Genomic DNA, 72,089 nt, shown 5'->3' with positions numbered 1-72,089 from the left:
AGCCAAGATCAAACTGCAGTCCAAACCTCCAAGGGGCCAAACTCCGCCCCCTCAACTGTCGAAGAATGACGGCTCCGAGATCAGGGAAAATGGCGGGCGCTCCACAGGACCTTCAAAATGGCGCCCGCTGCTGCCTTAAGCCCAAGCCTGGTGATCCGGTGCCCAGAAGCCCACCGGAACGTGGCAGACCTGGCCGGAGGAAAAGCACAGCCGAGCGGAGGGCGCACCTTAAGATGACGCTCCTCCGAATGTGCAAACGAGCGGCGATTGAGAGGCGGCAAGCCTGCGCGCCAAAGTCTTGCCTCACGCCGCCGTCAGAAATCAGACAAACGGGGAGCGCACTCACAGTGTGACGCTGCCCCGAAGCCGCCGCTGGCGCCCTGAAAATAGCGGGGAGAGCGACAAGCCTGCACGCTCAGCCCCTCGCTCGCGGCCACAGAAGTTTGCCGGATCCGCCCCGAAGAGTCGGAATCCGGCGGCTGCAACGCTCCAAGCGTGGGCGGCCCGACAGACTCACCACACGCAACCGCAGCCCGAAAGGAGATAGCTGGGATCACTCGAAGTCACGAACAAAAGAAATAATCAAAATAAAGAAATAAAAACCTAACGAGAAGGGTCAGGGAGAGAACTAAAATTTTTAAGATTAAGGCCTAAATAGCCCTAAAATTGCACAGCTCTGAAATTCACGTCAGTCCTTGCCAGTAACTGAGTGATAGACTGGAGGATCATGGGACTGGAGGCGTGTCCTAGCAGGGAGAGTTTAACAGCTCTCACTCAGTTATTGTCAAGATCTGAAGTGAACATCCCAGCCATGGACAGTGGGAGCAGCACTCTGGAAAATATACAGCCTCATGCTACATAACTAAGATCCATTTCATGCTGAATAAACTAAATTATTTATGTATCTTAAATAGAAAACTATCTTACGATAGATTTTTACCCCAAAAGTTTTTTATTAAAATAAATTTGATTTAAATAAAAAAAATCCGATTATAAAAAAAATCCGATTTAAATAAAAAAAAATCTGGGTTTTTTTATTTTTTTAAAAAAATCATTGATTTTTATCCACCCTGGGTGTAACTGTTGCTTTCCTTAGAAAATCTCTAACAATCCATCCCTAGCATTACTTTTTGGGCATGATTTCAAGTAGACTTAACCCTAACCCTAGATTCATTTTCATTGGCAGTAGGATTTCCCCATGTATGTGTTTCACAATCAACTATGAACAAAAAGCTTTCAACATTGCTTTTCTTAGAATATCCCTAAGAACCCTCTAAAATGAGGATTATGAACCAACATATCTGGAGGACCTAGATGGAGGAAGACTGATCCAGGCAATTGTACTATGTCCTCCACTAGCAAGCTAGGAGACTAACCTTTGTCATGTTTGGGTCCTGTAACCTGGACCATGTCACTTAAAAACCTACCCATAGAGTTTGCCTCTGTAGCTTGCAGCTGTTGTTAAATCTTGTGAAATTTCTAATCCTGCAAGCCAGTGGTTATTGCTAGCACTGCAATCACAATTTCTACAAGTAATGATGCAAAGAGATGATAAATGTTTCTTCTACATACATATACAGTATATATATAATGTTGAATTTGGTGGTATAAGAGGCATTGAAAGATGGAAGTTAATGGGTTCCGGACATTCTCTGCTTGCTGATAATCCAAACAAACAAACCAGTTGAAAATGAAAGCATATGTCAGCTTTATTTTTTTTTCTCTTTCAAAAAGTTTTCCAAAAAAAGGTGAATAATTATTTACATCACACTTTAGGGTACAAAGCCTTTCCAACTGCTTTATAGAATCAAACCCTCCCCTATTTTATTCATTCCCCCAAATAAAATTTAGGTTTTTATTTCTTTATTAAATGTACCGTATTTTCCGGCGTATAAGATGACTGGGCGTATAAGACGACCCCCGACTTTTCCTGTTAAAATATAGGGTTTGGGCTATACTCGCCATATAAGATTACTCCTCTTCTAACGCACACCAAATAAAAATTAAAAAACATCAACTGGCTCACCCACAATGTAAAAGCAGCTGTGCTAGACCCAAAATGGCCCCTGCAACAAGCAGGAACCTCACATAGCCACAAAAAGCCCAAAAAAACAACTTTCACACTTTACACACACAAAATTCCACATACAGCTTTGTGAGATTCTGTATGTTTGTGTAGTTAGAATGAAACACTACAGAAACACACTAAATCTCAGAAAGCTGCACAAATATTATTTTATTTTATTTTATTTTATTTTTATTTTTATATGAAAACTAAATTTAAAACTTCCTAAACTTTAAATGGCTAGGTCTAAAAAAGAACAACAAAAAAAAACCCAATTAACTATTTTTTTTAAAGCTCCCAAAGGGGAAAAAAACTTACCCAATAGAACAGGGGTCTCCAACCTTGGCAACTTTAAGACTTGTAGACTTCAACTCCCAGAATTCCTCAGCCAGCTTTGTTTTGCTGGCTGAGGAATTCTGGGAGTTGAAGTCCACAACTCCCTGCCTGCTTGATTGCAGGCAGGGAGTGCTTGCTGATGGAATGGATTCAGGCAAGCGAAGCAAGGCAAGCATTGCGACTAGCAGCTAAGGTAAGCAAGCTGGAGGGGGAAAACTTTTTTCCTTTTACATGGCTCTGGCAATCCCAGCTGTGTTGCCTGATTAGTAGGCAACTCAGCTGGGATCATCAGAGCTTGGATCGCCAGAGCAAAGGAAAAAAGTTTTTTCCTTTTACATGGCTCTGGCGTCCCAGCTGAGTTGCCTGATTAGCAGGCAAAGCTGGGATTGCCAGAGCTTGGATCGCCAGAGCCATTTAAGGCTCGTCAGAGCCTTTCGGGCTGGTCTGCCTGGTTACAGGAGAACGACACCCAGCGTATAGGACAACCTCCGACTTTTGAGAAGATTTTCATGTGTTAAAAAGTCGTCTTATATGCCGGAAAATACGGTATATGGCTGCTGAAATTGCACACTGCAACTCTGGATAGCTTACAAAAAAAAAAACCCCTCCAAATAAATTAAAATGAATCACTTCCATGAAAATATACAAAACAGGTGATCAGAAACTTGCAATTATTATCCTCCTCCATATAGGGACACCCACTATTCTAGCCCCAATTCCTGACAAAAAAAGTGGAATTCCTTTCTAAAGGCCAGCAGGATATGTTGGAAGTCGGGAGAGATCATTCCAGAGGACAAATATCACAGTGGAGAAAGGAAGTCCTCTAGACCCCATGTTCCCTAGGTCCCATCAGATGCTGTCCCTGTTGGAATGAGTAGGACAGGAAGATACATTTGGACAGACTGATCCTACAAAAAACCTGATGCTGTGACATATAGAGTCCAATAGGTAATAACCAGCTTTTTAATAACAACCAACAGTTCCCTTCTGTTCTTTATAATTCACATTATTGTTCCAATATTATCTGCTTATAATAATGTTGATGTTTTGATAAGTTAGTTCAAATTGCAGTCCTGATGCTTGATGATGGAAATCACAGGAAATCCAAGGCTAAATTGAGAAATCAAAAACTATCCCACAAGGCAAGTGGCAAACATCTGCAGAAATAATACAGATGTGTCTATGGATTCAATAAGACTTGAACTCAGCTTCCAGACAACTTTATGTTCATATTTATTTTGTAATTTCCAAAGTCATGGAGGTAAGATGGAAAATACAGCTGTGTTCCTATCGATGTAGAAAACTGAGTACAGCCAGCTCACTCAAAGTTAAGTCACATTTAATACTATTCTATGGCTTCAAGGTTTTATTCCCTCATCCTTGAAATTCTGATTCATTATCTTCATAGTTTATGACCCAGACCTTGGAGAGAAACAAAGAGAGTGAAGAGAAAATAATTGGAGCTCTTAAAGCCAGGTTACTAAGGTAGAAGCAAAGTAAAACAAACATATTAATTAACATCTGGCATTTATTCCATTTTTTGCAAATGCAAATGCAGAATATGTGTGACATTGCTTCAATAAATTACTATGAACTGTATTGTTAAGCTCTGGTTAAAGAATTTTTGTGGCAGGTTTGTGCCTAAAGCAAGAGGAATTTAAAAATGGATTTAAACAAGTATTTTTATTAAACAGAAATATGCAGGCATTCCAGTTCTGTTGCTTCTTTGAACAAGACTTTCTTTCCCTGGTAGGTCAGAGCTTGACCCCAAAGAAACTTCCTAAATCCAGAGGCAGAAAGAAACAAGCTCTCTGCTGTAGCTGAAGGAAGAATCACAGTATATTACAATTGGAAGGAACCTTAGAGATTACCAAATTCATGCCCTTGTCCAGGGCAGGATTCCATTCCTACTTTCCTGACAGATGGCCTAAAATTTAAGCACCTCCAGAATAGAATTCTTTATTGGCCAAGTGTGATTGGACACACAAAGAATTTGTCTTAGGTATATATGCTCTCAGTGTACATAAGGAGAATAAAATACATTCATCAAGAATAAAAAGATTCAACACTTAGTGATAGTCAAGGTTACTAATAAGCTATCAAATCATACTAGGAAACAAATAAAAACAATATAATTGAAAGATACAAGCAACATGGGGTTATAGTAATACCGTGTTTCCTCAAAAATAAGACCCTGTCTTATATTTTTTTGAACCCCAAAATAAATGCTTGGCCTTATTTTTGGGGAGGTCTTATTATTTTGGGTCGCATGTAGGAAACCAGAGGAAATAGCAGGGACTGGCTGTACATGCGGTTAAGTATTTTCAGGGGGGGCTTATTTTAGTGCATGGGCTCAAAAACCAGATTGGGTTTATCATCAAGGTTTGTCTTATTTTAGGGGAAACAGGGTAAGTGGGAAGAGATAGATACTAGTAAGGAAGAGAAGAATAATAGTAATAGTCTTAGTAAATTATTTGACAGTGTTGTGGGAATTAGTTGTTAAGCAGAGTGATGGCATTCGGGAAAAAACTGTTCTTGTGTCTAATTGTTTTGGTGTGCAGTGAGAGTCTACCATCTCCCAATGGTGTCTGATCTATTGTTGACTGGTAATTCCTGTTTTTAAAAATGTTTTTTCTCTGCGGTCCAAGCTAAACCTGCTTCTTTTAATTTAAATCCATTGTTTCTTGCTCTTTTTTCTGAAACATATCTGAATAACTTTGCCCCACTTTCTATAGACCAGAATTCAAAATCCTTAAAGACAGTTATTATATCACACTAGTCTGTTCATCATCGGGTTAAAGATACCCAATCATTCTTCAAAGGCTTTTCCTTCCAAAACTCTTTTATCATATTGATTGCTCTCTGCTGAACATGTTCACATTAATCTATTTTTTTCCTATAGGCCAGTGATGGCGAACCTTTTCAGCACCAAGTGCCCAAATCAGAACGTACGTGCTGCAGCCCCGGAAACTCGAAGACCAGCTGGCTGGTGCGCATGCTAACCAGCTGGTCCGCGCGTGCCTGTGCGCTGGAAATCTGAAGACCAGTTGGCCAGCGTGCACATCAGTGATGAGTTGCCCCCGGTTCTCACCGGTTCCAGTTGGCCGGCAGGAGGCTCCCTCCATCAACCTCGACGTCATCAAAATGCTTCTGCACTTGCGCAGAAGACCGCGCATGTGCGCTTGCTTTACTCACCCATGCGAGCGGCCCCGCTGCAAACCGGTAGGTAAGTAGAACCCACCCCGTTGCACATGTGCCAGAAACCAGAAGAGCAGCTGGCGATGGCGCGCGTGCCCACAGAGAGGGCTCTGCGTGCCACCTCTCACATGCATGCCATAGGCTCGCCATCACGGCTATAGGCAGTACTAAGAACTGAAGACAGTATTTTAGTATAGTTTCAGTAATGCAGATTGGAACACAACAATTACTACTACAGACTATCACTCTATCATTATTCTGTTAATGTAACTGGCATTTGTTTTTATTATTATATTATTTTGTAGTTACAGATTATAATATGCCTGAAAGATTTTCAGCACACGCACTACTGAAATCACACTAACATAGAAAATAAGTAATACAATTGGATGAAATGCAAGACAGACATACGAGTTGTACACGATGAGAGGATATTGGGCAAAGCACTTGGACACTTAGGATGGAAACTGAATTGCCATTAGCAGTTTATGTAGATAGATGTTGCATTAACATTTAAGTAGGTCTATAAAATTAATTAAAGTTTTAATCAGAAGTATTTAAATAAAAACTCTGGTAAATCAGGAAAGTACCCTGTATTTTATCTTGTAGGAGAAAACAGGGTAGAGGATAATTCCAGAATTTGACAGCCAACTAGCCAGAGAATTTTCCTGGAATTCAGCTTCAGTCTATTAGCTGATAGCTTCAGAGTATCAGCTCAGATCCAGCATTTCCACTGTTTGGTTGAGAGTTAGAGGTGAGTGACGCTGCATATAGGTGCCACTCACAGCAGCTTCATACTTTATAATAAACAGCACAAGCAGGCATTGAATCCCATGGTAACCAAGGAAGCTTGGTACCGAAACCTCAAAACCAGCTTGTGACAAATCTCCAAAACTGGGTAAATCCAGAAATTCAAAAGTTACCATAGTTATCCAGTCCCTACCCACTCAAAATGTTTGTCTCTAAAGGGGGTGAAGGTGTCAGAGCAGCCGTTTAATAGTATCTGTGATGCAGAGAGGTCTTCTTTAAGAAGGGTTGAGTCACTGACACCTTCACATCTGTCAACTTTACGCCCCGTCCTTAATGGATTCTTTCAACTCATCCCAACATCATTGACTACAGCCTGTTTTTTAGAGCAAAGAAAGGCAATGAATAAGAACATTCATCTCTTGACTACAGTGGTTGACATTGATCCTACTGTGCTCAAAACCTTTACCCGATTTATTTCAGTTTTGACATCCATATCATTTTGCCCATGAAGTGCAGAACAATCTCAGTGCACTGCTTCTCTGACCAGGGACCCAACCAACAGAAGGAATAACATCAGCCAGATCTTTCCAACAAAGCTCTCCTCAGCAATTCACTGGGTATAGTACAGAAGACAAAAGAATATGGTTTTTGCCTCCTTTCTTGCACAGGGTAGACTTACATTGTGTTTTTACCTATGCTCAAATGTGCACATCATCTCTACCATCTGTTTCATTCATTCTATGCTCATCAGTAAACCAAAGAATCCTCTCAGCTTTGTATAAGTAGAGCAGATTCTCTGATGTTATCAAGACAACTGTCCTGGCAATAAATATTTAATTTTGGCTTCCTTTATTCTCTAATTATTCTCTCATTCAAAAATTATACACGGTTTGTCTTCCATTTGTTATCCTTCCACGATTAAGAGGGAAATCTGAAATAGTTGCATAGGATCTAAGAGACATCTGTGAAAATGTTCAGATATCTACTGAGGTAGAAAGTCTACATTTGTTGCTGTAGATCAGTGTTTCCCAAACTTGACCCTTTGAAGATGTATGGACTTCAACTCCCAGAATTCCTCAACCAGGCATACTGGTTGGGGAATTCTGGGAATTGAAGTCCATGCATCTTAAAATAGCCAAGTTTGGGAAACACTGCTGTAGATAGATATATGCTGAGAAAGGTAGAAGGAAGGAGAAAAAGAGGATGACCAGCAGTATAGTGGATGGATTCAATTACAATGGTAATGGTTGCCCTTGTCAGAAGATCTGAAAGATCTGATCATCTTGGAGATAATCTACCTATGTGATCACTAAGAATCAACACCAACTTGATTACACATACTCATAATCAGAGCAGGTGCAGTAGCAGTTGGAAGATTGTAAGTGGCAGATAAGCAACTGGTTACCAAGGATGACATGCAAATCCATCACATAACAAATAATGATTAAAATCTGCATTATATTATTGAAAAGAAAGATCAGTGATCTTATCAGATTCAATCTTGATCTAGATCTACAATGCAGAATCTGCATACTTAGCTTTGTGACAAATAATAGGGGTCTATCCATTACTGTTTAGAAATGAAACAGGATTTACGCTCAAGTTATTTTTTCTAAGAATAATGCTGTGTTTTGTCAAAAAATATTCAGAATTTTAAGGTTATATAATTCAGTTTGTGTTAATTCTGTTTATGCTACTTTTATATAGATAAATAATTTCCTTTGTTAAACCTTTGCTTTGTGATGGTCTGCTGACTAGGCACAAATAAACAAATCTGAGTCTACTCTCAAGGAAATACCATATTTTTTGGAGTATAAGACGCACTGGAGTATAAGACGCACCTTAATTTTTGGGGAGGAAAATAAGAAAAAAGCTGATTGGTGGGTCACTCGGCCTCCCAGAATACCCCCAATCAGCTGTGCCCAGAGGTGAATTTTAGCAACAGGTTCATTGGTTGTGAGCTCTGTGCCTTGCTTTTTTTTTTGCTTTTATTTCTGCCTCTGAAACTTCTGAAACTGTTTCAGAAAAAACTTTTTTTCTGCCTCTGAAAGCCTCCGAAACAGAGCTTCAGAAAAAAAGGCTTTTTTTCTGAAGCTCTGCTTGGAGGCTTTTTTTTTTCTGAAGCTTCTTTCAGAGGCTTTTATTCTAAAGGACTATCTGTACTCTGTTCAATCTCCATTCTTTGGTATTGGTATATAGAGTAACCTTTTCTGTTGGTTATTGTGTCATTCTCCAGATTTGTTAGCATAGTTTGGTTAGAACCTTTACTCATTCTTCTTTTGTTGCTTGCCATATTATTTTAGATAAAAGACTTTCTGAGGCTTTTTTTCTGAAGCTTCTTTCAGAGGTTTCTTTCAGTCTCTGAAATCTCCGTTTGGGAGGCTGGGCGGGAAGTATAAAACGCGTCCAGATTTTCACCCTCTTTTTTGGGGGAAAAAGGTGCATCTTACACTCTGAAAAATACAGTAAGTATTGCAACCCAAGTGTCCTGAACATGTGATGCCAGCATGCAATGAAACAAAAATATCATTCAAGCTAAAAGGTCAGGATTCACACATTCCTGGAGCAGCTTTACAGCATGAGATAGGCAAGCCTGGATTAAGCAAAAAAAAAAAAAGAGTGAGTACAGAGTCTTCATTGACCCCTCTTAGTATCTTATGCTCTGGGGGTGAAAAGATAGTGCTGCCTCCACTCCTTGGTCCCCCAGCCCCTGCCATCTTCTCCTCATCAGGGACATCATAGTAGGAACTACATTAATAGTTTACATTATGGTTAATAATACTCTACAAGAGTAGAGAGTGTGTTGACGCTTCAGATGTTCTCTTCTCCACTGGCCATGTTTCCTGGAGCTGCAACTCAGCAAGCATGAAAGCGGGCTGGCTGACTGGGCCAGCCCAACTTTCTCTCAGCCCAACCCGCCTACCTCGCAGGGTTGTTGTTTTGGGGGAAATACAAGGAGGAAGGTATATTTAGGTATATTCACTGCCTTGTTATTTATGACAAATAATAAAGGCAGGATTAAAATATCTAATAAACAAACAACATTTAAATGGCCATAGGTTAACAGTCTCATGTGATGGGTGAAAATTGGGATGTTCAAAGTCCACGTACTGTAGGAAGTTGCTCCATATTCTTCCAAATCAACATCAATCAGCGGGAGAATGAGCACCACACCCAAGCATGGATGGATTCTGACATATGCAGGCATATTCATAGAGGCAAAACATCCTTACAGAATAGCAATAATATATTATAGTTTTCTAACAAAAACAAAGGGGATAATAAGCTTCATCATATAAATCTGAAAGGAAAACACAGATCTTCATAAATAATTTTCACAATGTATTAAAAAGATATAAAACTCTCATTTTAGCTGAATTCATCTCATGAAAACATATACACATCTCATGTATACATCTATTTAGTTTTCTTGATAACAGTACAAAAGAACTGCCTTCTTTGAGAATGTTCATTAATAGTAGTGGTCTCTCAATCAAGCACTCACCAGTCCCAACCCTGCTTAATTTCAGATGAGGTTAGTTTCTGTTAAAGTGACAGCCTACAAGAATCCTCTCCTGATGTGTAACATTTGTTATGTTAATTCCCCCAAGTAGGTTGGCACTGGTCAGTGACTACTACAGATAGTAGCTGCATAGTACTACAGATAGTACTACAGATAGTACCGTAGCTGGAATCAAAGACTTCTTGGCTGTTCAGACTAGCCACCTTGTCTTACCACCATTTTGCTTTTGCCTCCTTAAAGACATGGTGCAGTAATACTATGTAGTAGCCTAAGACTGCTCAGCCATAACTCTTAAGTTCTTCAACTGTATGCCCCCTGCAAGTTTAGCACAGAGCTAAAATAACAAAATTGTCAAATGACACCATCATATACACTTTTCCTTCAAATCCAAATACAAAGTTATCATTTGTTGCCTATTTAAAAGAAAGAGAAATTGAAAAATCAAAAACACCGCACTGCGTTACTGTACTGCTTAGTTTCCTTCATATTTCTGGTTTAATTTGTTAATGTTTATTCAAGTCAAGCTATGAGAGAATGAGGGGTAAGAAGAGGAACATAGAAATTAGGAATGAGAGAGCCCTTTGTTCAGACAGCCCTTCCACCCCCCACCCAATTCCTTCTGCTGGGTTACATTTGGGGAATGTTTCCCCTGCTGGCTCGTGATAAGTAGCCAGGCTGGAGGATTTAACCATTCACTTTGCTTATTACATACTGCAGCTCCACAATCAGGGCACCACTATGTGGCTCTGAATAGAATAGAAGTTGGAGAGGATTGCCAATGGGGACAGCAAATTTCACACCAATAGAGCTTTCTGCTTATTCAAATACGAGTGTGAAGCATTTTAACTCAGAATTGGGGAAGATCTTTACTCTCAGAAAAACATACATAAGATTGCAGCCAGAATTTCTTAAAACACCCCCTACAAAGGAATTAAAAATATTTCAAAACATTTCATATTTTTTGTTTCTGGGCAGTCAAATGGAATAGATATTACTCTGATGGATCTGTTATACTTACATTCAAAAACTATGTTAAATGCTGCTGTTTGGGATTAGTCGAGATCTTCTAGAGCAGGGGTGTCAAACTCGTGGCCCACAGGCTAGATGCATCATGCGCTGGCCACGCCCATCCCCATTTTAGTGAAAGGGGGAAAACTCACGATACGTAACATGACGACAACTTGATGCCGCAAGTTTGACACTCCTGTTCTAGAGGGTGAAAAAGACTAAAAAAGGTTCGGAAGGGAACTAAAGGGTCAGCTATACTGGATTTAATTCTTACTAACAGATGACATGATAGAAGCAGTTGTGGGAACTTTGAAGGAGAGGGACTGTGTCATATTGAAATTCAATATAAGGCAGACATAAGCAATAGAACAAAATCAAACTAGTGTCTTAGACTTTAAGAGAGCTGGCTTCAATAAACTTAGAAGGAGGTTGGGGAGGATTTTATGAATGAAAATCTTAAGGGGGAAAACAACTCACGAAGCTTGGGAGACTCTGAAAAATGAGATTATAAAAGCCCAGTCCAGCACAATACCACTGAAAAGGAAAAATAAGAGATCCAAGAAACCAGCATGGTTGTATAAAGGACTGTCTAAAATTAAAAGACAAAAGGATGTGTATAAAAATGGAAAGAGGGTTACATAGCTAAGGCAGAATACCAGCATATAGCACAAAACTGTAAAGATGAAGTCAGGAAAGCTAAGGCTCAGAATGAATTAAGACCTGCAACAAATGTCAAAAATAATAATAAATGTTTCTTTCAACATGTAAAAAGTAAGAAAAAAACCAAGTGAATGATTGATCCACTAATGAGAGAAGATGGCAAGGAAGTGATGGACAGCAGGGAGAAAGTGGAACTGCTTAATTCATTCTTTGCATCTGTCTTCACGCAAAAGGACAAAATAGCCCAATCTACCAAATGCAGAACCATAAATGACTGACTAGGAATACAAGTCAAAATAGGCAAGAAAATGGTAAGATCCCAATCCAGGGATCCAGAGAAGGCATTCTATGGGCCCCATCGGCCAGGGTATCCTGTCTGGTTGGGTACAGAAAAAGAGCCCTCTCATTGTGTCTGCCCTTGGGAACATCTTACATTCCCCCCCACCTTCCGAGTGAGATTGGTTCTATTCCTCCTAACCTTCCATAAGAGCTTAAAGACCTGGTTCTGCCAGTTGGCTTAGGGCTCCAACAGAGAGTTTTTACATTGGGATTGGTCAATAGACTAACAACAGAACGCACCTCTCCCCTTCTCATCATAATGCCTCCCTTTCCATCTTTTTAGCTAGATTGATTTTTATAGTATTATATTTATATCATTAGATTTTATACAGTTTTATCTTTTAATATTGTAAACCTCTCTGTGTTACTGTGTGGTAATATGGGAGGCTAATAAATTTTACAAACAAACAAACAAATAAAACAATACCTGTCTACCCAATTGAGTTCAAATCATCAGTATCAGATGGATTACATCTCAGAATTTTGAAGGAGCTGGCAGATGTGATCTCGGAACCACTGAACCATATCTTTTAAAGATCCTGGAGCACGGGGACTGGAAAACAGTTCACATGGTTTCCATCTTCAAAAAAGGAAAAAAAATGGATCCAGGAAATTACACGCCAATTAGCCTGACATCGATACCTGGGATGATCCTGAAAGAGATAATCAAGCAACAGATTTGCAAACACCTAGAGCCATGATAGCGAACCTATGGCATGCGTGCCACAGGTGGCACGCTGAGCCATATCTGTGGGCACGCAAGTGTTCCCCTAGCTCAGCTCCATGCCAGCCAGCTGATTTTTGGGCCTTCCGGACCCACCGGAAGTCGAGAAACGGGCTGTTTCTGACCTCCAGAAGGCCTCCGGGAGTGGTGGTGGGGAAGGCCGTTTTCACCCTCCCCAAGCTCCAAGAAAGCCTCTGAAGCCTGGGGAGGGCGAACAACGGGCCTACCAGGCCCACTGGGCCATTGTGTGCCAAAAGCGGAGGGAGCATGCGCGCATGCGTGGGGGGGGCAGGGCGCAGGGGGGCATTGAGTGTGGGCACACGTGCACGTGACCCCCTGTGCTCTCCCCCACTTTTGGCACACAACGGCAGAAAGGTTAGCCATCACTGACCTAGAGTAAGTAAACCTATTACTAGAAGCCAACTTGGTTTTGTCTGACTAGATTAGTGGACTAGTGAAACGCTGCGGACATAGTATACTACTTGGACTTCAGTAAGGCATTTTACAAAGTAGACCACAATCTTGGCAAGATAGAAAAATGTGGGGTGGACAGCGTCACCACCAGATGGATTTGTAACTGACTGACAAACGATACTCAACAAGTAGTCCTTAATGGTACTACAGCTACATGGAGGGAAGTAAGCAGTGGGGTACCCCAAGATTCTGTATTAGTCCCAGTACTTTTCAACATCTTCATAAACCATTTAGATGAGGGAGCAGGCGGAGAACACATTAAAATTGCAGACCACACCAAGGTAGGGAGAATAGGCAGCACTTTAGAAAGATTTTGACACATTTGAACACTGGGCCGTGTCCATCAAAATGCAACTGAGTGGCAAGAAAAATAAGGTTTTACACTTAGACAAGAAAAACCAAATGCACAGATATAGAATAGGTGGTGCCTGTCTCAAAAGCAGTAATTGTGAAAGGGATCTCGGAGTCCTAGTGGATAACCACTTAAGTATGAGTCAGCAGTATGCTACAGCTGCCAAAAAATGCAGAACTATAGTTCACAGGGAAAGAAAGATGTTAGGTAAATCTCTTGCTGAGTTTTCCACAATTTGTGAAAACATAATTTTCACAATTCATTATAGAAAACCAAAAGGACAAGTTAAGCAACATAAAACAGGTGTATTTTAGGATATATAAAGGTTTTGTAAATACCTTTCTGTTTGAGGAGGGAGTTGGAGTAGAAGACCTCCAAGGTCCCTTTCAACTCTGTTATTCTGTTATTTCAGTTATATATATGAAATAAACTTTGTAGGAGTGCAGATGATCCTGAGATTTTCTAGGTAGTTCAGGTTTCTGCACAACTTTGAATAAATTCTGTTTGTGGATGCTACCGTTTGCGGATGAGCTTTGAAGGGCATGGTCCGAGGACATCTGGTTGAAGGTTAGCAGGCTTGAATCTATTCAGGAGTAGAAACTGAATGGGAAACCCCACATAAATACCATTGTGAGTTCCATGGTGGAAGGATGGCCAGATATAAATGCACTCCATAAAATAATTAATATATTACATAACTTAAAACAAAAGCTATTGTCAAGTTTACCAAAATGATTTTTTAATGGAGTTAATTCTAATGCAAACCACAAAATAACGTCACTTTGTTTTGAAAGAGAGAGATATAAACACATTTATGGCTCAACTGAGAGGACCTTTGTCATGACAGTCTTTTAAAAGATATTTTCTTAAATAAGAAGGTGGTCAGAAATTCAGTATTGGAGTGCAGAATCATGGACATGGAAATTTTGACATCTTCTTTTAAGAAGACATGTAATGGAGGACTTTTAACAGTACATAGCTGTCTCCCTTATTCAGCAGACTTACACAAGTCCGTGTACTGTTTGTGACTCTTAGCCTGGCAGGCAAGATATTGATGCTCTTCTTACTTGGACATATAGATACTATAGTTCTCTGTGAGTACAAGGATGAAATAGATTTTATTTATTGAAAATCCAGCAAAAAGAACTGGAATTTTGCAGCATCAGTCTTTAAGAAAATGCCATTGTTTTATGATGTATAGCTTCTATCTAAGAAACTAATAAAAGTATTGCTGGTCTTTCATTTAAATTCACACCAACATAAAGGGGCCCAGAGGGCAACTCATAAAGTTAAAAGGCTTCAGGACTTCCCTTTTACAAAAAAAAAACAAAGACCCAAAAAAACACATTTCCTTATATACTGAACTTCAGATCCAACCTCACAAAAATACTAGAAAAAATATATAGACACCACCACTGCCTTGAAGTATTAAAACATGCTAGTTAGTGACTCACAGATTAATGGCTTTCACTTGTGTAACAGATCATTCAAACCACATTCAAAAATCCTCCCCAAACTAAAAGGCTGCAATTTGGTGCAACTTCACAAGCGCATAGCACAAAACTGCTGACAAAAATATAGCTAACATAAAATCAGAAAGCTGGATAGGGATGCAGGGTATCATTTATTTCAAGGGTGGGGAATCTGAGGCCCTCCAGATGCTGTTGAAATGCAACTCCTAGATACCCTCACTATTAGTCATGTTAGCTGGAGCTGCCAAGAGTTCTAATTCAGAAACATCTGGTAAGCCAGATCCTACACTTCTTATAGGCCGAGAAATCATTCAGTGTACAATATGTGTTGATTACAATTATTTGGAATAGGTAGCATCAACACTTGTCAATAAAACCATAGCAAAATACACACAGAGAGAAAGAGAAACTAATGATTGTCCTTCTCATAAGGTCAAGGACTCTATGATGTGAACAGAAAACCTATCTGGAGGTTCTAAGGCAGGAAGTGATTGCTCTCCTCTCTTTATGGTCCTCCTCAGAGATCAAATGCTCATAATTGGGGATGCACAATATTTTGGAGGGGAAAGTACCATGGAAAAGAGTTGTGGTGGCACAGTGGTTAGAGTGCAAGTACTGCAGGCTAATTCTGCTGACTGCCAGCAGTTATATTCTCACCGGCTCAAGGTTGACTCAGCCTTCTATCCTTCCGAGGTCAGTAAAATGAGGACCCAGATTGTTGGAGGCAATATGCTGACTCTGTAAATCGCTTAAAGCCCTGTGAAGCAGTATATAATTCTAAGTGCTATTGCTTCTTTGAATGTAGCATCTCTCTGCATCTACTTAAAGCATTTCCATCTTTGTCTGGGATCATATGGCTATAACATAAACTTGGAACAAAATGCATTCAGTTTAAGGAATGGCAGATAGCCACAAAAAGTAAACCTCAGGTTATGATAGTAATCAGTAATTTCATGATGGCTCTCCATAATTGATTTCCAGCACAATCGTGGAATACAAATCATGCAAATACTGTACTACCAAGAATGTTTAGGATGCAGTTCCTGATCAAATTAACTACAGCCTTTACTTGAAAATGTTAACTTAATAAAGTTGTGTTTCAAGGGCAAAATGATGATTTTCACACTGTTTGTAAATTGATAGCTACTCTCAAGGATACAAAAATTATTCCCTTCCTTAACCTCTAAGACAAAGCTAGCCTTCCATTTTGTCAGTAATATTATCATTATACATGTACTATTACTTACAACGATTAAAGCTACTCATGTTTGCTTTAAGGTAACATGAAGCATAAAAGGATATATAAATTGTATGTCTTTGCTGACTTATATACAGAAATTCCGATGCATGATTTGATCAACAACGGGCATAAATTCATTAAGGTTCCAATTAGTATTTTTCTAACAGAATAATTATGCTCCTAATAACGTGAATAAAAAATAACATAGAGAAGGTCTTCAAGAATAGTGAAATGGTGCCTGTGCAGCCTCTCTGTGATCCTAGAGGGCCCTCTAGCTTTCAGAGGAATTCTGCAAGATGAAATGACACTGAAGATGCCCACAGCACCACAGAAGGAAGACAAAAAGCAAATCTAATCAAGGACAGGTAAAAACCTTTATTAAGCCTTACCACGTGTCAATAAGAATGGCAAAACAGGCTATTTCTTCATCTTATCATTCTCATAGCTGGCATCCAGCAACTCTGTATTGGGTGGCTATGTCTCTTCTTGGTAGAGAGAGACCGGGGAAACCCTTGCAGGAACACTAGGTGGTCTACTGTAAGCAAGTTAATCAGATCCAGACTGGCTGATCAGTTAGAACTGGGTTGGCTGTGTGAGTCTTAGTAACTGATTTGAGGCATGGTCTTGTTCGGCTATTGATAAGAGTTCCACCTGATTGATCCTGAGGAAGTGGGCAGCATTATTGGGACTGTGATTTCTGCCACCTGTGCTTTAGATCCATATCTCTCCTAGCTGGTGAAGGCCTCTTGGGAAGTGATGCATGCTTGGATAGAAGATATGGTGAACTCCTCTTTGCAGGAGAAGATATTTGCATTTAAAGAGGGGGCTGTCTGTCCCCTTCCTAAGAAGTTATCCTTGGATCCAACTGTTCAGAATGATTTCTTTCCAATCTCCATCCTTCTCTTTTTAGAGTGGTTGTTTCACAACTTCAAAAGGCCCTGAAAAAAGCTGATTTTCTGGACTCTTTCTAGTCAAACGTCAGGGAGTTCAAGTATTCATTCTATGTATTCCAAGACTGATAAAATATAGACATTATAAGCACAAACAAAAGCTATTCTTCTTTCTCAGATAAATATGAGTATAGTCTTAAACTTGGAGCTGAAAATGAATTCTGGGGCTATTAGCTTTCTCTTGGATAGATATCTGCAATATGTCTGCATTCCTACATTGGAAAATACATTTGTGCTATTTTATATATCAAACAGATCTCAGTGCATTTTGTCCTGGGAGAATCAATTCTCCTTTCTCCATGAACCACTTCTGCAACTCATATGTATATTTATTGTGAAACTTTTTAAAGAAACTAAATTTGAAATCTTAAAACAGAGCCAGCACAGAAATAAATGTTGCCAAAAAAAATATTTAATTTTTTCCAGTTTCATTTTGTAAATCAATCTTATAGTCAATATCAAAAAAAAGTTTGCTGATTTACACTACCCCTATAATTATGAAGTTTAAATATAAAATAACCAAATGATAAGTAGCAATTGTCATCAAGCTAGAACTACAGCACCATCTTGTGGTGATCAGTTTATTATAGAATTAGAAATTCCAGTAAAATAACCTTTTCATAATAAGAATTAATACTTTTTGTCAGTTAAATAAGGATTCTATTTAAGCTTCATTGCACCAGCAAAAGAAATAGCATGCTGATTTCAACATAATATTGCTATTGTTGTGGGGAAAATAGGAGGAAGGATGTTCACCTCCTTGTTTATAAAAATAATAAAGGTAGGAAATGAATGAGTGAGTGAGTGGGTGAATGAGTGAGCAAGTGAGTGAGTAAGTAAATATCACAAAGAGAAAAATGGTGGGATTGAAGTTGTTCTGGAATAGAGAAATAAAACCTGCAACAAATGTTACACTCTATTTTCACATTAGCTAAAGTGCTCCCATTCTGTACAAGTAGTCCTCAACTTACAATCATTCAATTGGAAGTTACAGCAACAATGAAAAAAATAATGACTTACAACTTATGACCATGTAAACGCCCCCATGGTTACATGATCAAAATTCAGATGCTTGGCAGCTGGCATATATTTATGATGGCTGTAGTGTCCCAGGGTCATGTGATCACCATTTGGGACCTCTTCAGCCAGCTTTTAACAAGCAAAGCCAATGGGGAAAGCTAGATTTACTTAATGACCATGTGACTCACTTAACAACTGCAGTGATTCTGTTAACAAAAAAGGTCATACGATTATATGCAACTCATCCAACAACTGCCTCACAGTCAACAGAAATTCCCATCACAATTGTGGTCATAAATAAGAATTATCTGCATTTCAGATAGCTATTCCTTCTAGGATATAGCCTTTCCTTCCATTCCCAAATTATAAAATTAACCTTGAACTTTTTGTGGCTTTGGTGCCTGTGTTATTTTCCAATGCATTATTTTGATGCAATAATTTATGCCCTTCAGATTTTTTTGATATCTTATGTGCATGGGTTGGAGTAGGCAGATTTCTCTTTCCCAATGGTCTGTTTTAAGTATTTAGCTGTTGACAATTATTTCTTCAGTTAAATATCAGAGGAAAGAGTCTATTCTTATTAAAGATCACTCTTGCTCATAGAATTCTGTAATGGCAGTTTAGGTTTTACTTATCATGGATTGATAAAATGTATAAGCCAGGTTAGCATTTGAAGGATCTGAATGGCAAAATGAAAAATAATCATTTATAAAGCAAGCGACAATTACAAACTGTGTAGCAAATATGGTTCTTATACATTGGGGGGGGGAGCAAACTCTTTAGTTCATCAATTCATTCATGAAATTTTAGATTCTTCCCGAATCCGCAAATATTATATGAAAAAAATCCTACTTTAATAGTAGTACAAATGATAACATCCACCTTTGAAGGTTAATACTGATCATTTTGGAAAACCTTGCTTTTTTATAGGGAAGGCATTAATCAACCACATCGAGACTGTACAATTGACCTACTGAAACATTTTTATTCGCGGTCCTCTGTTCCTACGACCGGACCCGCCTCTTCTCTTTCAATTTCCCCCGCTCTCCTTTTTGAAGCCAACCAGCGGAAGCGACTCGGGACGACCAATCAAAGCTCTCTTTCGCCCCTCCGACAGGGAACGCGCCTCCTCTTGCCTGCCATAGGCGCCTGCGCAGTCGTCTCTACGCCGCTTCGGAGGTGTGGGCAGACCGAGCCCGTCGATTGGTTGGCGCGTTTGTTTGGGAGACCTTGGAGGCCTGGCCGTTCGCGCGGGGCCAGAACATTAGAGCCTCCATGAGCAGGTGTTGTCCACCTGTAGCCTCGGTCGTGAGGGGACTCCTCGGCTCCGTTTTTTTTTGCCTGACCCGGACTATGAGCCTCCGAGGAAATCCGGCTGCCTACCTGTCGGGGGCCGCGAGCAGCAGCAGCAGCAGCAGCAGGGCAGGCTGTGACGAAGGAGGCAGCGGAGGGAGCGCCTTCTTCCTGCCCTCGACCTCCTCGCAGCGGCCGAGGCTGCTGCGGCTGTCGGAGGTGCCGGGCGACGAGCCCTTCAAAGCCAACGACGCGCTGCTGCACTTGCCCCCTTCCGCCCCAGCAACGGGGCAGGCTCAGCATCACGTCGTCTACTTCCCGGGGGACGTGCAGGTAGGAGGCGGGCGCCGGAGATTCCCCCCGATCCGCGACTTTTTTCGGATACGCGAAGCCCGCCAGGAAGGAAACACGCCGCCTTACACGCAACTCGTGGAGCTGGGGGGGAGGGGAAAGGGGGTACCGCGTGTTTCATGGGTTGTCCCCGGTGGGACTCGTTTGTGGCTCAGCCGCACGTGCGAACGCAGACCGCGGGCTCGGTGAACCGCGAGTGGACGCCGCAGTCCCCGATAGGTTCGGTGGCGGCGGCTGCTGGCGCTGAGCAACGATGCGGAGGAGTAAGGCAACCCAAGAAATGGCCAGTGGGAGTTGCTTTTGGGGTGCAGGGAGTTAGGGGTTTCTCCCTAGGACTTCTGTGCTTGTGCTTTCCTGGCGAAATTCAGGTCTCGGAATTCAAACGGAAAGGGAGGGGAATTTGTGAATAAGTTGGCCGGTGTTAAATCGAGTGGGGGAGGGGGGTCATTAGAAGAAACCGTGGCCTCTTTTGTAGGCCACGATTGGTACTTAAAAATAAGCCATTTCACAGCTTTATGGGTATGACGTTGTAGATGCTCCCGAAAGTGAAAATCAAGGAATATGCTGGATATATGTCAGAGGTTTGTTTGTTTTCTAATGGGAGTCTATAGATACCTTGCACAAATCTTGACTTTCATCAGGGATCTTGACTGACCTTTGAGTTGCTCTAGGTTGTTTGTATCATTTTCAAACCAAAAAGGTTTTCGCGTGGTGGCCATTATTTATTCTTATTCCATAGTAAAAGAAATGAGGCTGTTGTCTCTGTGGTGGTTGTGGGATTTTTTTTTTTCTGTGGATAAATTGGTGGCAAGGAAAAAACCCATACAGTTATTATAATTACAGCCCAGCAGAATGAATCAGGATTAAGCCAGCTGAAATAAAAAAATATACAATACCTATATTGTATACCTATAAGAAAAGGTTAAGACATAAATGGAAGATCTAAGGATCTTGATAGCTATCATTGTAGAGAAATCAAAGAGTTTCAGCTGTCTAAGATGCAAATTGAAATAGAAGATATTTGTCCCTTTTTTAAAAAATATAATAATTCCATCTTCAATTAAACAGTGTCATCAGGATACAGATATCTTTATAAAATAATAATTGAGATTTACAACAATATTCATTACATTAACATTGATTATATAGTAAAATAATAATATTAAACAGAATAATCATAATATTTGATTCTTAATGTATCTTCTTTATTTTACTAATCTTTTCCTTTTGTTTCTCTGTTTCTAATTTCCATTTTTATTATCTAACCATTGATAAAATAAGTTCCATGTCATATAATATTCACTTTGTTCTTTTTCCTTACTTGCTAGCGTTAGTCTATTCATTTCTGCACATTCTAATGTTTTCCTGATCACATTCTCATCTGTGGGGATTTCTTCACATTTCCAACTTTGTGCAAATACAATTCTAGCTGCAGTTAGTATATGGATAATTAGATATGCATTCCTCTTACTGTATTTTTCAGGTAAAATCCCCAACAAGAATATTTCTGGCTTTAAATCAGTATGCTGCTTTATCATTTTTTCCATCCATATATGTATTTTTGTCCACTATTTTTTTTGCCTTTGAGCATGTCCACCACATATGACCCAGGTATCTGGTGGCACTTTCAGCATTTAGCCGACTTATCTTTAAACATCTTTGCCAACCTCGCTGGCGCAAAATGCCATCTATAAAACATCCTGTACTAATTTTCTTGGTATGCAGTTGACATTGTTAATTTATAGTTCCTGTCCCACAGTTTCTGCCATTTGTCTAATTATTGTATAACCAAAGTTTTTTGCCCATACTGTCATTGTCTCCTTCAATTGTTCATCTTCCAATTTAACACCCAATAAGTAGCTGTACGTTTTCTTTATCAATTTTTCTTCTGTCCCTGTTAATATCTTGTCTAATTCTGTTAGTTCTTTATAAAATCATATAGTTTAACAACTTTCTCATATCTACAATGTATCTGCAACCTGTGAGTACCATGCCATATCAATCCCTTGATCGCTCAATTCTTGTTTAGTTTTGAGTTTCCCCTTTTCATTCAAAATATATTTGTACCTAACAATATTTTCCATGTTAATAACATTTGGTTGAATCAGTGCTTTTATCCTCTACTTTTCCTATTCTTTCTTTAATGTCTTCATGCATGGCCTGAATCATAGCTTTCATCTCTAATTGCATCGTATTCATTTTCTCTTGCTGCAACATAGCATCCAATGACCTTGGCCTGCTGGACTAGATGCTGAGGATGGTGCAGATATAGTGTTCTTCATTTTGAGATGTTTTAATAAATTTAAACCAATTATTAAAGGTAATAATTACAATACCCCAACAGCCCCAGTGTTGACCGCCCACTTCACTATCTCCTTCCAATTTCCCTTTTTACAAAGCTATTCAGGAGTCCAAATATTCAATATTACTGTATCCCTTTTTCCTTCTTTCTATTTTCTATCTCCAAATAATGTCACTGTTTTTTTTATTGTAATCCCAGAGGAGCACAATTATAATCCACAAAAAAGAAGTAAAGCTGTTAATTGTAATCCAAGAGGAGAGCAAAGATATAAATTGTAATCCAAGACTTGTTAAACTGTTGACCCCTTTGTTCTTCAAAAAGTATTCTTCTCTTGTTAAATTTATAATCCACATAGGCCCACCAAGCCTGAAAATTCAACCACCAACTGTTTTATATCTTCTGAGGGAAAATTCAGAGCAGAAAATAAAAGAGAAGGAAAATATTTTACTGTTCTCGGCTTCTGTTTGCTTTATCTGTTTAGCTTCTGCTTGACTTCCAATAGCTACACTATTTTTAAAAGTCTCAGTATTTCACTCTCTGTCTCCGCTATCTAACATAAAATAATATATTGATGCAGGTGTTCTTTGTTTTAACAGCCAGTCTTTATTTTCTTCAGCCTCTCAAGGTTATGTTTCCTTTCCTTTCTCACTTCCTTCTCAACATTTCCTTCTGCCTGTAGGTGTCACTGTTGCTCTGTTTCTCTCCCTTTTCTTCCTCTAATTTTATATTAATTATCCTGTCCACATTTTTTCAAAAAAGGTTCTCTAGATCCAAATTTTATAATCCCCAAAAGCTTCCAAATTAGTCAATATTATATTTGAGATCCCCAGTCCAGCTTCCTAGTTTCCAAGTTCTTTTACTCTTTTAATAAGTTCTCTTATCTTTCTTCCGTTTTAAAAATGGCTCTCAGACTTGCTCGCCACTTTTCTTGGGAGGTAGGAGGAAAACAATTCCACCTCCTTTTAGGGTCCCACTTTCACCCAGGCTAATTTCCAGGGGGCTTGTTTCTCAATAGAAGTTAGAAATCTCTCACCCAGATCATTTGCACTGTTCCTCAGTCTTTCACGCTTGTTTCATCGGTGGCTGCCACAGCTTCAGTCAGACATGCAATGGCCGTCCTTTTCTTCCTGCCGGATTGAGAGCCTTCTCCGGATTAATCAGGGAGCTTGCGAACTCCCTGAGATCAACGGAGTGTGCTCTCTTACTTTGTCACCCCTCTGAGGTGATTTAGGTCCAAGAGAACCTCCTCGCAGTTCGAGTTTCAGCACAATCTCACAGAGCCCTGTGGAGATGTGTCATGTCACCGTGACAGCATCCCTTGTCTCCTTTTTTATGTTGGTGTTGAGGCAGGCTGCTCCGCATCTACCCAAATTCCAGAGTATTTTGTAATAAATGGAAGTGTTGGAAGTCATTTTAGCTTTAAAGGGTTTGATGGCATTTAACATCAATGGGCTATAACTCAATCCTAGCAAGATGAAGCAGTTTTGTGTATTTGGACCTTCCAGAGACCAAGGCTCTTCCATCTTTAGTTCTGGATGGGGTTATACAACCCCAGACAGACCCATTATGCCATCTGAAACCCTTTTAGAGTCCTAGACTTACTGCTCCTGCAGGTAACAGTCATGGCTAAAAGAGCCTTTGCACACCTTCAGGTGGTATACCAGGTGCACCCATTCTTGGACCAGAAGGCCCTGCTCACAGTAACTCACACCTTTGTAATCTCTTATTTAGACTAATGCAACATGCTTTATTGGGGCTGTCCCTGAAGGGCATTTGGAAACTTCAGAATGCAGGCAGTAAATGGCGCTAGATATATAGCACCGGTAATCCCACTTTTGTATGAGCTGCATTGATTACCAGTTTGTGTCTGGGGGCAATTCAGAGTCCTGGTTGTCACTTTTAAAGACCTACATGGCTTGGGACCAGATTATCTGAGGGATCATCTTTTTCCAAGAGTCTCTAGCCACCCAACTCAATCTAGCAGAATGGGCATGCTGCAGATCCCATCGACCAGAGTGTCAACTGGTGAGGACTAGATGATAGATTTCTTCTGCAGTGGCCCCTGCTCTGTGGAGATTAGAATGATTCCAACCCTGTTAGCCTTTTGTAAGGCCCTAAAAACCTACCTATGTTTCGAATTCTGGGATACTGAAAGTGTCAAGGGCCACATTTCCTGGCTTTACTGCTAACACTACTTTTAATCATTTCATTGTTTTAAAATACTTTAGTGTTTTAATTGTAACATATTTTTTACTTGTAAGCCACCCAGAGTCATTCAGAAAAATCAGATAAGTTACAGTACAGCTGGAATATCTTAAAAGGGACAGCTGTATTCATTTCAAATGCATGCATTCCTCAAATTTTATTACAATAAGTATGTTATTTCTACTCTGCATGTGACCTGCATTTTTTTCCAATAATTTCCTCTAAAATAGTGCCTCTTTATCTATTTCATTTCAGAACTATCATGAAATTATGGCTTGCCATCCAGAGAACTTCCAGTGGAAAAAATGGTGCTTAGAAAATATTGCAATTATTCTTGGTCATCGTTTTCCAGGCAGTTACATTTGGATTATAAAATGTTCCCGTATGCATTTGCACAAGTTCAGCTGCTATGATAATTTTGTGGCAAGCAATTTATTTGGAGCACCTGAACATAGTACTGACTTTGGAGCCTTCAGACACCTTCATGCCCTGTTAGTTAATGCATTTAAACTTGCTCAAAATTTTTTGGTGTCTGAAAAAATCATGTACGATTTCAGTGACAATACAAAGGCAGTTTCTTGTGAATTACCTACTTTTGCAACTAGTAATGGTTGCCCAGCAGCAGAGAAACACTGTGAACATGTTAGCAATTCTGCTGTGAGCTTTAATGAGCCTTCTGCTATTGGTAGAGCTTCATTCACATTAATAGGATTCAGTAAAGGTTGTGTTGTCTTGAATCAATTACTTCATGAACTGAAAGAAGCAAAAAAGGACAAGGATATAGATGCTTTTATACAAAATATAAAAGCTATGTACTGGTTGGATGGCGGTCATTCTGGAGGAAGTAATACTTGGGTAACGTACCCTCATGTGCTGAAAGACTTTTCACAGACTGGAATTTCAGTTAATGCTCATGTCACACCATATCAGGTATTTGATACAATGAGAACATGGATTGGAAAAGAGCACAAAAGATTTGTACAACTTCTTGAGGAGTTTGGTGCAAATATAAATAGCCAACTTCATTTTGCTGATGAAGCACCTTCTTTGGACAATCACTTCAAAGTGCATGAAGTATTTTGATATGTCAATAATGCCAGTGTCCTTTATCTGCAAAATAGATCTTAAACTTCAAGTTTAATAATGTGTTTTCTTAACACTTGGAAGAGGAAATATTATATGCTTTCTAAGATGAATGTTAATTCGTCTACTGCTTGTAACTGAAGTCACGAGAAAGTTACAGCTTTTTGATCTGAACAAGACAATATTATCCATGAGGAAAACCAATTTAAGAGCAAAAAGGAAAAAAAAACCTTAATTCAGATTAATGTTATAGGAAAGGTTTGTGTAATTGTCTAGAATTATAATGTGCAAAACTTTCAAGCCTAGATATAAAAAGATCATCTTCAAATTCTTCTAATTTGATGAAATTGAAGTTTTGTTTTTGAATAAAATCCTGTTATTTAGATGGGATAATAATATCAAAGCTACTCTAAACATTATTTAGTACTTTAGCACAAGAAATGCAGTAAATTGATTATTTTGACAGTATTTATCTTTATTGCAATAAGTATATATTAACCTTGGGAATAAGGTGAATAACTACTGTACTGTTGTGCCAGAGATGCCCTGCAGTTTCTAACCATTGCAAGCATCTACAGATGTTGTATTTTTTGTTTTCCTTTCGGGGGGCGGGCATTGGAAGAGAATTGAACAACTTTGTGTGTTGAGACGAAAAATGTTCACTCTCACATGGTTCAACATTCCGTATTAATGGTGAAGCTTAACTAATGCTCAATACAATTTTGAGCTTTTGTAACTTGAGACTGTTAGAACTTTTATAACAACTGTAATTATTACTTTGCTGAATATAAAGCCATGTAATTACATTATATTAATACTGTAAGTTTTGGAAAAATGATAGTAGCATATAGAGTTATTATTTATAACACAGGAACATCAAGCAGCATTCTCTATAAAATGGCAACAATGTGAGAGAAGGATCACCAGTGTAAAACATTTTGATGTTTCTGTTAGTTAAAAATTAAAGTATTAATCCATCAGTGCAATTGATATTTTTATACATTGTTTGAAAGCTAATTACGAAAAACCACACCACTATCTGAAAATGGAATTTGGAGAATATAGAATTCATCTGAATTTTAAAAGATTTGTGACACAATAGGGTCCCTTAAAACAGAATTCCCTAACCTTCCCACTTTTGCGGCCCTGGGGAGGGAGACGGGATGGTTCTGCACAAATGGGGTGCATGCGCACGCATTTGCCTGCTGCTTATGCAAGTGGGGATGTGCACGCACTCGCCCATCACTTCCGCCACCCAGTTCTGAACACCCAGTTCTCAAGGCTCGGTAATGGGCCGTGGCCCAGGAGTTGAGGACCTCTGCCTTAAAACTTTGATGAACAAAATATTGTTGAAAGATAATCTAAAATTATTGCTAAAAAAGCTTACATTAAAAGTCAAAGGCTGTGTCTAAATTGTTTTTGTTATAGCAGAAACGGTATGATTATCTAATTTTCGCAGAATATCCTAACTACATTTCTCCATATTATTCCATTCTGTGTTTTGCAAGGACGACACCTTTCAAGAGTAAGTTTTTAAAATGGGATAGAAAGTTAAGGTAGAGGAATCGATACAAATGGAGATGCTTATATGCAAGAAAGCAAGCACTGCCTGCTTACTATCCAGTGTATAAGCCACACAGCTTTTGAGCACAAATAAGCTATAAAATTATTGCTTGGTTATAATGATGGGAATTTAATGATCTCTAAACCCTCTGCAGATTTGAATGTCATGACAGAGCTGTGAGAATAAGAAAGTTGTGTTTTGTTAGCAGCAATCCTTTAGCATAGACTTTGATGCTATCTCATACTATGTGAGATAATGCAGGCTTATCACATCAGTATAAATGTGAAATGGCTATTTGTCCTGATCCAATAATTCACTGTGGGCACTTGAGATATTGTACACTGATCCCTTTTTATTTATTCCCCTCACTTCAGCATTTCCAAAGGGATATGCGCATGGAAGAGGGAAAGCCAGGATGTTAAGTAGGTCAAATCTCATGTTGTTTGTGCAGCCAAACTGCAGGGATTTTTACTTTTCATACCTTCCAAGGAGATTTTTGTTATTGTTGCACTTTGAAATATATTCTGAAGCAAAGTTTACTACTTAGTTCATGTTTTAAAAATAATAAAATGCTGGTAATTTAGTCATAGCCAAATTAATAGTCTACAACCAAAATATCCAGCTTTTAATAGACATTATTCACATGTTGCTTCACAATAGAAGTTAGAAGATGCCAGAAGAGATGAGTCTTACAGTATTCTGGAGAAAATTAATTCCATCTACAATTAGGATATTATATCTATTTACTGAAATGATGACTAGCAGCCAAGTGAGTTCTTCTGTTTCCCAAATTTGCTCTTGAGGATTGGGAAAGATTTGGGACTGCAGTAAGAGGGAAATAGTAAATTGCATGCCTTCACTACAGGTCATTAACTCTGTCACAATATAAAGATATATTGAATTTTCTGTGCCAATAAATATTTTCAATGTGATGTACTTTCTTTACCTTTGAAAGCTCATTTTATAAATAAGCTTTGTGTTTTTCTTAAAGTAGATACTGACATAAATTGAACTTTTATTTTCATGAATGGAGCTAAGATACTTTTGTTTATATAGAGAATTGGAATACCATTTGTTAAGAAAATTGAAAGTAGTATCGTATTAAAGATAAGCTTTTTTAAAAAAATACATTCAGTTCAATAAAATGTTTTGATGTTTACTAAAATGCAGAATACATTGTTCAGTACTAATCTTTTGAGTAGATGTAATTTAGAGATTTATTTTTAAATACTAAATTAGTTTTCTAAGCATGAATTTTCCAGTTACACATTTTGCTTCCAATCAGTAGCTTAGATTGTACTGATACTTTACTGGACATATCTGTCGGAGAGAGGCTGTCCTGGCCAGGAGGAAGGGTCAAGTATCTGGAATCATTCAGGATCAGTCTGGAATTGTTACAGACACAAAGGGCAAGGCAACTAACAAAAATAAAACGTTTTGCACAAATTACACCAGTGACCATCCTATTAATTGGTTCACAAGAGAGAGTTTAATATATGTTTCTAAAACAAGTATTCAAAAATGTTTTTTTATTCATAATTACTGCTGTAAGTTTTTTCTTGGATGTGTAATGCCATTCTCCTACCATAGAAGTCTCTGTATTCCTCAGGAAGTTCTTCCAGAGTTTTTAGTGCTCTATTCAAAATCTGTATTGCTCTTGAGGCTGCAGTGAGATCTTTGTTTCCATATGTATCTGTTTTATCATAGTATTCAGAAGAAAGCTGCTTCCAGAAAACACTGACTCCAATTCCAAATTCCTCAGAAGTCACATTATGGAACCACAAGGCTGGGGGAAAGGGGGGGGGGAATTGTGAAATATAGTTTATACATGTACTGAAAAAATATTTAATTTCAAGTTATCAACTAGTAACTGTTTTACAATGACAGCTTTACAGGAAGATGTTTCAATCTTGCAAACATTAACTCTAAATACACCATGTTTCTATAAACTGAAGACTTGAAAATTGTTCTGAAAATATACTCAGGGCTATAGATTCTTTAGGCTAAATTAGATGACTAAATCTGAAATGAAATTTGTAGTAGTGAACTGTAGCTGGGAGAAGACTACTAACCACAAATCCCAGTGAATGAAGTTGAAGCCATTTTTTGCTGATTCTTCAGCTACACATCCGAAACTGTTCGGAAAGTCCCTTGTAATCCTTGATTTTTGACCGGTCATTTAACTACTATTCACAATCATGACAGCCTCAGAATGGATCTTTGAAGACTCTAAGGCACTTCCCATTTCACCTAACAAACTAATTTAGATTTAAGTGGTATCCAGAGTACAGCTTCAAAAGTCTACTTCTAACATTGTGATTTTGTTTTCCCTTTTCTTTCCTGCCTCATATATGCTTACCAGTTTGAGGTCTAAAGAGATTTATACTTCTAAGGATACATATCTAGTAACTATAAAATCATTATTAGCTGTACTAGATGTGCAAATCTCATTGGTGTTCAAACTATTCAGATATGGATTCCTTGAATTTTGAAAGAATTAAAAATCAACCTGTTAATGATGGTTATGCCAAGAGCTTTCAAATTAGCAGATAGCTATTATGACCTATTATTTTTTATGTTTGAGGCACTTTATTCTAATTCAAAGAGCATTCCTCTAAATTATAATGATCATCACTCCACCCTGATTAAATCTAAATTTGATAAGAAAAAGGTTACATCTGCTCTCCAAACAACCACCGACCAAGCCAGCTAGTACCCAAGCCAGTGTGCTAAAAAAGTATTCGGATGAAAGAACAGTCATATAGGCTTGGAAGTAGCCCAAATTCTCACATCCGCAAAATTTTAATAAATAAAATGGACGTAATAAATTGTTGCACTCTCTTTTGGCTCTAACCCAATCATATAATGGGTCCAACATCAATTTAAACATGTAGAGTAAAAATGAGCATTTCTTCAGACTAACACATTTATTAAAAGGCATAAGCTATTGGCTCATGATTTTGGTTACTATAGATCAAACAGCTTTCCTCTTACAGTATGCAGAATAGTAAAACTTGTAAGATGAAGTATATGGTTCAACCTATCCATATAAAAACTGCTATTATTCTCTATTGAAAGCCCAAAGGGAAGCTTCCTGCAATCTGAGTGATCTTCCAGTTGTATACAAGATGAAATGTTGCCTCTTAGACATTTAATCTTATACTAGATTATGACACAAGTCTCACCCTCATTATGCACAGAATGCTAAAAGCAGGGGACCTTATTCCTAAATAAACGAGTATATTAACTTTGACTATCATATATTATGTTACTACATTCATTTTTAATATATTAATGCAGTCTCGTAAATGTAATCAGATACATGGCCTACATCTCTTCCATCTGCTAATATTTCAATATTGCTTGTTTTTTCCCCAATTTCTACTGCTTTTTCTTATGTTAGAATCAACTTGCTTGTAAGAGGGAGTTATTGGAGTTAGAAGGACATGATTTGAGATATGGGTGGCATGTAATGACAAATTTAAGATTAATAGAAATTTTCAAAATCAAAATCATTTGTTAGGTATGTCATATTGAAGGTTTGGAATAATAAATATAACTCAAGATTTATGTCCAAAACTACTTTTGGTTGCTACCCCAAGGTTTTCATAGAAAAGAAATGACAGCCACACAACTGCAGTGATTCACTTAACTATGACAAAAAAGGATGTAAAATGGGGCAAAAGTCACCTATCTTGCTTAGGAATGGAAATTTTGCCCTCAATTATGCTCTTCGGTTGAGGACTACTGTATAGATTACCACAATGTAATAATGGATGGTAAAATTAATAGATGGTTGAGATGGGGAAATTAGCTACTTTGATTAAAGAAAATATTTTTATAGCTTTGCTTCTGTATGAAAACCACTCAGACTTTTTGCTTGAAACTGAAAAAAAATGTTATATTAATTTTATGATTTGACATAATTGTTTAAGACAATTCCACTGTATATTATTAAATTTTAGATCAAAAGGTTAATGTTTTTATATTAGTAACTGTATCAAGGAAAGTTGGAAGCTACAGTTTTCTTATTTTCCCCCCGTCTTTCCTTATTGTCTTGCACTTCCCCCTCCTGAAGTATATTGAAAAAGAATTAACTTGCTTATTATAGATACCATAATTGAATTTTACATTTGATATAGATTAAGGCCATGTAATATTGTGCTGTTCAGAATTTAAAAGCCACATTTATTTCACCAGTGACTTATTAAAAAAATACAACTTATACCATTTAAAAATTAGAGTTTTTATTAATTAGAGTTTGTATTAAGTATTTGGTTTCATAGGTTCTCACAGATAAGAATGGAAGTGTGTTTACTTATTTTTTGGACTCTGGCTTAGCATGATGTGCGAATAGGGAGACAAAAACGATGTCAAAAGCCATGGTTTTACCATGATATATGAGTCAGATCACTATAATTCATGGCTGAGATAGAATTGCCTTTTCACTGTGATTTTAAATGCAATTTGCTGCAAATAAACATACAGTCATAAAAAACAGTCTGGGACTGACTGACTAAATTCTAAATTGAATAAGGCCAAAGAGTAGACAGTCTTCTACAGTCCTTTTAAAAAAAGAAAGTAGCTGAATTTGTTGTTGGTTTTCTTACCAGGAATGAATAAGACATCTCCTGCTTCCAGCTGACATTCATAACGTCTAGCCTTGATAAAGAGAGGATATTTCTTCATATTTGGTTTATCCACATCTAGTACTTCAGACTTTGTGCCTAATGAAGATTTCAATGAACAATCAATGACAATGCTTCTATTAAACTGTATTATTCTTAATGCTACCTGCATAATATTTACACCTCTCATTTGGGAGTAAAACATCCAGGAGAGAAAGACTGTTTGTGTGTGTGTTTATAAACACACATAGAATGTTATGTGCCTCAAGTTGATTGCTGGGCTGCTAAAATGATGGTTTTCCATTTCTCTAGTTTTTTTAAGCTATCAAATGGTACTAAATCAATTTTAACTACAGTGTGGCGCAATTTAAGTCTAAGTCTTTATTAGACCAAATGGGACATCCTTTTCCTGCAATCAGAAGGAACACTACTGTACTGTTTAATTGATCAAAGATATTAATCACACTATTTCATTCCAGAGGAGCTATATTCAGTGAATGCCAATTTGGAAATATATATGGCTCAAGCAAATATCAAATATCAAATCTGTTCTTCAGTCTCATCTAGAATGCAGATGGTGCTGTACAAAGCAACTGTCAACTGATCTTTAGCTATTTGCATCTCATTAGCAACTGCCTACTCTAGTTAGCTATTTTAGTGAATGAAAGGGGCTGTGTTGTTTTATATGTTTTTTTTCCTTTTCCTTTTGTATTTATTTAAAGTTTATAGACAACATCACAGAATGGCTTTATTTAAAAATACAAGTAAGCCTTAAGTTACAACTGTAATGAAGCCTGCTCATTACAGTTGGAAGTCAGGACAGCCATTAAGTGAAGCACCTAATTTTATGACCCTCCATCTCCGCTTTCCCCAATGCAAATGTGCAGGTCATTAAATGAAGCATGGGGTGCCTCAGAGTAGGAGAGATCTTGGCAGGGTGGATAAAAATCTATATTTTAAAAAATAAAAATAAAAATCAGATTTTTTAAAAATTTAAATCAGATTTTTTTATATTTTTATCAAATTTATTTTAATCAAATGCTTTTGGAATAAAAATCTACCTAAAGATACTTTTCTATTTAAGAAACATTAATAATTTAGTTTATTCAGCATGAAATGGAGCTTAATTATGTAGCATCAGGCTGTATATTCTGCAATATTGTGACTGTCGGTGAGTCAGCAGCAGGTCAGAGGAGCTGCTGTGGGACTGAGATGACAGTTGCTCCTTAAAACTTATGATTTCAATCGAGTTGATTTAAATCAAATCCACCCTGGATCTCGGTAATAGTAAAAGTTCCAGTAATTTAATGTCTGTTTACAAAGTTATCGTGTGTGTATCCTGGTCAAAAATCAAGGTTATCCTGGAGGATAAAAAAAAGGATATCCAAATTTATGAAAAACTTTAAAGTTTACAAAGGAGAAAAATGACAAATAGATTCAGGGAAAGAGACTCAATAAAGGATTATTAAAAATACACAACAAATAAAAGCAACAGAATACTCAACAGAATTTTGAATCATCCAATGTTATTAACAATTATGTTGAAGATTTAAAAAAAAACATTGTACACAATGCAAGATAAATGGTATAGAACAGGGGTCCCACCTGGGCCGCAGCCCACTACTAGGCCTTGAGCCATTCGGAACGGGGCTGTGGAACCCAGTTCAGAACATGCACTATCAGCAGGCAAGCATGTGCACGCTCCATTTGTGCGAGTGGCAGAACCATTCGCTCCCCGTCCACCTGTCCACAAAGCTGGAAAGATTGGGGAACTCTGATCTAGAAGATAGCTACCTTAAATAGTTGTAAAAAGGGATTACGCCAAATATCTGAAAGGTAGTTTACTGACAGCTACTAAATATGATCCAGGTTTCAAAAGCAATACATAGTTTGCCTGTCACTGGATCAAAGAACACAAGACACTTATTCCAGGGGACCCTAGAGATATCTGGGCAACCAAAATGGAAACTGGAACATTACAAATAAGGGAAATGTGATCTGAAGCAGCAGAAGTGTACTTCAACCCTTATATGGTGTCTCCTTTTAAGCTAGGTAACCCATACAAACACACCTGATAAATACAAATACGGTGCATCACGGGGACTGAACAGTACAACTCGTTTCTTTCCCATCACCTGAATTAAGAAGTTATCCATTATCTACAAATATAAAAACAGTAAACATAACTGAGTATGCGATCAGATAAGACTTTCAATATTAAATTAGAGCTATCATCTTTACATCATTTATATCATTTACAGTGACTCTGAAAACTATGTCAGATCATGAACCTTTGGTCTCTTGCCCTTTTCTTATGTGGAGAAATAGGAGATTCTCTGTTAATAAAAGAAAAAACATGTAGAGAACACTTAGCATTAAGACAAATTTTCACATTATAAGAGTAAAATAACCATCTCTCGTCTCTCTTTATATTGTTATCTCTGGGTAGAAATACACAGAGAGATTATATAGATACACAACGATTGTAGTATTAGCAGCAAAATATTGCATTATTTCCTGTCCTCCTTGCTTCACTGGAGACATAAAAAAAAAAAAAGGTAATGTCCTGCTCATTGGTCCCAATATACTCCAAGTACAGAACGTGCTGTTGTTTAGATAGATTGAAAGATACTGGTACTCAATCAAAATCTTTAGGCATATGTCCAAAGATATAGAAAGTCTTTTTCTAGCTGTTAACTGTATAGCACAGGTAGAGTGAAAATAAGACTTTTGAAGAGGATATATTACTAAAAGAAATCTGCCCTGGAGAACCAATAGATTACCATATTCCTTTCAGCTGAGAAACAGGATCCAGTCAGAGAAACAGGATCCATAGTAGAGAAATGAGGAACAATGTTTACCAATACACCATTGGAAGAAACAATAATTTAAAAAATCCTCAAATGCACCAAAATGGACAAATTAATGATGGAGATCAAAGAAAGAGATAACTCGGATTATTACAAAGTGTGGAACAGGTTCTATAGAAAGAAAACAAATCAAATTAGATTTCTGTTAGAAAACAGAAATCAAATTAAGAAATAAGAATATAAAGTAAAATTTCATATTAATATACTGGATATAAATGTAAATAATGACCCTGCTTACATAAAGGTTAATTATGAATATTTAAAAATAAAGAGGAAGAGCGGGAAGATAAAAGTTAAGAGTAAAGACAAAAGTCGATGCAGAAAATTGTAAAATTGTATATATCTCTTGTTAGTATTGTATTTTAACATTTGATGTAAATGTATGTGTTTTTGTTTTTTTTTCTCGTTTTCTTTTGCATGTTTGTGTGTTTGGTTTTATTGGTATTGTTTTAAAAATGTAAAATACTCAATAAAAAATATTTTTTAAAAAAAGAAACAATGTTTACATATTTACAAAAAAAAAATAGAAGCAAATTAATATATTCCATGTGCAGCACTGACATAAGGATAGTCCTCTCTTAACAACTGTAATTGGGATCAGACTTTCCATCACTAAGTGATGTGGTTGTAAAGTGTAATGTCACTGACTGAATGATTTAGGGATGGCAATCCTGGCAATGCTCACTGTGAGGACCTCAGGTCATTAAGCAAGTGCCAGGCAGCTCACAATCAGGCCACCAGGGTGGTAAGGTAGGTTGCATGACACATCTGCCATGAGACCAGGGGTAGCTGTTGCCAGGTGAGGACAAGGTGGTAACTAATCTACAAGGCACAGTACAGATTCAGCTGGCTCCTACCAGGTGGAGTAAGATGAAAGAGACTCACTGGAGCAATCTGTGGCCTTTCCTGCTGGCTTCCCCATTGAGTTTGCTTGTGGGAAGCCAGCAGGGAAAGTCGCAAATGATAATCATGAGACCACATAATGCTACAACTGTCACTAAGTGTGAGCCAATTACCAAATATCTGATTGCAATCACATAATAACAGGAGTGCTAGGACAGCTAGAACTTCAAAAACCAATTGTAAGTCTCTTTCATGGCCATTATAACTTCAACTTATTGCTGAATGGTCAAGAAACAAAGACCACTTGTATCTCATTTGGAGGAGCACAATATGTCTGACTAGACTTAATACATTGAGGGATACTCATAAAACAGCTGACGGACTATGCAGTATCTTTTTTTAAAAAGCTGTTAGCTAGGTCAGAATATATTCATAATCCAATCCAAAACATAATACCAGCAAACTTGGTGATGCTAAGAAACAAGAAATGAGAAAGTTGCCCTAAATGTATGTAGTTTTGTAGATACTGTAGTACTAGTAGTTTCAAAAGCAGTCACAGTGGCATTTTATCTATCAATCCAAATTCCTGAATCAGATATGAGAGAAATTCTTTGTCACAGTTATTTCATTCATCAAAAACTACCTCATACTTCCTCGGTTATCCAATACTCAAACTCATGGCTCCCAAACCCTGCCATCAAACTTTCTTCACATATGTCATTGCTCATTCATTATATCCCATTAATAATCATTCCTCCAAGTGAAATTATAAGAACAAAGTAGAAATGGCTTAGTCCAGAATTAAGGCTTTTCTAGTTGTATCTAAATGGACAAGTTGTATCAAGCACGGATAAGAACAAATATTATTGGAGAGATTCCTGAAGAACTTCGTAAGGATAAGAATGTTTTATAACTTTTTTAAAAATATGTTTCGCTGTCTTTTTAACATTCAAATTGGATTCATTGTGTTAAGAGTTTATTATTGTTTGATGGAGCATAAATCCTTAATCTTGATTTAGAAAAAGAAGTCTGAAAGTCCTTAGTTTAACACCTAGTGTTCCTTTTAAATATTTTTTAAAGAAACAGCACAAAACCCTCTTCACATACAGGTCAAAATGAGTTTAGCATACTTTTCATTAATAAATGTTTAGGAATATATTATTTACATCATAGTGTGTCCAAAGTTGTAGACCTTCTGAACTTATGCGGAAGACAGTAGAGAAAAACTGTTCCTTATCAAAGTATTCTGGAATTTGAATGTCATCTGCCAATAAAGGAAACTGCTTTCTCAGATCTGCAATATCCTGAAATAAAAATATTTATCTTGACTAGAGTTCTATATTGTGCTAAATTATAAAACAGCTTTTAGAAATCATAGCAAGGTTCACACAGCATACGAAGCCAAAAGCAAACCATCCTATGGCTTAGTGCAATGTAGTAATCTAATTACATCTGAAACCTCTGGAAGAGGAAAATGATTATTAAGATGTTACAGAAAGACAAAAGGACCTTAGTCAATAACTGTAAGCCTACTTGTTTCCTCCCCCATGAATTGCAAAATTTATTCAATTCAAGAGATTTTGATTAGCTTGGGCTACCAATAAGGCATTTAGAACAAGCCAAGTTTCCAGGCCATTCATCAAGTTTATCCGTATTTCAACTGAGCAAGTTCAAATAATACACAATAAGCATGGTAATTGGGCTTCATTTGAAACACTTCCTAGATTCATTTCCAGATTCTGAAGAAATTGGGGCATACATCTCACAAAGGATAGAAAAAATGTGAATATGTTAGGAGCAGTTTTAATATTGAATTATTGAAGTTAACATGGGTAAACAAGATAACATTTGGTTCAGAAATTCGGTTAACAGTCCAATGAAATACTGTTTTTCAAATTTCTTTCCAAATCATGAATCAGGGAGTTGCAGAGTAGGATAAAACTCTTTTTGCAAAAATATCTATTTCCTCATCTGTCCCAGAAAATAACAGTGATAACACTAGTCAATCCTTTTCTCTATCAGCTTTATGATTCTCCATTCTCTCCATTTAAACATAGTAAAAAAGCACAAACTAAGGACAAAATTTATGTAAGGATTATCTAGAATAGCTCAGAGGAAAACTAACATTTTTAGGATTAGTTTTTATCTTACACAATGTACTCACCTTTCGGGGATCATCTCCCAGTGATCGTAAATAATACTTTTCATCCTTAAAGATACAAACACATGGAAAATAAATTGCAATGAACAGGCACATTAATATTTAATTGACTTATCAAGTGCCATGTAGTTTGATAACTGAAAAAGAACCTACACTAAAAATCCTACACTAAAAAAAAATGAGCTGAACTAAACTATTAGTAAGCAGATAATATATTACCTCAGAAAGAAAATAATCCAAATGTTTGATTTCAGCTGCTCTCTTTACAAATACATCAAAAGGCAATGTTCTGAAATTCAAAACAAAATTATCAAAATATTTTAAACAGATGGGACTGACTTTTAACAATAACTATCTCAAAACATCTTCTTTGATCAAAGAAAAATGATACAATTAAGAACAGCTGTTTAACATTAATACCTAATATCCTTACTAGAATTTAAATGCCACTGACATCAATGAAATGAACTTCCTGAAACAGACTTAGGATCAGTTTGAAATTTTTTGCAGATCAGTTACTGGTAAATTTATGTTGGTTGTCATATAAATGGATTCAATTCTTCTAGTCAATTAATTAATCTAGTGAAGCATGTCCACTAGCAGAATTAGGAATAGAATCCTCAACAATTCCCAGTCCTGTCTACTACTTTGCTCCCAAAATGCTTTCTAGAAGATTGGTGGATCTTCCCAAAAATTCAGGTGGTGATGCTAAGGGCACAGGGGGGCATCAGGAGCTATTGTAGGGAAGGATTTTCCTTCTCCAGCTTAATACCTTGAAATTCCTGGAAGAAACTGCATGAAGAATTCCTAACAATATGAAGAGATAGCTGGATCCCCTCTTCCACATGACAGAAAACTGTAAGAGTAACCTCAGTAAAATACATTTCATGTTGAAACTAATGGCTTAATTTCCAAGGATGTTCTCATACAGACATTAGCTCCATCAAACTACTTGATACAATATCACTTTATGATTTTTGTTCATATTTGTGGTAGTATGCAGAATTGCTTTCATTTTTTAATGAGAACAAGTTTGTATAAGAGACAAGTGGGAGAGTCTGAAAATTTGGTCTTACACTTATACACAAAGCCTACCAACTGTAGCCATCATGAAAATGTGTAGCTGGATTGACAACATAAAGTCAGTACAAAAATCTCTACTATCTAGGTCGGGAAAAGCTAAGTGAGCCATAAGATTTACTAATGCAAATAATTCTATAGCTGCTTGTTTTCCTTCCCAAATGGCACATCTCGTTTGTTTTGAGCTAAGCATGGCATGTGACAAGTCTACATCTAACTAGAACAGCAACATCTGAGTTGCTACCAGTTCCCACTTACAGAAACAGAGTAAAGCTTGGAACAGAATACCTATACACAAAGTTCTTACTAAGGAAGTTCATCTGTGGCACAGTGGAAACATGAACCTTTACTTCTTTTTTTCCTGATGCTTGACAAAGGTAATCTGTTGTCCATTTGGTCACACAAGGGCCCAGATCTATTCCTTTCAGTACTGCAGGCTTTCTCTGAGAATGAAAAAAAAAAAAGTTATTGTATTTCATGCCACCATTTTGCTATTAGAAACAAACAAACAAACAAAAGGCTATGACTTATCTTCTACTCCCAACTACCCAAACCTAAGAAAAGCATATATTTTCTTAGAAAATTGTGTATCAGTAAAATGAACATCTATATTTCTAATTTATGATTTTTCTAACAGAGCATGCTTTAGTGAAATACATCATATTAATCTTTATTCTAATGGCAAGATAAGCAGTAATGAACACCCTACAACACAGTACTGGATTAATCTACATTTTACAGAGTTTTGCAGCCTAATTCTTAGCACAACTACTTTGAAGCAAGGCCCCCAAATTGTAACTGGTTTCTAAATAATATATTTAGACAAAGTTCACAGGTTCAAGCCAATACTTTAATTAGATTGTTTTTCAATAAATCTATGAAAGAGACAGGAAACAAAGTACTGTACTGGAAGAACATAGCAGCAAATCTAAATATTAAAGGCAAAACTCAAATTGACTATTTAAAATGCATAGATTACTTTAGTATATTAAGAGACAAAGTTGATGGAATGAAATGTATGCTAAGTCCAAAATTAAATAGCAACTTCTATGGTAGGTCTAATTGCAAAAAAATGCTGCATGCCTATCCTTCAAATTCAACACATTATCTTCTAAGCATTAGTTAAGGAAATGAATACAACAAGCATTATCGGGGCCAATATGCCTAAGGATATCTCCCCCTCTGCCCCCTTGATTTTTAAAAGGATTTAAAAAAAAAAACAATAAATAGAAATATTTTAGGGATATGCAAACTGATTCAAATCTGAAACACCCCACTTTGAGGGTCAAAAGCTGTTTTGAATGCAAAATGGGCTTTTCAAGACTTTGGAAAATTGTTTGAAAGTGTTTCACATTCAAAACACATTCATGATGCTTGACCCACCTTATTTCACGCTTGAACCAAAATATTTTGAATTCAAAACAGGTCACTTCAACATGGTTGAAATTTGTAATATTCTGCACATCTCTAGAAGGTATGAGGTTGAAAAATAAAGCAACATCAAACATAATCAGAATTTCTAACAATGGTTTTGAGTGCCACACACAGCAGCTTTTTTTTTTTTTTTTACAAATAAAAGTGTGGTTGGCTGCAATTGAATGTTGGGAGTATGCTTATGTGATCAGAAAAAAAAACCCTCAGAAAAACACAATGAGAATTCTAGGAGGCTAAAGACTGCTGGGGAATATTTATTCATTTGTGGTAAATTAGCATGTTGTGAACACATCTGAACACATCCACTTTGGCAGATACTTTCTGAAAGTGCACTTAACATGCTACCAAAATTAGCCTACAATCAACATTCCAAACATGCCAATTAAAAAAGAAACGGTTAATTAATTATCTCCATCTCCTATTTTATCTGAAGAAGGAAAAGATGTCTTGCTTTATGTGCACCTGGTACTAGTTTAGGATGTAAACACTAACCACACAGAGCACAGCAAGTACTAGATTAAACGCAGGATTAATTAGAAATGTATTCTTTTCCCTGAAGTCCAAAAAACAAAGGACCCATCTGAGTACTATATATATAGAACGGTTTTTATTAATACTTATACCAATTACTCCTGCCTATTTTCCCCGTAACTGCGCTAAGAGAGACCGGCTTAGAAATCACAACCTCCGTTTTTTTAGGCCAGCACCTCCACCACTACACCACGCTGGCTTTCTTTATCATGCCACGTTATTTAGAAACGGAAAAAAGGCGTTTGAGCCTCCAGGTTTCACTAACCAGAGGATAGACGTCCTGCAAAAAACGTTCCCGGGTAACCCCGGTGTACTGCGGGACTCGCTGCCTCTCCATGCCCAGCTCGGTCACTTCCTCCATTGGGTCCGGCGGTGATTTCCCTCCGCTGGCAACGAGGCCTCCTCGCAAAACCAAGACCTCCCCCGCCAGACTCCCCGTGCCCTGAAGGCGCCCACACCACCGGTGGGAGGTGGGCCCGCGAGGAGAGTCTGTCCCCTGCTATACAACTCAAGGGCGGAGCGAGGCGCCCGCCTCCCCCTCCTGCAGGCCCGAGAGGCTGCGCAAAGGCCTCTCCTTCGCCGCGAGGGAAACCTGTTCGCCGCCTGCCGATCCCCCGGCTTCTCTTCCGTCGCCGCGGAATGACGGGAGGGCCGAGGCGGGGAGTTATGGGGCTGACCCGCGGAGTCCTCTGCAGGCGCTGCTGGTGCTGGCAGCTGCGGGGGCTCCCCGCCTCCCCGAGAGGCTCAGCCGCCCAGCGCGGAGGGGTCGGGCGCCTCCTGCCTCTCTCTGGCCGATGCCCGTTTCTGCCGCTGCCCCCCGCGCGCTTTTATAGCAGCGGCAACGGCGGCCCCAGGTCGGAAGAGCGGACGTTTTTCTTGGGGTTCCCCAACCCCTTGAGATGGCTCCGCACTCGCCTCTACTTCTTCCTCATCCGCACCTACTTCGACCGCGACTTCAGCGTCCAGGAGTTCATGCAAGGGGCGAAGCACGTGAGTCGTTGGTTGAGCCGCCCCGCCGCATTTCGGGGTGTTATATGTTAAAAAGAAGGACAGCTTTCTCCCCCCCCTTTCTTTTTAACACCCCTCCGAGGAAGCTTTGGGGTTCGTTTATGGCTGCTTAAATGAGGTGGCTCTTGTCCTCCTGCTCTGCCTGTGGGTCGTCGTCTTTTTCTACTGCATCAGTTTTTAAGCTCAATAAAATCACAAGGTCCTGCCCTTCTGTATTTTGCATTAAATGAACCCAAACTGTTTACTTTTTAAATGTGCACCAAGACAGCGCTGCATTGCATGCTTAGTCTATAGAACCTGCACCTTTATCGGATTCTGCATTTCAAATTGAGAATGTCATCAGTTGAAAGACTAGAAGGAATGTTTTCACTATAAGGGTGGATAAAAATCGGGTTTTTTTAAAAAAAATCGGGTTTTTTAAATTTAAATCAGATTTTTTTAATTCAGTTGGATTATTTTGATTTTTATCAAATTTATTTTAATAAAATGCCTTTGGAGTAAAAAAAATCTAAAGATAGTTTTCTATTTAAGATACATTAATAATTTAATTTATTCAGCATGAAATGGAGCTTAGTTGTGTAGCATGAGGCTGAATATTCTGCAATATTTACATTTTTGGTAAACTCATTCAATGAATCCAAGCTCTGCAAGCTAAATAATAGGAAACCTTCATTTTGTTTGCAAATAATAATATTAAAGATTCTAACTACCAGCAAGAATGAGTCCTTACATTTAAAGATCACCTGTCATTTCAGATCCATCATGGCAGTGCCTGTTAGTGGGCATCCACTTACCTGCTGTCTGCCACATCCCTCACCTTGTTGTCTCACTGCCGCATCATCAGCCATCCCATTAAAGTGAATAGGACTGTCGATGATTCAACAGTGGGTCAGAGGAGGAGCCCCTGCAGGACAGAGATGACAGTTGCTCTTTAAAAATTATTTAAATTGAGTTGATTTAAATCAAGCCTTTTTATATTACATTATTAAATTTAAATCGACTTGATTTAAATCAAATCCACCCTGACTATAAGCCCGTTAATATAGTTGAGCTGCAAACTTCTGCTTAATTGTAGGAATCTTAATTAAAGTGGCATTTTTCTCTGTTTTCTAGGCCTTTACTGTTGTTTCAAGGCTAATTTCTCAGTGTAAATACGATGTATTGGAAGAACTTGTATCAAAAGAGGTAAAATATTTAATATTTCTCATATGTGAAAAACAAGATTCTCCTCACTGTTCCTTGAACTGAACATTTCTTTTTTTACAGAGAACAGCATCAGCAAGCTTTTCACAACATAGTGGATTTGTTAGGTGTCAGCTCCTATATTTGCAGTATAAATTTGGCCATGTTGGCTAAAAATTGTAAGCATTGAAGTTCTGTGTCTTTGGATCATGTGAGAGGGGAGACCACTGCCTTAAGTTAATTAAAAGTGGAAGAAACAATTTGAATTTATATTCTATTCCTAAAGAAGAACAAGCAAATAGCATCTAAACTGATAGCTTTTTATTCCTAGAAACTCTGTCAATTTATGTTTGATTTTCTTAAAAGGGCAACAATCAAGTTATGTCTTTTCTTCAGTGTAATTTAACCACCATAACTGCTTGTTCTCTTTATTCTAATTTAGGTTTTCTCATAATTTATCTACTTCAGTTGCACTGTCATTTCTAGAAGTAGGATTGAATTAATTTACTTTTACAACTTTCATGCCACTTCATTTCCCAAAACAGAACTGCCTACAGTTTTAATATAACTTTTAGTAAAGAAGGGATGGTATGAATATCCAAGACCTTCCAAAAGGGTGTCGACATGACTTTCTCTCAGTAGTGGAACGCTTACCTGGAGTCAGTTTTCCACCGCATCAGCTTTGAACGGCTTTTAGAAGGAAGACTAAGTCTAATAGAACTATTAAATGTTTTATAAGGGTGCCTTTAAGGGCACACAGGTAATCCTTGATTTACAACTACAGTTGTACCTAGAGTTTCTGTTGCTAAGCAAGACAGCTTTTAAGTGAGTTGTGTCCCACTTTACACACTTTTTTTGCCACAGTTGTTAAATGAATCACTGCAGTTGTTAAATTAGTAGCATGGTTGTTAAGTGAATGTGGCTTCCCCATTGACTTTGCTAAAAGGTGATTGCATGATCCTGGGGGCAGTGCAACTGCCATAAATACATGCTGCTTACCAAGAGTCCGAATTTTGATCACATGTTCATGGGGATGCTGCAGTGTAAGTGTGAAAACCAGTCATAACTCATTTTTTTTCAGTACCATTGTAACTTAGAACGGTCACTAAACAAATAGTTGTAAGTGGAATATTACTTGTATAGAAGACTATTCCCCTCATCAGTAAATAATGTCTACAACAGCCATTCATTGAAAGAGGTTTTCTCCCTTGTATGCTCCCTTCCCAAATTACTAGTTTCTACATTAAATTGGAGCTTCAGAATCCACACAAAGGAGATCAACCATAACCAGATTCATCTAATAATTATTTAAAGCATGTTTAAATAATTTATGTTTAAAAAAGTACTTCACTTTTGAAGAGAGAAATTCAGCATAGAATTCAGCAGAGAGAAATGGCAGCATAGTTTTCAATAACTATCTTATATATTAAGTGAGTTGGTGTAAGGGAATTAGTACACACTAACATTAACAATTCCATTTCCAATCCAGATGATTCAGGTGTTAAGAGAGAAGCTCTCTTCATTGTCCGAAAACCACAGAAAAGCCTTGGCTGCGGAGATGGATGAAATTATGTTCACAGCAACAGGAGATGTGGGCATTTACTATGATGACAGTGGTATGCCTTCATTCTATTTCACACGCCTTAAAAGCATCCCTCAGTCTTTTTAAATAGGGCTTAAAATTGCTTTTCTATCCATTTAATTACAGTATTCATGTTGAGCACCTGTTTGCTACTTTGACATGTGTCTGGTTTTGTGTCTATTTCATTCTGCCAGCAATCTTGTGGACCCAAGTAAAATCAAGGATAGTTATTATTATTTTTTAATGGCTCTCAAAATGTGATCTAGGAATCCCTGGAGGTTCCTGAAACCCTTTCAGAGGGCCCATGAAGTCAAATAACTTTTTTAATTTCTCAGTTTTAATTTCTACTACTATTTAGTTACTACTAGTAACTAATAATGGACATAATCCATACAAACCAAAACTCCCTGGGGTCCTCAATCATTTTTAAAAATGTAAAGGGATCCTGAGATATTGTTCTAAAACAATGGAACCTGATATATAGAATGAACTTTATATCAACATGCAATTGAGAAGCTCAATGAGTTTGCTTGGCGCTTTAAGAAGATCCAGTTTGCTAGTTAAATACATGCTCAGAAATTGGTGAGAAAGGCCTTTTATACCTTCGATCATCAACTATACTCCCAAGAAATCAGTATGAGATGTAGTACAATGAATCAGACTCAGTATTTTTTTTAAAAAAAAAAAAAGTACACAGAGCTAATTTTCTCCTGTAGGTTGGCCAGCAGGAAAACAACTTTCATAATTTTATTTTTAAGTTGAATTAATCACTTGAATGGCAAACATTAGAAACAATAATAACTAATTCATACCCATGCCATGAATTTTCTCATTTGATATCTACAAACATACATAGAATTATGTTGTGTTAGTCTTAGTAGGAGAAAGCAATTGATTTGTGTCTATACCACTTCCTAGATTTTTGCTGGGAAGAGAAAGGAAAATACAGGAGAACCATCTCTCCTGTGTTAGAGGTGGAAGCAGTTAATAGGTTCTCTGGTAGCTGAAAGTTGGCTGCAACTATGAGTGGGTCATGGTTGAAGAGTCATATACCTCCAAAAAAAAAAAATTACACCAGAATTCTGGCTGGTTTTGTGCATTGTGTTAATCCATAATATTATTGGTCTGCATCCTGTTTGTTATGTATGTTAATTGTTACATATTTAGGAAACTCTGGACAAGTAAATTTTGGATTAGCCTAATACGTGAACCAAGTATATGGCAATTCATGCTTTGTCTCTGAAGAGGCTTTGGGGGCATTGCTGTGCTCAGTTTTTCACTCTGTGTGTGTGTGAGAGAGAGAGAGAAAAAAAAAAGAGAGAGATGTTTTCTTCATGTATTATGTCTTTCTCTGTTTCCAAATCTATCTTGCGCTGTAAACAGGCAGGAAGTTTGTTAGTATCCTGATGTCGTTCTGGTATCTGAGCAGTGCTGACATCCCTGATAAGACTCCAGATGGAGCCAAAGTGTTCCAGATTGCGCTTAGCGGTGAAAACACACCTAAAAGAAGACATCTTTTATTAGCAAACTATGAGTAAGTCAGTCATTGATTTTTCTACCTGATTGTGGTTTTGTTCTTTGGGTATGGCGAAACTTCAGTGTACTTTAAACAAGGTTAGCTCCATAGAATATAAGTGATGCTGCATCTTGAGCAATATGCCTGACTAATCAAGAGAAAAAATGAATTTATTGGAAGGCCAGTGTTGCAGAGAATAAAGATCACAGGCAGTACAGTATGAACAAAATGTCCTAGGAAGTCAGTAATAGCTTAAATTGATCTTTCAGAAAGCAAAGGTTTATAATCAGTTTATAAAGGAGAAAATGGACAGGACAATTTTTTCTATCTAATAAGTTTATTTTAGCCTAAAAGAGGTATCTGAAGAGATGGGATTGGTTTATAAAATGAACAATGAAGAGTTAATACTGTAACAAGATAATGTATAATGAAGAATTTTGATTGGAATGATTATGGGAGACCACTTTTATATTGTTTGTAGTTCACCCAGAATATTTGATTGGCCAGCAGCATAACAATATTTTAATTAATAAATACATTGCCACATTTCTAGTACTTTTACTGCTTTTAAAATAATGTCCAAAAATATTTTTCCCTTTTATTATAAAAGTAATAGAAGTTAGTCTTGCAAGAATCAGTTTTGTGTGACTGTTTTCATCCACCACCAGAAGAGAGGTTGTGCAGCCAGGATTTCTGTTTCCTCCTTAAAGCTATTTGCAAAAGTCTGGAGCAAAGACTCTTTGGAGCAAATTTGGGGAGTGAATGAGTGGCTAAAAACCATTTTGGTGGATCAAATGTAGACATTTGTCCTTGAGATGCTTTTCAAGAAAAAATGAATCACTTTGTATCTGGTTTTTCCACATAAGATTTCCAACTGCAAACCATTTTCTCCACATTTTGTCATTCATATATTAGAGAAAAAATGAATGTGTATATTGGAGGACTGTAGCTCTATATTGGCTTTATTATACTGTGTGGGATTCTCTTACATTCTCTTTCTTGTATAATTTATGAGAATTAATGTCCAACACATCTGCAGAACATGTGGTTGGGATGGCTATTCAAGAGTGATGGAAGCCAGAGCAGCATTCACACACATAAATCCAAATATGAGGATGGCTTTTAACAAGGCAGTTAAGAATACCTTTCTCCTTAGCTGTAAATGAGAAGCAGATGTTTAGAGAGAATGGTTCTTAAGCAGAAGATTGTGTATATTTCCAGTTCTAAGGACTGAAAAATGAAAATGAATAGGAGTCTCTCCTCTCTCCATTTTTCCCGAACAATTTTATGTTGAGTATAGTTAAAACACGAAAACTTCAGAATCTTGTATCATTTAAAAATATTCTCTTGAAATTTTTTGTAGTGATCGCAATTGGTATTTTTCTTTGTATTAATGACTTATTGATTTATCTGCCTTCTTTTAAGATCAAGGTTTCAGGTTATTATGTTTTCTTATGGTTTTGGAGACATTTTTGAAAATATGAGGGACTTTGCATAGAATAATAATCAAAGCCAATGAGATAAACCCTCAGGTGGTTCTAATAAGTAATAGACACTCCAGCAGAGAACAGTTCTTGAAAAACAATGTACAGTAAATGTATTCTAAAGAAATGTCAGAATGACAGGAACATTTTGGTTCATTCCTATAGCTCAGTGATGGCTAACCTTTTTGCCATCGTGTGCCAGGAGGGGGGGCAGGGGAGGTTCGTGTGCATGCCCACACCCATAATTCTATGTGCCCCACCCTGTGCATGCGCACGCAACCACTCCGCTCCTGGCACGCAATGGCCCAGTAGGCCCGTTTTTCTTTCTCACCTGGCTCCAGATCCTCTCTGTGCATCTGGGGAGGGCGAAAACAGGCTTTCCCACTTCCTCGGAGGCCCTCCGGAGGCCTGAAACGGCCCATTTCCCAACTCCTGGTGGGACAGGAAGTGACTTTTTTGCTGTCTCCAGCCTCCAGAACCTCTGTAGGAGTGGGAAAGCCTGTTTTCACCTCCCCAAATGCACAGAGAGGATCTGGAGCCAGGTGAGACAGAAAAATGGGCCTTCCCTACACCACCACAGGCCCTCCAGAGGCAAGAAACAGACTGTTTCCTTACTTCTGGTGGGCCCAGAAGGCCCGAAAATCAGTTGGCCGGCACACGCATGCGCACCAGAGCTGAGCTGGCATGCCCACTGATATGGCTACGCATGCCACCTGTGGCACGTGTGCCATAGGTTCGCCATCACAGCTATAGCTTTTCTCTGGCTCCAACTGGATGTTTGCATTTAATCTAGTGATCTCTGCTTTTTTTTAATTATTATTTTAAGGGATGCAATAAATAAAAAGTATCAGTTATGAATGTTGACAGTGAAAACAAGTACTTTAGATAATCAGTTGCTCCATTCGCACAGCCTTTTTGTATGTCAACATCATAAAAGATTCCAACATTAATTACTGGAAGAGCATATGGGCATCCAGTTTCTTTGTATGCTCAACATGCCTTCTGCCTTCAACCTAATGATATGACTTGAATAAACCTCCAGATTTCATTAATGTTTATTTATTAATGAAAGTGTTCATGAATGCAACTGTTAAGATGTTTTTGAAATCTTCTGCTATGTTTCTTGCTTTGTCAATTTAAATCAGATTACTTATCTGATTTACCTCAGTTCTTATCTGAGAGATTTGGCAGCCAAGTCTTAAATCTATTTTTAGTATTATGTTTGTTCACCACTTTAATATTACATTTGTGTTTGTAATATTAAGGCCATTCACAAAGGGTTTGTTGCTTGACTTATGCAATTGTCTCTTCATTGTTTTACTTTGTTTTTCCTAAAGGTTTCGAAGAGAATTCACACAGGGTGTGAAGCCAGACTGGATGATTACATGGATTGAACACCCAAACCTATTGGAATAAGTTCCTAGAACAAAGACTTACTAGTAATATTTTGGCATATCAAGAAACATCTCAAGATTTGTATGCCACAATACATAGTGGACTAATTTTGTGGTGTCTGCCTGAATACCATCATGCTCTGAACAATATAAATAATGTCTTTCCCATCAGAGTTGAAAGCACAGTTTGGACCAATGTGTAATGGGGAACATGTTAGGTTGGTATGATAAACATCTTGATGTGGTCTGGAAGAAGATAATTCATAGTTCATAATTGAACATTGCATCTTTATTCTTCAACCATCGTCAGAAAGTGAAATGGGTGGTCTCAAAAAAATAAAAAAAGAGAAAGAAGTGATCTTCCAAAAATCAGACTTTACCTGACTCCATTGATACACAGTACTTAACAGCCAAGGTCTTGATTTTAGAATCAAGTACACTAGAATGCATAATTTACTTTTCAGTGGACATATTATCTGGATCATTCAACAATGAAAGTAAAGATGTTTCAATAGACTTCATATTTATACAGAATTAAGTTTTGTACTGTTTTTTTACTTTGGTACTTTTTTCTGTATATTTGGTAATGAAAGTAAAAACTATAATTGCCATGTGCAACTTTTAGCTGAGAAACAAAATACGGTAGTGTGTGTGGTATATGGTGTGTAGTATGGTGTGTGGTGTAGTGTGTCGTATGGTATGGTATGATGTATGGTATGGTGTATGGTATGGTATGGTATGGTATGGTATGGTATGGTATGGTATGGTATGGTGAACTTAATTTCAATGTGAGGCAGCTTTCTGTATTTTCTTTGTGACTGCCAGAGCTTCAATGTAGGTCTTTATATATATAAAATATATAGGACTAAATTGACATCTACTAAGTGGCTAAAATCCCAAGGTGAATGTTCTCAGAAAACATTCACCAATTCGAGTATTGCTCCTTTTATGCATTTAAAATGATTTATTGAAACTTGACAGCGTAAGATGATTTGAATTGATTCTCTGAGATTGCAAAAGATTTTGTGATATTTTAATTTAATCTTCAAACTCTCCTGTTTGTGCATTTTACTGGAAAAACAGGACACTGGAGAAAATATATCTAGGAATGTCTACATTAATGAAAGAATAGCAGAACAGCCAACTGACCATCCAGTTAGCCACTTCCACAGGGATCACTGTACTTGTTATGAGTAGACAGCAGGCACAGTGTCTGGATGTTAGGAGCTCCTTTCCATGAGTCAGACTATTGATCCCCTTGATCATTCAGATCACACTAGATGATCATCTGAAGCAGATGCCACCATTTACTTTCCTGTTGTGACAGTATAAGAGGCCTGCCAGTCTGAATCCATTTATTTTGGAAGGCATACTGATGCAGGGTATCTGGGCTATATTACTAAATATAGTAATATAGCCCATACTCGATCAATCATGATCGACTCAATCGTGTCATACTCGATTTCATTGAGGGCCGCATCAGGATTGTGTTTGACCTTGGAGGGGTGGGGGGGCCATGGCTGGGTGTGTGTGACATGGGACTTGTGTTGGGGGCACCTGTGCTGGGCAAGTGCTAAGGCAGGATTTCCCTGAGACCCTCCCTCACTCATTATAATCTTCCTTCCTTTTCTGCTTTTTCCTTCCCTCTTTATTCTCCCTTCTTCTTCCTTCCCCTCTTTCCTTCCTTGCTCTCTTCCCACCTTTCCTTCTTTAACTTTGTCTTTCCTCTTTCCCTTTCTCCTTTCCTGTCCCTTCTTGCATGCTCAAATGCAAAAGGGAAAAGATTTCTTCTTTTGTTTTTTTAGTTTGGCCAGCCCCACAGGCCAGATCTAAGCACCCCATGGCTCTTGAGTTTGACACCCCTGCTATAGGGTGTCTGCATTTACAGCCTTAATGGTGCTATTAAATTTACTCAGGGATAGAATACCTGATTTGCATGCAGACAACTCAAGTTTATTCTCTGGCTTCTCAACTAAAGTGGGGGGAGGGATAAGGGGAAAGATCTCTGAAACTCTGAAGAGCTGCTATGAGTCAAAATAGCAAATCGTGAACAGCTTGGAGAAGTACTCTAGTATAACAATTATTGAACTTCACCTATATTTTGTGGCAGTGACTCAGAAATTGTCTTTAAGACCCTGACTTTGTTCACCTATGTTTGCTGCATTATGTTAATGCATCTATTACTTTTGAAAACTTATAATGCAGTTTCTGATGGAATAACTTATCTCATGCAACAGAAATAACACTTGCGGCACTTGAAAAGCTAACACTTCTATGACTGCTAACCTTTTCTGGATCACAGCCCACTTTATCAGATGCCTGGAGTATAATCTTGAGAAAAAGTATTTTATCTCTGTGTACAGGTATATGTACAAACTCAGAAAAGCTGTTGAAGGGGTGGAAAGATGCATTCTTCATGCATATGAAGAATGTGAGACAAGCAGCAACTATATTCTCTCATGCCCACAATTATGCATTTGGGGATTGATTGACTGGTTGATTCTGGCTTGAAATTGATAACTTGAATTGAATATGCATTCTCCAGTAGCTATGTTGTTTCGGCATATGAAAGAAATACAAGAGAATGTCAATTTTAAAATGAATTTTAACAAGAGTGGTGGTCAGTCTCAGCCTTCGGTTTTTTTTCTTGACCAGTTGGTTGTTGACTATTAATTAATCCATTTGAATTAATTTAATTGGTAATTCAAACAGTTCAGCATATGCAGTGATACTTTTGATTCTTTACATTGTATACAATTATTTGTTGTTAGGATCCAGTGCCTAAAGTTGTAGATCGGAAAATATCAGGAAGAAAAATATTAGCTGAATTGGATAAGGGTCGTCTCATACTGGATCTGAGCAGTGGTTATGTGTTCTGAAATAGGGGGAGTTCTTGGAGTCTCCCTTGTCATGATCAAATCAACCCCTAATGACCATGGGCTTCTCTAGCACCACTATCCATTGCAGGGAGGCTTGACCCATTTGATTCATCCATCCCTAGTGACTGATGAACCTGGATGAGTTTCAGAGGGAATCGGGGGCTGTTCCTGTTGGCTTGCTGCACAGTCCATCTGAAGCCTTGGTCACTGCCTAGAATGGGGTGAAGCTGAGCTTCACATCCATGTAATCTCTCCCACTCACAGAGTTGACGAATTTGAAGAAGAGACATCTATAGTATTGCTGGTGCTCACAAAAGGTGAACTTGACCAAACATAGCTTACAGCATCTACTCCACCACTCTTATTGTATCTGGATAGCTGGCCCTGTTTCAGGTGACATGTGCCTTCTTATGTATCAGGTGGTCAGAGAACCACCTGCAAGGATATACAAAGGAATTTTTTTCAGCATCTGGACAAAAGTCATTTGAATTTGCTTGGGGTTGGATGCCAGCCTTGTTGCAGGTCTGGAGGTGAGGCCTGGGGAGAAGACTAGCCCAATTATCTGGAAATGGTTTCAACCTCTTGGGTCTGAGGAAATGGACAGTATCCTTGGGATTGTAAACTCAACCGCCTGCTCCTCAAATCAGTGCCTCTCCTGGCTTGTTAAAAAAGCTTGAGGGGGGGGCATCGTATGAATGGATTCTTGTGGAAAAATTTTTCTTGAGTGTGAGGGTCCTATTCTAAACGAGGGCTTGGTTTATCCCCTCTTCAAGAAGCCATTGCTGGACTCCAGAATACTGGACAACTTTCACCCAGTATAACCTCCATATTCTGATGAAAGTGGTTGAGAAGTTGGTTGCACAACAACTTCCAAATACCTTATTGAAGCGGATTACCAGGATTCCTTTCAGTCAGAATTCAGATCTGAGTATGGGTTGAAAATGACATTGGTTGCACTTTTGGATGATTACTATCAAGAGCAGGATTGAGCATGGAGAAACCATACTGGTTTCTCCAAGGTCAATTCCAGTTGGTGATGATTGGGGAAGGGAGATCCCACCCACAGCCCCTATTATTGTATATTGAGTGCCACATGGTTAGGTGCGCTCTCCGTTCATATTCAGTACCTATATGAAGCTGTTGGGTAAGCTCATCCATTCCCATAGAATGAGGTAACTTTAGCATGCTGATCATATATATTTATCAATTATATATATCTTTCCCTAATGACTTAAGCAATGCTATGAACATCTTCCCCTGATGTCTGGAGGCTGTAAGGGTGTGAATTGGAGCAACAGATTTCAATTGAACCCTGGAAATTACTGAATAGCTTTGGGTTTTGAGGCCTTCTGTCATGGTGCCTGACTTATTGAATATTCTCCTCCTCCCCTCCCTCCCTCCCGAAGTGAGATCAGCTCCATTCTTATGTACTTTCCAGAAGTCCCTCAAGACCTAGCTTTGTCATTCAAGCTTGGGGGGCTCAGGACCAGTGAGATCTTGAGGTGGGTCCCTTGCTAGTCTAACGTCATGTGTGCCATATGCTTTTAAAACTTTTAAAATAATGATTATTTTAACATATTTTATTATTTTAGATCTTTGTTGTAAACTTCCCAGAGACTCTTCTTGTCAGATTGGTGGTTGTATAATTTTGATTAATAGCCTGAAAGAATGAGCTAGCATGAATCTCCATAGTAGTGGGATTTACTTGCAACTTGAAGAAAAAGTTCATTTCTCCTGAAATCCTGTACACACTATTGGGAGAAATTGACTAGGATCATTTAAGTAAAAGTACTTAAAATCATCTTGGGAACTCCATTCTGTGCTGACAAATACTAGGAGCACCTGAGTTGATCGTGGGAAGAAATTGCTATTCCCCAGGCAGAATGGGGGAAAAATAACATTAGATGAACACATATGTCTGAGAAGTACTCAGTAGCTTTTTCTTGCATTTCTCATCTGTGTACATTAGGTGGGAGTATTTTATCACAGCCAAAACATTTTGTTGCTTCTAGTCAAGGGTTATATCTATATATACACTGTAATGTCAGTAAGTACCTACAATGACTTCTTCTTATAGACAGGAATATTTCTCTGGTTGAATCCAGAATAATAATAATAATAATAATAATAATAATAATAATAATAATAATAATAATAATAATAATAATAATTTTATTTCTATACCGCCCTTTTCCCGAAGGACTCAGGGCGGTGTACAGCCTATTTAAAAACACAGACAAAACAACAATATAAAATTTAAAATAATTAAATAAAGTGGCTCAGATTTAAAACCCCAATAAATTTAAATACCCCAATTTAAAACTATTGTGTTGATAGTCCGGCCTGGCGGAACAACAGGGTCTTCAATGCGCAGCAAAACACCCGGAGGTCGGAGATCTTACGAATTTCCGGGGGCAGTTCATTCCACAGGGCTGGGGCTCCCACAGAGAAGGCCCTCCCCCTGGGGGTCGCCAGCCGACATAACTTGGCTGATGGCACCCTGAGGAGACCCTCTCTGTGGGAACGGACTGGTCGGTGGGAGGCTATTGGTGGCAGAAGACGGTCTCGGAGGTACCCGGGTCCTATGCCATGGAGCGCTTTAAAGGTGGTGACCAACACCTTGAATTGCACCCAGAAGACCACTGGGAGCCAGTGCAGCTCACGCAGGAGGGGTGTCACATGGGCACAACGGGTTGCGCCCATAACCACCCACGCGGCCGCATTCTGGACCAGTTGGAGCCTCCAAGTGCTCTTCAAGGGGAGCCCCATGTAGAGAGCATTACAATAGTCCAACCGGGAAGTAACAAGGGCATGAGTGACCGTGCGCAGGGCGTCCCGATCCAGAAAGGGCTGAAACTGGCGAATCAGGCGAACCTGATAAAAGGCCCCCCTGGCCACGGCCGTCATATGCTCTTCTAAAGACAGCCGCGCTTCCAGGAGGACATCCAGATTGCGAGCCCTCTCCGTGGGGGGCAAAGATTCACCCCCAATAGTCAGCGATGGCACCTGCTGACTATATCGGGGCGCCGGAAGCCACAGCCACTCGGTCTTGGAGGGGTTGAGTCTGAGCCTGTTCCTCCCCATCCAGACCCTCACGGCCTCCAGGCAGCGAGACATCACATCAAGGGCATCGTTGGGGTGGTCTGGGGTGGAGATGTACAGCTGAGTATCATCAGCGTACAGATGGCACTTCACCCCAAAACCACGGATGATCTCACCCAGCGGCTTCACATAAATGTTGAACAGGAGGGGCGAGAGGACCGACCCTTGCGGCACTCCCCATGTGAGACGCCTCGAGGTCGACCTCTGTCCCCCTGCCAACACGAACTGCGAGCGGTCGGAGAGGAAGGAGGAGAACCACCGCAAAACGGTGCCCCCTATTCCTAACCCCCTCAACCGCTGCAGCATGATACCATGGTCGATGGTATCAAAAGCCGCTGAGAGATCTAATAGGACCAGGACAGAGGAGCAACCCCTGTCCCGACCCCTCCAGAGATCATCCACCAACGCGACCAATGCCGTTTCTGTGCTGTACCCCTGCCTGAAGCCCGACTGGTATGGGTCTAGATAGATAGCTTCATCCAGGTGCCGGGGAAGTTGTCGTGCCACCACGCTCTCAACAACCTTCGCCACAAAACGAAGGTTGGAGACTGGACGATAGTTGGCTAATTCAGCCGGGTCCAGGGAAGGCTTCTTGAGGAGGGGCCTCACTACCACCTCTTTCAAGGCGGCAGGAAAGGCACCCTCACTCAGAGAAGCACCTATAATCCCCTGGAGCCAGCCTCGTGAAACCTCCCGGGAGGCCAGTACCAACCAGGAGGGACACGGGTCCAATAAACACGTGGCGGCACTAATCTTACCCAGAACCCTGTCCACATCCTCGGGAGTCACAGGATCAAACTCCTCCCAGATAACATTCTCAAGACCTGCCCCGGTCTCCTCCCGTGAACTCATCCAATCGGAGTCCAAGCCATCCCAAATCCGAGCGACTTTATCGTGCAGGAATTGCACAAAGTCCTCAGCACGACCCAGCAAGGGATCTTCCCGCACTCCCCCCCGAAGAAGGGAGTGGGTCACCCTAAACAGGGCGGCTGGGCGGTTCTCTGCAGATGTGATAAGAGCAGAAAAATGGTTAGATTTTGCCGCTTTTATCGCCACTAGGTAGGTCTTGATATAAGACCTCACCTGTGTCCGGTCGGAATCGGATTGACTAGTCCTCCAAATGCTCTCTAGGCGTCTTTTCCGACGCTTCATCTCTCTCAGCTCCTCAGAGAACCAAGGAGCTAATTGAGATTGGCATCGGGTCAGGGGCCGCAAAGGCCCGACGCGGTCCAAAGCTCCAGCGGCTGCCCTTTCCCAGGCGGCCACCAGCTCTTCAGTCAAGTCGTGTGTTAGAGTCTCAGGAAACGGCCCAAGCTCCGTCAGGAACCTTTCGGGATCCATCAGGCGCCTGGGACAGAACCATCTGTTCGGTTCCGTCTCCCTGCGGTGTGGGCAGGCGGTAGGAAAGTCTAGTTGAAGGAGTGAATGATCTGTCCATGACAAGGGTTTAATATCTAGGTCCCCTCTACCAAGATCATTCAACCACTGACCAGAGATAAAAATCAGGTCCAGTGTGTGTCCCCCTATGTGAGTGGGGCCTTGAACTAACTGGGTCAGGTCCAAGGCCGTCATGGAAGCCATGAACTCCCGAGCCACCTCTGACGCCTCACCTGCGGATGGGAGGTTGAAATCCCCCATGACAATAAGTCTGGGGGTATCGACCGCCACCCCAGCAATGACGTCGAGTAGCTCAGGCAGGGTCGCTGCCACGTGGCAGGGAGCCAGGTACGTGGTCAGCAAACCCATCTGCACCTCACAGCCCCACTTCACACAAAGGGACTCACATCCGGCTATCTGAGGAACAGTGGTCTCCCTCGGACAAAGACTCTCCCTAATGATCACCGCCACTCCCCCAGCCCTCCCCTGGACCCTTGGCTGATGAAATGCACGGAAACCTGGTGGGCACATCTCTACGAGGGGGACACCCCCCTCTTGGCCCAACCAGGTCTCCGTAATACCTGCCAGGTCTGCACCCCCCTCCAGAATAATGCTTGGAGCATGGAAAAAAAGTTTTAACTACTCAATTGTTTGTTAAAATATTTTGTCTGCAGCGTGTCTAATACAATCATACTATAATAAGACAGCATTTGAATTAATTAAAGTAAAAATTTTGTTATTACTCTAATTTTACAAATTAATATATATTTTACAAAAAAATATTTTTTTAGTTTGCCATCATATATTTCACTTAAATTTTGTGGGAAGGGTTAGTGAGATTCTAACAATTGATAGATTTCCTTACGATTAGTGAATTGCTTAGTTAATCTTCCCTTGAAAAAATGTCCCCAAGGTAAAAATTGGTTGCTCAACCCTGAGCAAGATCATTCACTGCACCCAACTTAATGTTATACAGTACTTAGTGTTTCTCTCAGTTCTTGAAGTCAGATCCTTCATCATTATGTAGTTACAAATTGAACTTTTTAATGCATTAAAATCAAAACTAGCAAAAGATCTAGATTAGAAAGTATTGCACAGTTCAGAAATCCATAGGTGTGAGTTTTCAACTTTTGCATAGATTTTGAAGCTGTGTCTCAATGGAATAACACAAGCTGATGAATTTCCATAGATTTACTCCCTACTGTTCAGACTGTTAACATCTGAGAAAATCTGATACTGCAACAGTGGCACACAGGATTGGTTCAGGCTGGCAAAAATGAATTGTTGCCAGGGCAAATAGCTTTCATGAGACTTTTTGTTCTGCAATATTCTGCAAACACTCAGCTAGCACAGTAGTTTTTTTAGAGTTTGACATATATGAGGCAGAGAACTCATGCATAAATGGAAAATGTGAAGACAGAACTGCCCATTTCAATTCAGATTTGGGCTTTTAGTTGTTGGATTCATAGTGTACTTGTTCCCCATTAGAATATTTTATTTTTCCCCTACAAAAGGAAAATCCACTGTAGTCAGTTAAAAGCCTGAAAAGACTTGTCCTTATCATGTCCTTGTCTGCTCAAAAGTGAATCCGGCTGAGTTCCATGGAAATTTTCCCCAGGTAAGTGATTTTAGGATTGCAATCTAAAGCTAAAGAAATGAAGATGAAAGTATAACCAGGGAATGTTAGTTGAGAGTTGGAGGAAGAAATTTAGTTTCATAATAATATTTTATTATGGCATTTATAGCCTTAATTTATTTGTAATTTTCTTCACTATTGTATTTTAGAAATGACATCTAGTTCTTTTAATCTTACTGAAAACAGAAACGTGAAATACAGTACTCAAAATTCTCTTTGGATTGAAGTGGCATATGCAGCCAAATAAATGAATGTGTAAATGGGTTTGTGTGCTAATAAATATCATTGTCTGTTCTGACAGAACAGCCACTTTATGAGGCTAACCTGAAATATTTGCTCTACTAATTTGTTAGAAGACGACAACTGGAAGAAGAGCTTCCCTCATCAATTTCCACCATTGTCACTTCTAGATTGTAAACTTGAGGGTAAAGGCAATCTTGCCACTTCTGTCTGTAATCTAATCTGGGAACATTTTGGCTAGATTAAGATTAAGGCCAGTGGGAAGGGGAAGCAATAAAAAGAATGGAAAGCCTGGAGCCCCGGCAGCAAAAGCCACAACCAACATACCTCTATATTTCTTCAGGTTCCATTGATTACTGGTAGTCCTCAACTTATGACAATGGAACCCAAAAGTTTCATTGCTAAGCCCAACAGTTAAGTGACTTGTGTCCCATTTTATGACCTTCTATGGCAGCGTTATTAAATGAACCACTGCAGTTGTTAAGTGAATCTAGCTTCCACCTCACCGCCCCCCCCCATTGACTTTGCTCATCAGAAGCCAGCTGGAAAGGTTATAAGTGGCAGTCATATGACCCAGGGACAGAGCAACTGTCATAAATACATTCCAGTTGCCAAGTGCCTGAATCATGACCATGGGGATGCTGCAATGGTCATGTGACAAATGGTCATGGCCCTTTTTTCAATGCCGTAACTTCAAATGGTCACTAAACAAGTGATTTTCAGCCAAGGAATTATTTGTATTTTGTTAACTCATTCTTGGAATGCTTTCCTGTTCTTTAACTCCATTCCTCCAGTTATTCATAGAAAGATGGAAAAGGGAGCCAGCAGGATAAAAGAAGGAAGATGGAAGCAGGTGGAAAGGATGTGCAGTTTTCTAAGGGTTTGGGAAAAGGCAGGGTTAATAGTATGATATGTGTGGCAAAGATCTCTTTGGGGTACTTCAATAGTAAGAGTTTGCACTGAGCAACGAACCATTGAAAAAGTAGTGGATCATCAGATGTGCAATCACAGAAGATGAATTAGATTCCTTCCATTCATTTGGAATTCTAAAATGGTATCAGATGCATCCGGCCATCAGCACCATGGATGCCATGTAGGAAAGAGAAGTCTCTGAAACTGTGTTTATTACATTAGAAAATTAAAACTCTCTTTAAGTTGACCCATAGGTTAAGAGATAAATCTTTCCAGGAGCTTCATGCAAAAGTGTTCAATCTTTCCTGGAAGTAAAATGATAAAGACAAAATTAGTTGTTTCTCCCCGTTCTGGAAATTATATGTTGCAGTGAATTTTCAGTGAGGTGCAAAAGGGGAGCATTCTTTAAAATCTTGTTGGCTTGACTTCCTTTTGCTACTTGCTTCTGTTTTGTGATAGAATTTCAGTTCCTCCCTTGATGCTTCCTTGTTATGGACATGAGGTTTGTGGTTTGCAGCTGAGCATCTGCATTTTTGTCTTTTTCAACAGATATAATAAATACATGGGCAATTTTGTAGAGGAACATAAAAACATCCTTGCATTCAGTTATGAAACCTTGATGCACATCTAAAGGATATGTTTGCGTTTCTAGTGAAAACCAATTCTTTGCCCCATCTTGACTGCAACAGCTGATTGCAGCTCTCAAGAACATCTTCAGTCGTATATGTAGTTCCACTGATATCTGGGCACTGAATCTCCATGCCTATAGGCAGGTGCAGTTAAAATGATTGGTTTTGGTAAGTGTTTCCAAGCATTCCTGTTTCAGCATTGCAGCAGGAATATTCAGGTGGGGTTTTTTTAATTGAGTAAAGAGGCAAAAAGAAATAAGACTGCTATCTTCCATTTCTTTTTCATGTATATAATATTATTTGATTTTCTTCATAGGATGCTTTCCCAATCTGTTTAAAGGAAGGGGGGGACCTGTTTTTTGAGAGAAGTAATGCAGAGTAATGCTTCCATCTTGGTTATTTGTATATAGCTTTTTTTTCAGTTAAATCACTTAATATTACACATTTCCTATTAATTTGCTGCAAAAGCAATTGGAAGATAGACCAGATTTAAGTATCTTCCTAATCCATGATTTATCTAACTTTAACTTGTTAAATAAGCCATACTTTTGCTCAGCCACTCTGAGCAAAAAAACAAGCCACATTAAGCTTTAGTACATTGTGTGAATTAAATTATAGGTGATTGTGTTATACTCAGAAGCTGGTGCTATTTCTAAAATCTGATTGATAGCTAACCATAGATTCTCTTGTCAAAGAATCTGTCTGAATACAGTAGACAGGTATGCAGAAACAATATTCTAAAAGGATCTGTCAATATATCAGGGTTACATCAGATCTCACTGCTGCGTCTATCTGTTCTAATTGCACATCTCTTTGCATCTATACAATTAGTTTCTTTCCTTGTAGAAATACAAGAATTTGTCTGTGCCTCACAAAGCTCTGCCAACAATAGTACGTCCTAGTTGCAAATGTCCGATATTTTCCCATGTGTGCTTAATTGGGGAGAGATACAAATGTGTCATGAGTATACAAAAAAGTGAGCTAATTGACACAGAGATCTAACCTGGAAGGGAGGAGGTAAAAATTATACTAATTCAAACCCACTCAGTTTTAAACTAATTCTTGTTGTAGGAATATCAAAATATCAGTCAGCATTATTCATTTGCATATAACTCCCCTATCTCTAGGATCTACAGACACACACATGCAAATGCACACAAACACACTAGCCTTATTTGGAGAAAGCAACTGGCTATAAAGGACCTCCAGTCCCAATATGCACAATGTCAGGTCAGAGTAGGTACCCAATACTCAGAGCCAGTGTCCACCAAAGACTCCTTACTATCCATGACATAAAAGAAACTGGGAAAGAATCAGATAGTTCTGCTACATGCTATCCAGAGTCTCTCTGTGTGAGATGGGCGGCCATATCAAATTGACAAATAAGCACAAATACTGCCTACCCTGTCAGAACTCCTGACCAGTGAACAAGTGCAGGAGGTAAATAAAAAAAAATGATGAAGAAAAAAATAATGAGAGAAGCATCTGTTGTACCTGCCAACATTGCATAGACAAGAAGAAAGTCGTAAAGAAACAGCTCAAAGAGATCATTCTTGTGTAATAAACAAAAGGGTATCCCATCTTTTTGGAATGAGAGATGTTATTCAGGAATATATGGCTGGCAGTGGGATCCTACTTTAATGGCTCAACTTATCCTTATCCTATCTATTGACGGGTGGATTCTCCTTAACTTTACTACCAGTTCACAATGGGAGCGCACGCGCTTCTGCGCATGCGCAGATCATCAATTATGACATCCACGTGGGAGAGCGGAGCCTCCCCCTGCTTTTACTACCGATTCTAAAAAACCGGACAGAACCCAGAGCAACCCACCACTGAACCATGGCCACCTTGAGCTCGGCAATGGATTGCCACTGGAGAATCCAGGTTTGAGAGGGAGGAAGCAGAAGAACAGTACAGGAATCTTCTGCTATGGACAAATGCCAGATGATCTCAATGAGCAAGAGTAGTGTTTCCCAACCTTAATCATTTTAAGATGTGTGGACTTCAATTCCCCAGCCAGCATATGCTACTCAGCAATGGTGGATTGCCCCTGGTTGGCACCGGTTCTATAGAAAAACCGGCAGGAGGCTCCACCCACCGACCCTGACATCATCAAAACGCTTCTGCACATGAGAGCGAAGCAAGGCGCATGCGCAACCCGCTGCAAACCGGTAGTAAACGTAAGTAGAACCCACCCCTGCTCTCAGCCACCTCCAGTATGGAGTTGATGACCACACATCTTAAAATGGCCAAGGTTAAGAAACTGAGCAAGAGGTGGAACAACTGTATTCTTTGGCATTGGTCGATTTAACTCTGGATGTGATCTTCTCCATGGAAAGCCCGGAATGTGATACTAAATAATACTGCAAGTGTAATAAGAGTGGTACAGTAGAACTTTGCCCCATGAATCACTGAGGTCATGGTGCCAATCATCAAGGCGTAATTACAAATCCACCTTGCCTGGAAGAATGCATTCAAGAGTATTACTGAATGTTGGGTAAAGATGGGCCAGGGAAGTGGGTTCATATCTGCTCCTGGTTCCCTGTGCCATGAGTTTTTTGCCAGTGCTCCTTTCAGTCAACTTTTAAATTCTGTTGGGTTCCCTTCCACTTGCTGCAGTTATTGTATTCTGAGCTGCCATTCCCCACAAACTTCCCTGCTTTGCTTTTTGTTGAAAGCATGCAGTTATGTGTGTTTTTATTTCCCTGGCCTGATTGGAATTGAGTTAGGGATAGCGTTGGGCAAAGTTGAGGAATATGAATGGGAATGGTGAGGGCTCAAATGGGGGCCCCTGAAAGGATAAGAAATGAGCAGGGGGCTAGAAAGCTGTACAACTCAAAAGAGTATTTGCCACCAACTAGCCGTCATTCCTAGGTTGTAGCACAACTCCAGAAGAAGATAAAATGTGAACGGGATTAACATTTGAATTTCTGTTGCCCCTAGGGCGTTACTGTATTTTTTCACCCTTCCATCTATTTTGTCTCTCATTCGCCAGCTATTCCTCTACATTTGCTGCTGGCGCCGCTGAGCTGAAAGAAGCTGTAATGTCCTGAAAGCTTTTGCTGAAAAGTTCATGGGATGCTAGGACCTTCTTGTCTCCAGAGGGAAAGACTCTTACCTGATGACATGTGACACAGCTAGCTTTTTATATGGCTAAAATCACAGCTAATGAAAGCTAAGTAGATGAATGGCTAACTAAATCAGGCATTTTGTAGGAGAAGGACCAGGAATGATCTCATTAGCCATCACCATCTCTTGACTTTCCCTTCTCTTGACAGGGCCCATTTTTGCAATTCAGTTTGATACAAGCCTGCTCATTTCTCTTTGCCTTTACCTTTTTCTTCCTGTTTCTTTTGCACTACCTTGTGCCAGCAAGTCCTCTAGCTTTCTAGCCTGCCTGAGCAACACCAGACAGAGTGGAAAATGTGGATTAGAGAATAAAACTCCCTAGTTGTTTGAGGAAGAGCAAGTCTATTGGAGAGCTAATTGATGCCTTCACTCAACATGGTGCTTTGCCTCATTAAAATGTAAATGTTTTTTTGGATTCAAAAGCAATAAAACAGACAAGATAAAAAGCTGAAGGGATTTATAAGCAAAGCATATCAAAAGAGTACTGTTAATTGCAACACGTAATATAGAATGGAAATACCCATAGGCGATGCAATAAAATCAGGAAAGGAGTGCAAATAGAAGCCAGAATCTTGCATCCTTTGGGTAGATAGTTACCCCTTACCCTCATCAAAAGCAACTATGAATGTTTCTCAGATTATTCCAGCAAGCAAAAAGCACCTTTCTTGGCTTGAAGGTCATTTCTTAGGAGTGATTTAGAGTTAAGGTTAGGGTTCCTAACCCCTTTTCTGTTGTTTTGAGAAAAAAAAGGGGGGGGGCTGGTATACATGATAAAGATATCATGGTAACAATCATGCTGATTGCGCAAATCAATCTCCAAAAGCAGCTGACCTTGTGATTGAGGGTCTGAGATCATGTTATGCTGAAAATTTAAATGGAGGGTCTAAAGTAAACACACAGCTATGGAATGCTGATTTCATGTCATAAAAGTCACATTGATCCATTAGAGCCTATAAGTATTGATCACAGGGGAAAAACATGCACCTAGGGAAAGGGGTGATCTCTACTAACTCCTTGGCTTTTTTCATGATTCCACTACAGATCCTAGATTCCTGTGGCTATTTGTTGTTGTTGTTGTTGTTGTTGACACTGAATGCTATGCAAATCCAATCCATTTGGTAGGTATCATTCAATACAGTATGTGAACCCATAAAATGTATTAATTCAGTAACCAGGTAAAGTATTTAGTGTGAATGCAGCCATTCATATATTTCAGCAGTTGCCCTTTGAGTAATGGATTTTAAAAATGGGGTAGTGCAGTAGGATGGAATTTGGTTCCTTCAACTTCATGACAATTAAGAGAAGGGCTGAGAAATCCAGAGTAAAACACTAGTGGCAGGAGGTAGTATCTCTTTATTTAGGCTTTGGGTATGAAAATAAAAGCATTTATATATTTTGTTGGTTATATTTGTGTAATCAATTACAGTACTGTATGTACTTTAATTCTGAAGGGAATTTTCTGAAGCACTTGTCAGATCCTATATGGTCTTAAGTGTTATGCTGCAGATCAGTGGTGAAATCCAAATTTTTTACTACCGGTTCTGTGGGCATGGCTTGGCAGGCATAGTGTGGCTTGGTGGGCATGGCAGGAAGGATACTGCAAAATCTCCATTCCCACCCCACTCGGGGGCCAGCCAGAGGTGGTATTTGCTGGTTCTCCAAACTACTCAAAATTTCTGCTACTGGTTCTCCAGAACCTGTCAGAACCTCCTGGATTTCACCCCTGCTCCAGATACAATTGACTCAAATCAGGAATGAGCCAGGTTATGCTAACTGTGTATTGCTGGCTCTGTTACTATCTACCCACAAGGATTTTCATGTTTTTACTGTTTTCGATATGTGGACATAAGTGCGTGGTTTCTCCTCAGGCCAATTCTGGTTGCTGTTATCAATTGCTTTCCCCAAACCGTCCTTGCATGACTCTGTCCTGCCAGTTGGACTACTATTGCTAATGGGCCTAGCACTGTTTCAAAAGAGCACTAGAGCCATGTTTTGAAATCATCCTACCTTGAGAAATGTTAACAGGTGGCTAAACCAGCCATTCTGATCTTTCACAATTACTCATCCTTTTCCTCCAAATTTTAAGAAGTGGTTGGTTTTTTTCACAAACAGTTGATACTCAGGTCAGAGGGGAAATGAAGGCAGAATCCATCAATTACTTTCCTTAATTTGTCCTGCACTAAAGCAATAAGGATTGCAATTAGTCATCATCCTTATCACTGAGACTGAATAAAGTTATCAATGGAGTTAGCCAGGGGTCAGAACCTGCGGTTCTGGAGCCACATGTAACTCTTTCACCCCTCTGCTGCGGCTTCCTGTCACTCAAAATATGCGTCACAACCACCAATGTGTAACACCCGATGGCATACAATTTATTGAGCTTTTCAACCCCTGGTAGGCCAACCATGGATAAATCAAAGAAAAGAAAAGTTTCAGAAGAAAACAGAATGTTTAATTCAATTACATATGCTAGTTTTGCAGCCACTCAGGAAATAGTCAGGCACAGGAAGGATTTTGTGGCTCCTGGTGTTTTCTTTTCTGTGGGTCCAAATGGCTCTTTGAGTGTTTAAGGTTGCAGACCCCTGGTTTAGGCCAGCATAGTCTTCAGCTGACCCAGGGACTGTCACTGGAAGAAAGTATTTTAACATGGTTGTCTAGCTGTGCTTCAAAGAGCATTTGCAGTAATTTTGGTATTTCATAAACTATTGTGCTGACTCTTGAGAAATTATTTGAGCAAGGAATTGTGATATTTTACCAATATTATCCCACCCCTCCTTCTTTCAAAACCCCTCCTTCATTCATAACAGACATCTGCTTCAGCAATTTATTTCCCTGTTTGCTTTCCATCCAGCACTCAATATAATAGTTTTTCCATCTTTAGTCCGTTTTACTTCTTTGCTATATTGAAGTAAAAGAGCTATATTACACATCTTTTAAGCACATATACCATAAACTATCTTAAAATCCAGGTTATTGGGAAGGGATTTACAATAACTTGGATGTATGCATCTCTCATTGTTTGCATTTGTACTGAAACTGCTTCAGTTCCAGTAAAACCATATCTGGAAGATGTAATTGATTCCAAGATACTTTGCAACGTGTCATAACCCAAGAATCATTGCATGCCATTAAGTTGACTCTCTCTCTGCTATTTACTTGTCTTGGCCACTGATTGAGGTTAGACAGAGATATATCATTACAACAGCTTTTTAGAGTCTTGTCACATAACATCCTCATTGTTAAAGGCTCCATGTCACCAAGTCAATAGCATCCTTCTAATAGGATTTGCAAGGATTTTAATGCTTTGAGAAAGCTACAGAAAAGTCTGTGAGATAAATCAAGGCACAATTCATATTTTGCCATTTTAAAATGAACAGCTTTGCAAGATGACATTTAATTGGCATAGATCTTCAAGCATTTCCTCTTTCATACTGTGAATGAATGTGTTATTTGTCAAGTTTATACCCAAAATACAAGTGAACATGATTGTCAATCATGTTGAAGCTTATATCTGTTCAGAATTACAATGAACCTACGATATAGAATAGGGATGAAAGATAATTTTATTTAATTGACATTTAAATATGAATTTATCTGATTTGGCAGTTTTGAGTATACCAAATATAGTTATCCTCTGAAATTCATCACATATTTTTAAAAATGTATTTGAAAAAAAGTTTTACAAAAGCATACATTCATGAAAACCAGAGCACAAATGCACTGCATTTATACATGTATATATATCAGAGAAGAACAAAATGAAGCTTATAGCAAGTTGCTTATTGTTCTTTTATGGCATTGTGCTGTATGCAGAGTATGGTTAAACAAACATTTAACACATTTGCAAGATGAGCTACCTTTCAATTGAAGGATCTCTTGCCTTAACGTTGTTAAAACTCTACGTAAGTTTTTCTGTTGGAATTTTTGTTAAAGTCTAGTGTTTCTGCTTCTATTTTTTTCTCAGTAGCAGCAATGTTGAAAGACATTGGGCTAAGAGAGAGAAATTAGCCCAGATATCACAGTGAGCTTCTATGACCAAAAGCAGACCAGTATTTTATTGCAAGCTGCTTTTAAGATTTTTTTTTTTAAAAAAAATGAGCTGTAATATGAAAATGTTTTAAGAAAATTAATTTTGGTGTCCAAGCTCAGCCATCTAAATTGCTGCATCTCGGTGGAAATGACTAATCACTTAGATTACTCTGGAGAAGTAGAGGTGTTCTTAATACAGTATATATTTCTCCCTTAAAGAGATGGCAGCACAGTACAGGTAGTCTTTGATTTATGACTGGTTGCTTAGCAACAAAGTTACACCAACCCCAAAATGTGGCTTATAACCCAAATTCAAAGTTCCGACACTCAGACCCCGCTTTGCAGTCACATGACTGAACTTTGGGCACCAGGCAACACATATGGCCTTTTACAGCATCCCACCATCATATTACTGTGTTTTACACATTTTGCTGAAAACTGGCATTTTTGATTTTTAACAAAATCATGCCTGTAGCATTGGTTTGTTGGTTTGTTTAATGACCACTGCAAAAAGTATTATAAAATTGGGTCTGTTAGGGTGTGTGTAAAAGGTATTTGTTGCTTGTGCAACGAGCAGAGCAGAAACACACAGGGAAGGAGATAAACGTCCAGCTCATGTGAGAATAATACTTTATAGATAACAAACAGTCTCGGTGTAAGTAAAACAGTCCAAGGTCATAAACAGTAATATCAGTCCAGTAAGTATCTTCCCTTACCAAAGCAAACAGACTTTAGTAACTCTTGGTATACAGTACCATATAACAGACGCAGTAAGCAACAGGATACAATCAGGTATCAATCCGGAAGAAGCAGGAAGAAGGAACGCTTCTCTGTGCTGCTTATTTATGCACTGTAGCCTAATTACAGGGTTCAGCAAACCCTGATTACATGGCTCAGTTGTTTCTTAAAGAAACAGATATTGCCTGACCAACAAGTTAGGAGTACGCTGCAAGCTGAACCTAACATTCTCCCCATTGGACAGGACAATATACACAATAGCTACAGAAACAAAAATATACATTCAAATCATACATTGTACAGTGGTATCAGTTACATTTCAGATTCTTAATCCAAATCTTTCACAACAATTGGTGTGTTTAATGGCACCTTGCGCTTTGGTAAAACTATCGGCAATATTGTCCTCTGATGCACAATATTCCAATGTAATCATGTTATCCTTAACACATTGCCGAACATTCAGATAACGTATATCAGTGTATTTAGTCCTTGTCTTTACAGCAAGATTCGTTGCCATTTTAATGGCTGCCTGGTTATCCTCATAAACCGTGATAGGATAATCCATTTTGAATCCAATATCTTCCATCAACTGTTTATAATAAATCAGTTCAGTACATGTAAGTGATAGACAAGAAAACTCCGCTTCCATGGTAGACAAACTTATGTGTTTCTGGCGAATTGATTTCCATCCAATCAGGCAGTTATCCAACATGATTGCTATTCCAGACGTAGATTTTCTGGCAAAACTGGCATCAGCATATGCCTTTAATATCATATTGGCATTTGGTTCTAAATACATAGCAAAATGCAATGTTCTTTTAAGATACCTAAGAACACGTTTAGCAGCCTGCCAATGCCTATCAGTAGGCTCTGAACTATATTGTGCTAGTTGATTAACACTAAAAGCTATATCAGGCCGTGTCCAGTTGCTCAAATACGACAAACTGCCTATTAATGATTGATACAGTTCTTTACTGAACTGTGGACTCTGCAAACTATCCTGCTGGAATTCTTGTGCCATAGGAGTCTTGGCAGGTTTACATAATTCCATCCCATATTTTTTCAACAATTTGCAGATTTTATTAGACTGTGAAATTTTAAATCCTCTAGATGTTTTCAGGATATCCAGCCCTAGATAATGCCGTATCTGTCCTAGATTTCTAAGTTTAAATTTTGTTTGCAACTGACTGATAATCTCTCTGGCCTCAGCGTCAGTTCTGGTAATTATGGCAATGTCGTCTGTAAAGAGTAACAAGAATGAAACACATCCATCCTGTTCTTTTTTAAACAGACATTTATCTGCTACGCCCTCATAGAACCCAATGTTATGTAATTCCTGCACTATACATTGGTTCCACTCGTAACCTGATTGCCTTAAACCATATAGGCTTTTTTGTAGCCTCCAACACTCAGTTCTATCCTGTGTATTATAACCAGGAGGTTTCTTCATATATATTGTATGCCTCAACGGAGCGTTCAAGTAAGCTGTCTCAACATCTATATGAGTAATAGAGCATTTATTTCTAGCTGCCCAAACAAGCATCGTTCTCAAAGTGCTCGCTCGTAGACTTGGAGCAAAAACTTCATCATAGTCTCTATCTGTCTGTGAGAACCCTTGTGCAACAAGCCGAGCTTTATGGGTTACTACCCCATCTACACTTTTCTTTACCTTGTAGACCCACCTAGAGCCTATAAGTTTCTCATTTGGTGGTATTCTTACAACTTCATAGACACCAAGCCTCTTCAAAGAATCAATTTCTCTATCCATTGCCTCTTGCCAGGCTTTTTGCTCCTTTTCTGGATATAATTTTATATCATGATAACTGGATGGTTCGATATCTACTTGGCAAACCACTGTGGCTTTATAGCGATCTGGTGGATGCTGGTCCCTGGAAGATCGTCTAGGCATAACAGGACTAACATCAGGTATATTGGGTTCATCCTCCCCTAACCCTGATTCCTGTTCCTGTTCTTCAACCTTAATAGATGGTTTATCATCCATCTCAGATGAACTATCATCAGGAATATGGTCTACCTTAACATCTACATCTGTAAAACCATAGTCTGCTTTTTCTAACCTGTCCCAGCCTTCATGTTCTAGGAATTTAGCATTTGCGCTACACAAAACTCTTGTTGTTCCTTTTTCCCAGAACCTATAGGACCTCTGGTTAGCCTCATAGCCAACAAAAATCATTATCTTTGCTCTCTGTTGGTCCTTCCTTCTCTGACTAACTGGTATATGCACCCAGGCTGGTGCACCAAAAGTATGTATATAACTTAAATCCGGCTTCCTGCCGTGCCATAAAGTAAAAGGAATTTTTCCTGTAGAGGAGTGCACCACATTATTTAAAATATGATTGGCACATAGTATTGCTTCTCCCCATAATTTATCAGGTAAACAAGCATCAGCCAGCATAGTCCTAGTCATAGCTTGTAGGGTCTGGCCTCTTCTTTCAATATATGCATTATGTTCTGGCCGAAAAGGGGCAGAACGTTTATGCTGTATCCCAGCATCCTTCAAAAACGTAGCCAACTGATGGTTAGTAAACTCAGTTCCATTGTCAGTAACAATGCATTTCACCTTAAACCTCTGCTTCCTTTCAACAAAACGAAGCCAATTTGTGATACATTGGAACGTATCACTTTTGGACTTCATAAGGTAGCAAAAACCATATCTAGTAAAGTGATCAACTATACTTAAAATATAGCATGCTCCCCCTAAACTGGGTTTCTTTGGCCCTATTAAGTCTAAAAAGACTACCTCCAAAGGTTTAGTTGTTTTAAACCCATTGCAGCGGTTTGCAGGTGTAACTTTACTTTTATGTTGGTTACAAGTATTACAATTCAGGTATTTGCTGCAAGCCCTTAATTTTATGCCGTTAGACTGCTTAACAGTCGAATTCAACAACCTGAAATTCAGATGACCAAGTCTTCTATGTAATAAATGTACGCATTCATCATGAGGCTTTACATTTCCAAATTTAGCTTTTGACTGAACTAACAGTAATGACTTATCCCTAATGACAAATAAGTCGTTTTCTAATTCTGCAGTAACTACAGTGCCTTCACATTCCAGCAAACATTTGTTGTTTTTAAAAGTTACTGTAAACCCAGAATGTAGTAATGACTTTACAGATAAAAGGTTATATTTCAAACTAGGGATATAAAGCATGGGTAAAGGGTGCTTACTAATAGAACATTGAACAAGTCCCTCCCCAGCTACAGTCACATTCCAGCCATTAGCTAATTTGACCTTTTTAGTACTTTTCTTCATGTTTAGAAACAGTTTTCTGTTTTTTGTTATTGATTGAGAGGCACCACTATCAATCACCCACCAATCATCTCTTATATTATTAGATGAACTGGTTGCTAAATTACACCCTTTCCTGGGTTTAGCAGAGTTTCTAGCAGACACTTTCTTATTTTTACAATATCTTGCAATGTGCCCCTTAGCCCCACATGCATAACAGCGTTTAACAATATTGACATTCTCATATACAGCTTCCACTTTTGGTTGCTGTTGCATCCTTAACTGGTCTCGTTCTTGCCTACGTTTGGCCTCATCCAGTAACCTACCAGTTATACTGGCCAATGTCAGTTCATCTCTAGACAATACTTCTAATGATGAAACAAAAGAGTCATAACTGTCATCCAACGATGAAAGAATAATATAAACTTGCTGCAGTTCAGTAAACACAAGGTCTTTCTCATGTAGCTCCTGGAAAAGCCCTGTCATGGAGTCCAGGTGAGCCATCATGTCTCCTCCTTTCTGAAGATGTAAGCGAAATAATTTCCGTGTCAAGTAGATATGGACACCCACAGAGTCACGAACGTAGAGCTTCTTTAGCTTTGACCAACACCTCGCAGCAGACTCTTCGCCCCGGAAATGGACAAGTTGCTGGTCTCCCAGTGTCAGGCCAATGATGCATAAAGCATGCTCGTTGTCCCTGTGAAACTTCGCTATCTTTTTGGCATCTTCTTCATCATCAGCATTCAGTGCAGTTATGTCCGGTGGATTATTAACCATGTCCCACAGTCCTTCTTTTCGCAAAAGTAGACAGCATTTTGTGGACCAGGTTACATAGTTTGTTCCATCCAACCGGGTTATGGTAGAATAACTTGTACCTTGCTCAAAAGCCATCATCTTGACTACTACACCCACTGCCTGCACTTCTCACTTCCACAAAAACAAATTAAAGAGCCCTGGAACGTTCTGGGCCCATAACCAATGTTAGGGTGTGTGTAAAAGGTATTTGTTGCTTGTGCAACGAGCAGAGCAGAAACACACAGGGAAGGAGATAAACGTCCAGCTCATGTGAGAATAATACTTTATAGATAACAAACAGTCTCGGTGTAAGTAAAACAGTCTAAGGTCATAAACAGTAATATCAGTCCAGTAAGTATCTTCCCTTACCAAAGCAAACAGACTTTAGTAACTCTTGGTATACAGTACCATATAACAGACGCAGTAAGCAACAGGATACAATCAGGTATCAATCCGGAAGAAGCAGGAAGAAGGAACGCTTCTCTGTGCTGCTTATTTATGCACTGTAGCCTAATTACAGGGTTCAGCAAACCCTGATTACATGGCTCAGTTGTTTCTTAAAGAAACAGATATTGCCTGACCAACAAGTTAGGAGTACGCTGCAAGCTGAACCTAACAGGGTCAGTCACACAACTGACATTTTATGACATTTAAACATACGACCATAATGGGCATTACAATCATATGTCGAGGACTACCTATATGCTCTTTTGCTCTCTCCCTCTTTTAAAGACACTGCTTTGAAATG

At 38.8% G+C, this 72,089-nt stretch overlaps 3 protein-coding genes across 3 annotated transcripts; 2 read left to right on the top strand and 1 right to left on the bottom strand.

Moving 5' to 3' along the window:
* Positions 1 to 19,346: 19,346 nt before the first annotated feature.
* On the top strand, positions 19,347 to 25,514 carry CUNH2orf69 (chromosome unknown C2orf69 homolog). The gene is made up of 2 exons (XM_070956820.1): positions 19,347 to 19,737; positions 24,518 to 25,514. Exons 1-2 carry the CDS (start codon positions 19,387 to 19,389, stop codon positions 25,343 to 25,345), a joined length of 1,179 nt encoding a protein of 392 aa, XP_070812921.1. The 5' UTR covers positions 19,347 to 19,386; the 3' UTR covers positions 25,346 to 25,514.
* Positions 25,515 to 28,379: 2,865 nt separating this feature from the next.
* TYW5 (tRNA-yW synthesizing protein 5) lies at positions 28,380 to 41,252 on the bottom strand. Its single transcript, XM_070933275.1, has 8 exons — positions 40,722 to 41,252; positions 38,780 to 38,934; positions 37,631 to 37,700; positions 37,415 to 37,459; positions 36,417 to 36,554; positions 33,609 to 33,696; positions 31,520 to 31,636; positions 28,380 to 28,695 (listed from the first exon to the last, which is right to left on the bottom strand). The coding sequence occupies exons 1-8, from the start codon at positions 40,815 to 40,817 to the stop codon at positions 28,439 to 28,441; spliced, it is 966 nt and encodes a 321-aa protein (XP_070789376.1). The 5' UTR covers positions 40,818 to 41,252; the 3' UTR covers positions 28,380 to 28,438.
* MAIP1 (matrix AAA peptidase interacting protein 1) lies at positions 41,067 to 49,233 on the top strand. The gene is made up of 5 exons (XM_070933276.1): positions 41,067 to 41,446; positions 42,578 to 42,649; positions 44,136 to 44,262; positions 45,612 to 45,762; positions 48,566 to 49,233. Exons 1-5 carry the CDS (start codon positions 41,096 to 41,098, stop codon positions 48,642 to 48,644), a joined length of 780 nt encoding a protein of 259 aa, XP_070789377.1. The 5' UTR covers positions 41,067 to 41,095; the 3' UTR covers positions 48,645 to 49,233.
* Positions 49,234 to 72,089: the final 22,856 nt, after the last annotated feature.

The sequence above is a fragment of the Pituophis catenifer genome, unplaced genomic scaffold (genome assembly GCF_029215685.1).
Source record: "Pituophis catenifer annectens isolate HBS135680 unplaced genomic scaffold, rPitCat1.0.hap2 SCAF_1, whole genome shotgun sequence".
Taxonomy (NCBI): Eukaryota; Metazoa; Chordata; class Lepidosauria; order Squamata; family Colubridae; genus Pituophis; species Pituophis catenifer.
The sequence above is the reverse complement of the archived record's forward strand: the minus strand, read 5'-3'. Positions and strand labels throughout refer to the sequence as shown.

What these genes read in the sequence shown, in the direction of transcription:
- CUNH2orf69 (XM_070956820.1), top strand. Translation starts at nt 19,387, where the DNA reads ATGAGCAGGTGTTGTCCACCTGTAGCCTCGGTCGTGAGGGGACTCCTC. An exon ending in ACTTCCCGGGGGACGTGCAG is followed by an intron (nt 19,738 to 24,517) that starts GTAGGAGGCGGG and finishes ATTTCATTTCAG; the next exon opens with AACTATCATGAAATTATGGC.
- MAIP1 (XM_070933276.1), top strand. Translation starts at nt 41,096, where the DNA reads ATGACGGGAGGGCCGAGGCGGGGAGTTATGGGGCTGACCCGCGGAGTC. An exon ending in TCATGCAAGGGGCGAAGCAC is followed by an intron (nt 41,447 to 42,577) that starts GTGAGTCGTTGG and finishes TCTGTTTTCTAG; the next exon opens with GCCTTTACTGTTGTTTCAAG. An exon ending in CATTTACTATGATGACAGTG is followed by an intron (nt 44,263 to 45,611) that starts GTATGCCTTCAT and finishes CGCTGTAAACAG; the next exon opens with GCAGGAAGTTTGTTAGTATC.
- TYW5 (XM_070933275.1), bottom strand. Translation starts at nt 40,817, where the DNA reads ATGGAGGAAGTGACCGAGCTGGGCATGGAGAGGCAGCGAGTCCCGCAG. An exon ending in AGTAAGAACTTTGTGTATAG is followed by an intron (nt 37,701 to 38,779) that starts GTATTCTGTTCC and finishes TTTGAATTTCAG; the next exon opens with AACATTGCCTTTTGATGTAT. An exon ending in TGGGAGATGATCCCCGAAAG is followed by an intron (nt 36,555 to 37,414) that starts GTGAGTACATTG and finishes TTTTTATTTCAG; the next exon opens with GATATTGCAGATCTGAGAAA.